Genomic DNA, 55101 nt, shown 5'->3' with positions numbered 1-55101 from the left:
ACACTGGGGACACTGGGAGCACCGGAGAGGTGCTGTCCTGGACACGGGATGACCCCAGGGCCGCAGCTGGACAGGTCTGTGTCCCCTGGCACACCCGAGTTATTGGTATTTAATGCCTGACAATGACATTAAGGAGAACTTTGCAACCAATTCCCATACATTGATTACATTACATTTTTGCTCTCACACTTAGTGTATTTCTCTGTTCTCTTGCCATGTGTTAGAAGCAGTTTTCATATTCCTCAGTCGTGACAGAGAACATTCCTTTATTTAAGCCCAAGGATTTCAGTTTTCAAATAGTTGTTGGAACAGGGGAAAAAAACACAAGGCAGCTGCTCTTAGTTAATATAGCTTAGGACATTTCTCCTCAAAATGATGGGATTGTCTTGGATTTAGAATGCTGTTTCTGAGCAATTGTGCTGAAGGCAGGACTGGTGAGTCCTTGTGGAGCCATCACACACCTTGGCTGTCCCCAGAGTTAATAGCCTGTGTGTAAGCCCTGTCCATCCTGCTCTGTCACCACCCCTGGTGACAATGCCATAAGGGAGAGTTCTGGGAATGGGTTTGTTCCACAGGATTCTTGCTCTGTGAGCTGAGTGACTGCAGCAGCACAGGCACTGCAGTTAAAATAGACCTGGCAGATGTCCCGTGAGCACACAGAGGGAAGCTCTGCACAGCCAGAAATGAAGTGCCTATACAATGATTCAAATCCACCACAGTAATTTCTCTTGGTGAAAAACCTTGGGATTTATTAACCTGAAGCACAGGTAAGGTGGTTCGTCTAGGAAATATTTTGCTTCACAAGATATTTTCGAGGTTTTAAAGGCATTCAACCTGGCAGAACAAAGACTTTTTTTTGTAGCTTAATTTGGAAACTGCTGAGGGAAGAGCCTAACCTTGCAGAAGAGTGCCAAAGAGCAGAAGTCTGGGAATGTGAGGAGTGTGGAGGTGGGGCTTTGGCTTGGCTCTGCCGCCCGTGACCCCACAAGGCTCCTGAGTCAGCACTCAGCAGTGTTTCCCAGCAGAGCTGTGCTCCATAAATAATTGCCTGTCCTCTGATCTGGGCAGCCAGGGGTCAGAACATCTGGCAGGAAGCTCTGGGGGCAGGCAGGGCCCTGCTGCCTTCCTCAGGGTGGAGAGGACACAGCATCTGCCCTTCTGTAATCCAGCTGTGCATGGGGAAAGCTGGAGGTGTTCTGTTGGCTTTCCTGGTGACAGGATGCGTTGGTTTGCTCCATTTTGCACGTTGAAAAATGAGTGTCTCTGCATTTGGGGCTGTGTCTCAACTGGACTGTATGTTCCAGAGGATCCTCTCAGGACATGACTACTGAGCAGGTGTCTGTAAACCAAGGGGAATTTCCATCATGTCTAAGGGAAAATACACAACATTAAATATCTCAAATTAACAGGTGGTTCCAGATCCTATGTCTGTGGCCTGACAGGTCTGATAATCACAGAAAGTTAGTATAGCAAGCAAAGTAACTGAAATAATAATTTTACTGTGTTTACTCAGAGAAAAGAAACTGGAACAGCACATCAAACAGCACATGGGAATGATGAGAGCAGGAGGAGGAAAATGAAAATTATCACCTCAAAGCCAAATTGATTCACTATGAAAAATTCTCCTTCAAATGTCTGTAACGTGTCTTTGTGTCTGTCCACTGTGTCCATACTGGTAGCTGGGCATTGATTTATTCTGTGTATTCCAAGGTGGCTCAGCTGCCCCAGGTACAGCCAGATTCACTGGATTTAGTGACCACATGTGACAGGGAACACTGCAGGGACACCAGCTGAACTTCCCGAACACAATCACCAGCGTTTGGAGGATACTTCAAAAGATCCTTTTCCTGCTGAAAATGAGTCCAGATTTCTCTATCCTTGGGGACATCAGAATTTCCCTCTGTGCCTCTGTCCTACTCTCAACATACTTCCAAGGCTTTGTGGAAAGTCAAGGCAGCCTGTGGACTTTGGCTTGTAGAGCCCTCTTGGTACAGTAATTGAAAAAGTGTTCCATAAAAATGATACCAGACATCAACTCAGTTGACTTTTTCTGTTCCTATTTTGCTGTGTAAATTAACAGAAGCAAAGAAGCACAGTGCTGCTCACGGGAGCAATATTATTATTATTATTATTATTATTATTATTATTATTATTATTATATTATGATATGATATGATATGATATGATATAATATAATATAATATAATAATAATTATTATTAATATTAATATTAGCCTTTCTGGCGAGTCTCTGCTTGACACAGCTGGGTCTCAGCCCTTCAAGTACAATGAGAATTCAGTTTCAGTCACAGCAGAGACAGTATTGATTCCATCTGGATCAGGTGTGTTTCAGTCTGTCAGCAATCTGGGAAACCACAGGCTCCTTCAGAAAGGATTGGTAAAAATAAACATGTTATTTGTAAATATTTGCATCAGGATGCATGTGGATCAGTATTTGCATAGGAAACGTGTGGCCAACAGGTCAGGGAGGGATCCTGCCCCTCCACTCAACCCTAGCGAGGCACATCCCCAGTTCTGTGCCAGCTCTGGGCTGCTCAGGACAAGAACGTCAAGGAGCTGCTGGAGAGAGTCCAGCAGAGGCCACAGAGAGGATTTTGGGATTGGAGCATCTCTGGGCTGAGCAGACACTGTGGGAGCTGGGCCTGGTCAGCCTGGAGAAGGGAAGGCTGGGAGGGAATCCCATCAATCCACACAAACATCCCCAAGGGTTATCCACCGTCAGAGCACGGTGCCACAGACAAGACCAGGAGCAATGGCCACGAACTGAAACACTGTAAGTTCCACCCCAACATGGAAAAGAACTTCTTCCCAAGGAGGGGACAGAGCCCTGGAACAGCTGCCCAGAGAGGGGCTGGAGTCTTCCTCTCCTGAGACATGCAAACCCTCCCGGGTGTGTTCCTGTGCCACTGCTCCAGGTGACCCTGCCTGGGAACTGTAAGATACCCACAGGTCCCTTCCAATCCCAGCCGATCCGGGATTCTGTAAGGGATGGCTATGAAGGTAAGTGGATGGAACTTCCCAAAAGTTCGGAATTCAAAGGAAGCTGGAGATGAGTGGGGCAGTGCGCTGAGAACACGAGGTGGCTGAACAGCACCATCAGCGTTCCCGGCCGCGGGACTGTCCCTGTCCCCAGGCCGACATGGAGTGGCTCCGGGCCCGGCTGGCCCCGCCCATAGGCTGGCCCCGCCCACGCTATTGCCCCGCCCATGTCATTGCCCCGCCCATACGGTGGCCCCGCCCACGCCGTGGCTCCTCCCCCTTGCTGCCCCGCCCCAGGAGGGCTCCGTCCCGCCGGTGCAGGTGCGCGGCTCGGCCGCCAGGTGGCGCGAGATGCCGGTCCGCCTCCAGCCCGGCCCCGCCCCTTGCCGGCAGACCACGCCCAGCCCTGCCGCGCCCCGCCCCGCTCGGCCCCGCCCCCTCCCGCGCACGTGCCCCGGAGCGGGGCGTGGCCGTGACGTCATGGCCGGCGGCGGGGCGGTGCTGTGACGTCACGGGCGGCGGCGGCGGGCGCTCCGTGAGGTCACCGCGCGGCCCCAGCGGCCCCGCCGGCGGGGAGCGGCGGGAGCATGGCCGAGGCCGAGGCCGGGGCGGCGGCGGGGGACGCGGCGGGGGCGCCGCCGCCGCGGGTGGGCGCGTGGGTGCCGGTGCTGGTGGAGCAGATGGTGAACGACACGCTGGTGGTGACGCTGAGCTGCGGGGAGCGGCGCTTCACCGGCGTGCTGCTGGACTGCTCCAAGAGGTGCGGCCGGGGATGGGGCGCCGGGGAGCGGGACGGGGCCGGCGGGGCCGGGCTGCCCCGCGCCCTTTGTTCGCCCGCCGGGACAAAGCGGAGGGTCGGAGCGGCCCGGGGCACGCGGCGGGGCGGAGCGGTGTCCCGCCCGGGGCTGCTGTGCCCGCACCGCCGCGGCCCCGCACGTGGCCCCGGGAGCGTGCCTCGCAGCCGGGCTGGCCCCGCAGCCCCCGCGTCGGGCACTGCCCTCCCCGCCCTCCCTGCTCGCCCGGAGCCCCCCGAGCTCCCTCCCGAGCCCCTCCGCCTCCCCAGCAGGGCCCCGGGATCCCGCGGGCTGTGGCCGCAGCTGTGCCCGAGGTACCGGGGACACGAGAGGGACATCTCTTCGCAGCGGGGCAGCTCCGGCTGTCCGAGGGCTGCGGTACTGCGAGGAGCAGGTTTGATGCCTGTGTGCTTGGGAAGGGACGTGCCAGAGCAGTGCGGCGTGGGAGCACAGCAGTTTCTCCTGTCCTTCCTATGACATGTGTGGGGCAGGACTTCTGAGCTGCGTTTTCGTCATTTATTTCGTTTCACATGGCTATCCGGGAAAATCTGAGCCAGATTTTCAGAAGCATTTAGGCACCTAACACTGCACAGTCCATAAACCCAGCCTGAAGTCTGCTCCCAGCCTGAGCAATTGGTGCCACTCCAGCCCCCTAAACCAGCTCTTTCTGCCTTCTCACATTTCATTTGTCTTCCTCTGCACACTTTTTAACCTGGTTTTTTTTTCACCCTTTCTCCATTATTTTTCTTCATCTTTCTTCTTCCCTCTGTCCTCAGTGGGTTCAAGAAACAACCAGGTGGGTGTTTTTCCCAGGCTGTAAGGCAGTTCTGCCCCAGCCCTGTCAGTGATCTGTGCTGGGTGGGAGGGCAGTGGCTGATCTGCCCTCTGAGCACTGCGGCTGTCCCCGAGGGTCGTGCTTATTCCATGTCCGTGGTGATGCCAAGCCCTGACTGGCCTGTGCTGGCCGTGGTGGGGCAGGGAGGTGTGGTGACCTTCGTGGCCTCTCCTTGTGGCTCTCAGGAGGGGACTCTGTGTGTGAGGGAGGTGCCTGGCTCCTGGTGGACCCTGGGGACTAGGAGTGAGCACTGCAGTCATCCCAGGTCTGGGGTATGGTGGGGAGGAGAGATCTTATTCATCCTACAGCAGAACTCAAGAGTCAGCCTGGCAGTGATTGGAAGGTGAAGGTCAGGATGTGTCCCAAAGGCAGCAGGAATTTATCCACTTGGTGCTGAACTTGGAGTGCCTGAAATGAGTGTGTGGCAGAACTGTTTGCTATTGCCTGGCTGGTGGAGCTGTGTCCCACCAGCTTGTCCCTGTGCAGGGGTCACCTGTGGGGCTGTACGCCCTGGGCAGGAGAGGAGCCACCAGAGCAGGTTGTTATATCTACATGGAAAGAGGAGATTACCCCAAAAGGGAGGGAGGGCCTGTATGGTGACTCTTCAGCTTTCTTTTCTGCTTTAAAGTGGTTTTATATCACACAGTATATTAATGTGTTTTACTTAATTGTGGCTGCCCCATTCCTGAAAGTGTTCAAGGTCAGCCTGTACAGGACTTGGAGGAACTTGTCTAATGAATGACATCCCAGCCCATGGCAGGAGAGTTGGAACTGGGTGATTTTTAAGGTCCTGATGCAGACATTCTGTAATTCCAGGATTATTTCTCCTGAGCTGCAGTGAGTGATGTGGGGAGCTGAGCAGGAGGCAGGCCTGCCGCCCTGAGCACCCAGGGCACTCCTGTCCATCCAGGTCCCAGCTGGACGCCTCTGGTGTTTTACTGCAAAGGGCAGGTGCAATTTTGAACCACAAACCACATGCCCAGCTTTGCAGGAGCTCAGTCCATGGGCAGCAGGACTGCACCCTGCCTGCACCCTGCTGCTGCCTGCCCTGCCCCTCACGCCTTTAGGACGGGGTGGATGTAGGGAACAGTCATGCCTGACCTTCCAGCCACTGGGGAATTATTTGCAGAAAAAAAGTGGTGGTGTCCTTCCTGTGGTGTCCCTTGCTGCCCCAGCCTGGATGATGCAGCAGCACCAGGGCCTGCCCACTGACTGGCAGCTATTTGCTTCCAACAAACTGGCTCTGCTCAAAGTGAGCTCCGTAGTGTATATGCTCGAGTAGAGATTTAAATGCATTTTGAATGCAGTTACAGTGGTTTTGATAACAAGATTTGGCAGTTTTGCTGCATCTGGACTTACTGAAAAAGCTGGGGTTTAATTATACAGGGGTATAAATAAAGCAGGATGGCATCTCCTGTACCAAGCAGAGACTGGATTGAAGTATCCAAGTCCAGTTGGCTGCAGCTGCCCCAGAAAGGGGGATTACAAGCAGGGTGAAATCCCATCAACAGTATTTCCTGCTGCTTTAGTCACAGAATCCCAGAATGGCTTGGATTGCAAGTGAACCTTAAAGCTTATCCTGTTTTACCTCCTGGCATGGGCAGGGACACCCTCCACTAGGCCAGGTTGCTCCAAGCCCTGTCCAGCCTGGCCTTGGACACCTGCACACTGTGCAGCTGCACAGCACTCCTGCCCCTAGCCTTTACCTCAGACACCTTCATCCTGCCTGGGGCGGGAGTCTGCAGGACCAGTGACAATGAGTTGACAAAAGAAATACATGAAATTCATCCTGATTTGCACACAAGAGGTGGGGGGATGTAGGGAAAAGTGGTGGACTTGGTGTTTCTCCTTGTGAGAAAAGTGAGCTTCTCCTGGAAAGCCAAGTGTGTCAGATGGAGTGTTTCTCATTCTGCTGTGGGTGGGAAGACACTGGCAGGAAATCCTCTTACAAGGTGCTCTGTCTGCCGTGGAAGACAGCTTTGGGCTGGGTGGGGGGAGTGCCAGGGGCTGTGGATATGGCAGCTGGCTTAGGGTGGGATGGAGCCAGGTGCAGCTGGCCTTCCCAGGGGCTGCAGGAGCCTGATGAGCTTGGTCTGTGCACTCCCATCTGCAGTGTGCAGTGTAGGGGGATAGAGAAACCCCTGGAGTGTGCGGTGGGGGGGATAGAGAAACCCCTGGGGTGTGCAGTGTGGGGGATAGAGAAACCCCTGGGGTGTGCAGTGTGGGGGGATAGGGGAAGCGAAAGCAGCCCTGGACGGTGCCAGTGGTTTGCTTGTGCTGCCTGGCCGTAGGTGACAAGGTAGGAGTATCTCTGCATGGCCTCTCTGGAGCTGTTTTCCTTCCCCCTGTACCTGAGATGTAGGGCTGGGATGCACTGTTTCATAGGGAGGCAGGCAAGGCAGCAGAGCTCCTCTCTGCTCGGCCTGGAACTGGCGTGGAAGGTGTGCAAGAAGCATAATTCCTCAATGGAGCTGCTCTCTTGGCCTTGGGAGACACTTCCAGTACAGGAGCAGTCCTGCCATGTCAGTGCTGCAGTGGGATTTCACAGGACATATCCCCACCTGGTCATGACCCCCAAACAAGCCATTCCATACCTGCCATATGGGAGATGCTGCCACCAAAAATTAAGTTGCAGGTTCAGTGACTTGGCCCCTTGGAGCCAGGCTGTGGGAGTGGACAGGAGCCCTGCAGAAGCAGGGGGAATGGGCTTGTGTCCACGTGAGGAGCAGTTTTCTGTTGTGACCAAGTCATGCAGTCTCACTGCACAAAATAACCATAATTTATAACTGTAATTTCGTTCAGAAATTGTCTCACTTAGGATTGTTTTATGAATGGTGCCGACATCTCTGTCTGGCTGTACTAACTGTACTGGCTTTCTGAGTTGTCATTTAAAGACACCTACATTCTTGGTTGTCTCTGTTTTAAAAAAAGCCTCTTAAAACAAAAATATTTTCTTCCAAATTCGATGATTTCAACAGCTTAATCCTTTCCCAGTTAAACTGTCATTTGACAGCAGGTTCTTGCACTTTTTCAGTAATGGGGAAGGACTTTGGAGGCTCCTCTCTGTCGGGAAACCCATGGCAGTGGCTTTGTGCTGCTCTTAGTTAGAGGTGTGGGACTGAGCAGACACCTTCAGCTCCTCTTCAGTGCCCTTCTGCTAAAGCTTACCAAAGTGTCCCTTCTGTGATACCACCAAGAAACTCCTCCCTTGCCTCAGGAAGGGTCTTTCCTTCCTGGCCATTGGAAAGAAAGCAGTGGCTGGCAAGGAGGGGAATGGGAATGCAGCATCCAAAGCCTAGAGGTATTTGGTCTGTACCTGTTCTCCATTCCTTTGTCTCTGTGGCTCTCCCATACAACATGTTGTTATTATTTAAAAAGCCCACAGACTTCACTGACAGTGTGTTCTCTGCAGAAGTGTCTCTGCAAAGCCAAGGCAGCAAGCATTGCCCAGTCAGAGTCAGTGTTTCAGGGCAGAATCTGTCCCAGTGCTGTGTTAGCATATTTCTAATGCCAGGCCAAGGGCATAAATTCTGGAGACATGAATTGTAGTTGTGAGTTTCAACATTTCAGAGGATTTGTTTTTGTCAATATCCAGGCAAGATGCTGTATCTAGACTTTGGTGGCCTGTAACGAGACTTAGCATTCAAGGGCAGAATATCATCATTGTTAACCTTGCTATTCTGGAGGAGTAGTGGATTCCTTATGTTAACAAATACAGCTGTGTATGGAGAGACTGGGGAAGAGGAGCAGAGCTGTGTCTTGATGAACCTGTTCAAGTTACCCACCCAAGTCAAGGTGTTCAGGCCTAGAATGAAAAGCTGGAAAATCAGCCATCCACCTACAGTGAGAAGGGCATTTTCAGAGCTCCATAGGCTAATCTGTATCACATCCCTTCTCTGGCCTTGCCAGCCTGCTGATGCAGTAAACTGCTTTGTGGGATAAAACTTACAACTTCTTAGAGCAAAATTTTGTGCAAATAGTTCATAGAAATTAGAACTAGAAATAGTTCATAGAAATAGGAGGTTTTGATCCCTGTGCCTTTTCTGGGAGAAGAGTAGGACATCTTGCCAAAATTCTGCACTGATGTTATTTTTTTCAGGGCCAGAATTGGCTGCCTGGTTTTAAAAGTCAAGAACAAGTGTTGTGTTCTTAATACTGAAGTTGTGGGAGGTCAGATCTTTTGGGTTCCCAGAGAAGCACCTTTCAAAGCTCCTGATTGTTTCTTTCCCTCCATGTCCTTCTCGCCCCATTTTAGGTCTGGGCTGTTCTGTCTGCCATCCTCCCTCCCCAAACACGAGGACCCCCCTGCCGATGCCTGCGCTGACGGAGCTGCCGACAGCCGAGGTGCCGCGCAGGGCGAGCCAGAGCCGCAGCCCGCTGGCCACCAGCCTGCCGAGGGCAAGGATGAGGAGCAGGTGCCACCGCTGCTGCCAGCACCGGGCAGCCTCCCTCCCTACCCGCCCTACTTCGAGGGAGCTCCCTTCCCGCGGCCCCTGTGGCTGCGGCACACCTACAACCAGTGGGTCCCGCAGCCGCCGCCTCGGACTATAAAGAGAACGAGGAGGCGTTTGTCACGCAACAGGGACCCGGGGAGGCTCATCATGAGCACCATCCGGCTGCGGCCCAGGCAGGTGCTCTGTGAGAAGTGCAAGAACACTCTGAACCCCGAGGACACGAGCGCACCGCGGCAGAACGCCAAAACCAGGAGGAAGCTGAGCATTCAGGACAAAGAGCAGAAAAAGCACAGTGACTCTGACTACATGGAGAAAAGGAACAAAAGAGAGAAGAGGGAGGATGACAAGTTTTCTGGGGAGCTGGTGCATCGAACGCCAGTTATAAAAATATCCTACAGTACTCCACAAGGGAAAGGTGAAGTGGTAAAAATCCCTTCCCGGGTTCATGGCTCGGTTAAACCGTTCTGTCCGGAGCGAGTATTGCAGAACGGAGCCGGGGACCAAGAGGAGACCAGGGACTCTGAACGATGTCGACAAACCAAATGTTTAATGGACAAGTCAGCAGGCAGCCAGCTTGCTTCCATTCCAAAACTGAAGCTCACGAGGCCAGTGCATTCCAGTGTGGATGTCCCACCCCCAAAGATACGGCTGAAGCCCCATCGCATCAACGATGGTCAGAATGTTTCAATTTATAAGGCAGAACTGATTGATGAAATCAATGTCCTTCAGAACAGCAGGGAGTCCAATCCCGGAGCGTTCTACAATGATGAGTCTACTGACAGAAGTTTGGCTGAGATGTCTTCAGGAAGCTCAGGTGAAGATGATGACTTTAAAAGGTTTCCCCAGGGTAAAGATGGACATGATAACTTGGCTTTCCTCATGAATTACCGTAAAAGAAAAGCAGATTCTTCTAGTTTATCGGTGTGTAGCAATGACAGTCTAGATGAATCCAAGTCATCTAGTTCAGAAGTGACATCACCAGAACTGTGTGACTTTTTGCCTGGTGATGATGCCTCTGTCTCTTCATCTTCAAAAGATGAGCGTAAAATTGTGCCGCCACTGACAGTCAGACTGCACACCCAGAGTGTGTCTAAATGTGTTACAGAAGATGGAAGGACTGTTTCAGTGGGGGATATAGTCTGGGGTAAAATTCATGGGTTTCCGTGGTGGCCAGCACGTGTTCTTGACATAAACCTCAGCCAGAAGGAAAACGGGGAGCCTTCATGGCGAGAAGCTAAAGTGTCATGGTTTGGTTCTCCAACGACTTCGTTCTTATCTGTTTCAAAACTCTCTCCTTTCTCGGAATTTTTCAAACTGAGATTTAATCGCAAAAAGAAAGGGATGTACCGGAAAGCAATCACGGAAGCTGCAAAGGCAGTCGAGCACCTGACTCCAGAAATAAGAGATCTCTTAACACAGTTTGAGACATAACTTTGCCTCCAGTATCAGGTGAGTGACTGCTAGACTAATGCTTCCCATAAAAAGCCTCCTGCTGCTTTTTTTTAATCTATATTCCACTATTTGGTTGCATTTGTTTTTCCATAAAAGCTGAGGTTGACAACTGTGAAACTTAAATGCTTGTCTGTTAGTGGGGGTGGTTTCAGAGGTGATGAGAAGCTTTTATTCCAAACTCTTTTGGGGACCATGGGAATTGGAGCCCACATCCTCAGAGGGAAGTGCAGGCTAGGCAGGACGCTGTGAAGAGGCTGATAAACCTGTAGCCCTGTGCTGTTCACAGCTGGGATGTGGTGAGTATTGACATGCTTTGTTTGCGTCAGAACTAACCCTATGTGTCTGGAAGACTAACAGCTCCTAGGCTTTCAGTGTCCTTGGTTCAAAGAGCTAAAACTTTCACTGGAATTCAGATAACATTTATCCTATGCCTGTGCAGGTGCCCAGCAGTTACCTGTAACAGTTCAGGGCCCCTTTGCTCCCCTCCCTCTGACCCCTCTGGATTTGTTATGAAGGCCCTTTATGGCTCCTCCAAATGATTGTACCAAAAACTGTCTTTGGGAAACAGTATTTCAATATCTCTCACAGTACTTGAGGTTTGGTTTGTGCCTAAATTTTCAGTGTGTCACTGGGGAATGGCCTGGGTCAAATTAAATTCCTTTGGGCTTCACCTCTTTGTGGGAGGACATTACGTGGGAATGGAAACGTGAGAGCTGATTCTTTGTAAAGGATGGGGATGGGTCTCCTTTTCTCATCAAACAATCTGCCTGGGATGAAAATTTGGTACCTAAAAATACAGGATGTGGCTTGACTGGGAATAGAAGTCCATGGGAGAATCCAGTAACTTGGATAAAACCTGGAATCATTTCACAGCCTTCCAGTTATCACTGTCCAGACAAGACCTCATCTGTGATGGTGTTGGACAAGGGGAGGGATTAACTTTTTGCTGAAAACCAGAAGTAACCACTAGGAAGAGCCTTGTGTAAAAGGCCATGCTTTATACAGTGTGGTTCATTATATTGTCCCCTGAATGTGCTGCTCTGTTTCATGCTTGAAGGACTCTGTGTGAGCAAGCCAGTGCTGCTCCTGTAGACTCTCTTCTTTATCTAAGCTATCATAATGCAGAGCGACTGGCATGGGCAGGGCTCATGTAATCCTGATAGGAAAATGGGATTTTTTTCATACCCTCTGTCATGGAACTTCACCCCTTGCTTGAGTGTGATGAAGGATTTGCTTTGCTTGGGTTATGACTCCACCTCAGCAAGCCTGGCTGGACTAAATAACCAGAGCACAGCATATTCATGCTGTGTACCCAGGGTGTCTGGACAACTGCAGCCGCAGCATTTCAGCTTCCTCCTTGATCTCACCCATAGAACTGCTGCTTAACTCTGGCTAAAGACTTTATTATATCAAGAGTGTTTGGATTGGACCCAAATTCCTATTAGCTAGATCAGGAGTATAAATAAACCTGCTGCCCAGAATGTACTGTCCTTGCCAGTGGAAGAGTCCTGGCCAATGCATGGCTCCTGTCCGGACAGTGCTGTGGTTAAAGGAGCAGCAAACTCCATGCTCTGAGCTGTCTTCACCGTGTGTGTGAGCAGTTTGGGACAGAGGTAGTGAGCGATGTCACCATTCCGGACAGCTGTCCTTGCCCTTGTGGGCCCTGGGTGGGCTGGCATGGCCCAGCTGGAGGAGAAGGGACAGCTTGAAGAAGCACCTAATGCTTCGGATCAGACAGATTGGCTGTGCCTGTCAGCCCATGGGGAGGAGGAAAGCATATGGCCAAGAGGAGCTCCAAGCCCAGAGCTGGAAGTCAGAGTGGGATGATGCTTGCCCAGCACACGTCAGCCTGCAGAGAGCACTGGCTGCTGGGCCAGGATGGGTGACAGGCTGCAGGGCAGGGCCTGGAGAAGGAGAAACAGCCCTTGCTCCAGAGACATGGTGGGATCTGAGCTACAGGTACACAGAGCAGATCTGTTAACTGGGGGAAAGAAGAGCATGTAGAGAATGACAAGAAAATGATGGCATGGCCTACGCTAGACCAAGCCTTTCCTTCCTTCTGTGCTCTTCAGCCAAACCTCTGCATGTGTTTATGAGTGTATATAATTTTTTTTTAATTATTTATTTACTTATTTATTTATCATATATCACTATTTTGTTGGCCTCCTTCAGCTGGCTTTTAACAGGTGATTTCCTGCCTTACATGTTTGAGTTGAGCTGCCGACACTGTCTGCCAGGCTGGAGGCAACATGACAGTTGGATAAAGAACTGCAAAACTAGAAAATTCACAACTTCCCATGTTCCACATGTCACATTTACCTAGATTCTCAATTAGACCAGCATGTCTGGAGTTTTGGTAGATCACTTATAAAATTGCTCATTATTTCAGAGAATTGTCTGTACCTAATTCTCTCCATGCAGGAGGATTGAATTGTGTTGCTTTGCTTGATTTTCCCTAAGGTAGTACTGAAATGTTTCCTTCAGCTACTCATTGACTGTCCTTTCCTGAAAGATGACATGGAATGGTTTGGGCTGGAAGGGACCTTAAAGTCCATCCATTCCACCCCCTGCCATGGCCCTGTGGGGACACCTTCCACTGTCCCAGGTTGCTCTAAGCCCCATCAAACCTGGCCTTGGACACTGCCAGGGATGTGGCAGCCACAGCTTCTCTGGGCACCCTGGTAATATTGCATGGGAACACCATAAAATCCATAGTGCTGGGGCTTCTCTGTCAGCAGCACGAGGGCTTTTTGACATCAGAAAGAGTCCAGGAGGTGATTTCAACACTGACACTGCTCGTGTCACACTAATCCTGGGTGCAGCAGAAGTTTGTGACTGTGACACTTTCTGTTGTGAAACTTTCTGTCTTCTGGCATGAGATCTGTTCTGCAGAGGATAGTTACTGGAAAAAATGTACAAACATCGCAGGTCATTTGTGGATGCATAAAACTGGAAAAATTGGGTGTTTGTTTTTTTTTTCAACTTGGTTTCAGTTGGAAAAGCTGGTAGGATCACTTCTTGTTACTGCTTTGTCCTTGGGGTTTCTTTGCAAAGAAAGTACTAGTCAGGTAATGACAGGGTTTTAATTAAGTAAAACAAGTTTCTGGAAAAACAACAGGCAGAGTAGCAGCCTGTAGAACTCAAACTCATAAGACTGTCTTGGTATAGAATAGTGCCAGGAGAGACATGTCTGCTCAGTGCCTTCTGGTGCTGCTCTGTAGCTTCTCTGGTGTGTGACATCAAGGATGCAGCTCAAGGCACAAGGAAAGCAGTAGCCCCTGACTTGGAGCAACAGATGTTTGCCTTTCCCTTAAGGGAAGCCCATCTGAGGGCTGGGAAGGGGGAGCAAGGACCCTTGGGCTGGTGTCACACCTTTTGTTGGGAATGAGCAGTGGCTGGGGCACAGGAGGGAAGGAGCCATGGGTTTCCAAAGGCCGCCCTGTCCCTGCCCCAGGAGTGCGTCCTGTGGTGGGATCAGGGGCTTCACAAGGAGCATGTGTTGCTCCAACCCTGCTGTGTGGGGAGAGTGTTCCTGCAGGGACAGACCCTTGGCAGGTTCAGCAGGTCCTGCTGTGCCACAGGGCTGGGTCTGCTGCTCTGTGATCCTCCTGAACAGCTCCTTATGGCAGATCCCTCTTCCCTGCACACAGACATGCAGCAAAACCTCTAGTAAAAACTGCTTGAAGGTTTTCATCCACATCTCTGCATGAAATAAGTTTACAAGATGTATATTCCTTTGCTTTTTCAGTTGGGAAAATCCTTTATTCTTCCTCTCCCTGTCCCCTGTCCCCAAGGTGTGACTGTGGACCCATTACACTTGCAAATGCCAAAGGCTTTCATTTTAGTGCTCTGAGCCTAACAGACCCTCAGTGTCAGTACATCAAACCATCCATCACACCACTACTGTGTGCAGCAAACTCAGAGCTGGCTGCACGCTCACTGTCTATAGAAACCACTAATGCAAAACCTGGAATGTCACATTGTGACTTCACCTTCAAAGGTGTTCAGGGCTCTGTGTGTCCATGCAGCCAGTGTTGCTGCCAGCAGCTTGTGAAGCAGCATAAATCACTCCTCTTTTCCTTTCACCTCCTCTCTTCTGCTCTACCAGTGGCACAAAGCGATTGTACCTTGATATAAAATGATGGGGATGGTTGGTGTGATAGCTTTATTTTTTGACACACCTGCCTGGTCACATGAAATATTCCAGTGCAGAAGATGAATGCTTGAGATTTTTCTTGGCCTGCTTTCTGGATGCTTCAGTCCACTAAAACCAGGCATCCAACTTAATTACTGCTTCGCAGTCTTCCTGCAAACAGCTTGGAGTCAGCATCTTTGCATGCTAATACAAGGTGGGAGAACAAGTCCAAAATAGACTGTGCTGCATTTTTGTGTGCCCAGTGCTGATGGTTGGAGCTGCACATCGGGTGACATCCCACTGATCTTTATGTTCCCAAAAGCATTTGCCCAATGTGCCCAGGGACTGCATTTGGAGACACCTAGATCTGTGCTGCCATCCGTGGCCTCTCTCCATCCACACTCTGCTCCCAGGCGTATTTTTTGGAAATGCCAGCAGGCCATACATGGTGCTGTTTCTAACTGCACCTGCGCTGTGCCGATGCCCAGGAATGCGATCGGCTTTCGGGAGCTGTAACTTCAGCTGCTGGGGGAGATTGGATCCACCCAAGGGTTTAGCAGCTCCCTTGGGAGCACAGTGAGCTGCTCCCAGGGCTGAGGGTCTCCAGGCCCCAGCTGGAGTGCTGGTTGTGGTGGCCAAGCATGCCCACGGTGGGCAGGGCAGGTGGCTGTCCCACGGCAGTGTCACCAACCCACAGTCTGTAGGGTCTGCACAGGATCAGGGGCTGTGCCAGAGTCTCAGGGCAATGGATGGGAGAAATGTCTGCACAAAGAACCTGGAAACTGGTTTCTCTGAAAATTTTGACAAATAATGTAAAAACAAAATTTCTGTATGTTTTCCTGAATTACATTTATTTGTTTACTTGTTTGGTTTTCGAACTCAAGTGGAGGTGTCCAAATTCTCTTTTTCCCAGCAAGCATGGAGAGCACCTGAGGGAATTCTCTGGCCTCCCAGGCAGGGCTTGGAGCTCATCCTGCTTCCTTGGTACTTAAGCAGGTATTTGTGCAGTATGGAGCACCTTCAAGGTGCACTTACAGGAAGGCTACTCTGGGCCAAAAAGTAATAGAGGATTTTGCCAAACCTGTCAGCAGCTGTGTGTAGGGAAGGGTACCTGTGCTCTGCAGGTGGGGAATGAACAGGATCTTCTCACAGCAGCCATGCGTTGCTTACATGCAGCTGCTTGGCTCGTGGGGCCTGGTGACACAACAGGGTGACACAAACTGTGGAACCACAGAAGGTTTTGAGTTGGAAGGGAGCTTAAAGATCATTTTGTTCCACTCCCCTGCCGTGGCCAGGGACACCTTCCACTAGACCAGGTTGCTCCAAGCTCCATCCAGCCTGGTGTTGAATATTTGAATATTTCCCATTTTCACGTTCAGGTGTGAAAGGTAGGACTTGGATCCCAGAAATTGGTGTGAATGCTCTTAGTGTTGAAAAACATACAAGCTGTTGTTATTCAGCCTCAACATGTTCTGTTTTATCCCTCAGTCCCTGTCAGTGGTGCTGGGATCAAGGTGAGCAGGGCTGTGTGAGCTGAGTGACAAGCTCTGCTCCTGACTGTAAAAGATGTACCAAGCTGCTCACCTGTGTGCTGCACACTAGATGAGGAGGAGTGGAGGTGTGGTGGTTTTGGCTGGGCTAGAGTTAACTTTCTTCACAGTGACTGATTTGGTTCTGTGTTTTGGATTTGTGCTGAACACAGGGTTGTTAATATAGAGATGGTTTTGTTATTGCTGAACAGGGCTTGCACAGAGCCACAGCCTTTCCTGCCCCCTGTACAGCTATGCTGGGGAGGAGTCTGGAGGTGTGTGGGAGGTTGGGGGGGGACACAGCCAGGACAGGTGATCCCAACTGACCCAGGGCATATTCCAGTCCATATGACATCATACTCAGTGTATAAAGTGGGGGGGAGAAGGAGGAAGGGGGAACATTTGGAGTGATGGCATTTGTTTTCCCAAGTCACAGTCAGATGTGACAGGGCCCTGTGCTCCTGGAGGTGGCTGAACACCTGCCTGACCATGGAAGCAGGCATTTAGTTTCCTGTTTGGCTTTGCTTATGTGCACAGCTTTTGCTTTCCCTCTTAACTTGTCTGTCTCGACTCATGAGCTCTTCAGCTTTTGTCCTTCCAGTTCTCTCCCCAGTCCTGCTGGTGGGGGAGTGAGTGAGGTGCTGTGAGGTTCTTGGCTGCTGGATGGGGTTATACCACCACAGGGGGCCTGGTTTATTTTATTTAAGTCTCCTTGCTGCAGCTGTTGGTGTACTGTCTCTACCTGTACAGACCACATGGGCTCTGCATTAGCCAGATCATGAACTCTGCACATCCTGAGATTATGTGCAGCTGAAATAGGTTTGTGTCCAGCAGCAAGGACACAGATGGGGCTTAATACCTCAGCTCCTGGAGGGCTCGTGCTCTTCATATCCACAGCCCTGTGCCCCAAGTGTGCAGCTCTTCAGTCAGCTGTGAGTGCTCTCTTGCTTCTCCTGGTGCTTTCTCTGCAGGAGCAGGAGCAGCAGGCCCCTGCCATGTGCTTGGGTGACATGTGCAATGTCCCTGTGGTGTGTGAGGGCTGTGGCTGTTTCTCCTGCCTGCCCCAAGGTGCCCATGGGCAGCAGAGTGCACCCATCCCTGCAGGTGCAGCGTGAGGTGAAGGTGCCTGTGCAGGTGAATGTGACCTCAGAGTGAGAGGGTCACAGTGACAGAGCTCCTGGTGTCAGAGCTGTTCCCACTCAGCCCTGTTTGCTGCCCTGCATTGGCCATGTCCTCATGGCCTGGTCACTGCCTGTGTCTCTGGAAGGGAGGAGCTGGGCAGGTTTTAATGAAGGCTCTTCTCATTAAGCTGATGAATTTCTGAAGGAGTGAGTGCCTTCACTGATGTACCAGTTCCTGTTTCATCTGCATTAGTCCGTGCCAGAGCAGGATTGGCCAGCCTGGGTTTCTTTATAAAGCACGTTTCCTGTGTGCTCTCTGCAGCTGAAGAAATGAATTGTAGCAAATTACTAGTTTGACTTCTCTTGGGAGTGATGACTTGCTCTGTTTTGATGCAACCCAATAACCTGAGCCATTTCTTCACATTGAAAACAGTCCTTTTCAAAGGCAGAAACCCATAATGCAGGATTTGTCATAAGGATGTTTGGATGAGGGAGTTCAAGAACTCCAGTGTTGGAGAATGTAGCTGCCAGCCTGCTCAAGTCAGCTGGATTCTGCTGCCTGGAGAGCTGGAGATGATTCCAAAACCCCATCCAGTGGGCCAGAGATGGTTGGAGCTGCCAATCATCCCAGCTGCCACCCAGTCCCTCCTGCTACAGGAGGTGGCATGGGAAGGAAGGACTGTACCAGTCTGCTGCTAGCAGCAGCCTCTCTGCACTCCTCCCAAGGAGAGATGGCTGCAGGAAGACTGATTTGGTGATGCTCAATTACAGCTTGCTGTTAATTGCTTTATGATTGGAAAATAATCCTCAAAATAAGCTGCTTGAACACACTTGGGGTGCAGCAACCTCCAAAGATAAATTGTCTTCTGCATTCTGCTGCTGCTGTTAAATCTGGATTTGTGAATGGCTTTATTTGATCCCAAACTTCATTTCTTAAATTATGAACAAGCTCTTGGCTTCAGGAGAGCTTTCCTGGCTCTCCTTTGGACACCCAGCTTAGCGCCCAGGCTGTCCTGAGTCAGCCTGCATGTGTTGTGTTAGTTCCTCACAAGTGCACTGAGGCAGCAGCCATGTCTGGAACATGGGGCTTCAGTTATTGCTCTGTGTTGGAAGTGGTTTTTTAAACACAAATTTGTGAAGTTTTCCAGGGCTGAAGTGAGAGTGTAGGAGGGGCTGTCACTGTGCAGCTCCTCTTGGACACATGAAAACTCCTGCATGTGTAAGACACCAGAGCTCTCTCGTGGAGTGGCTGTGCCCCTCAAGCCCAGCTGCAGACAGGGACCCAAGCTGGATGCTGAGGTTCCAGCATTCCAAGCCAAGGAGCATCCAGCTGTTCTAAAGCAGTTTGCTCTGTTGCTGGTAGCCCCAGCTTTCTCCTGCCACTGGACAGAATTCCTGCTGTTTGCCCTCAGGTAGTTCCCAAAGCAGCTGAGGTTTGGCCTCAATCCCTGTCCCCATGGAGGAGCCCCATCTGCCCTGGCAATGGCAGGACCCTTCCCTCACACCTTCTGGTGTGATTCTTTCTTCCTCCAAGTGGGAAGTCCCAAAGAATGCCAAGGACTTGCTGTTAGCTCCTCAGGCAGGAAATGCATTTTTTCCTGTTTAGACAAGATCTCTCTCTGTAATCTGTCTCTGAAGGGTCAGTGCTTTCAAAGCCTCTTGAGGGATATTATTCCAGTTCCCTGGGCCTCAGGAAGGCTTTCCTAGGTGTAAGGTGATAAACCTGCAAGTGAGTTTGTTGAGTGCTCTTGAAAGTCTCTCTGTTCATCAGAAGACAAATTAATAAATTCTTCTGCATAAATATGAATTTATACTCTGTTGACTGCAGGTAGTATAGCCCTGAGGCGAGACCTCCCAGTTTCTCCTAAATAAGTGTATGAAACTTTTTTGCACCCCTTCTCTGGAATATAGCTTTTGGGACAGATGTTCCTGGTGTATTGAATCAGCTCTTTGCATTCTCCATTGTGCAGGCAATGCTGAGGATCATTCTGGATGCTGAGTCTGAGCGATCAGTGTCACTTTGGGTCCCCTGCCTGCAGAAGCAGTGCTGCTGCCATGTCAGCAGCTTTGGGGATGTGATCCTCTTCCTGTGTTTGGTGTTCTTGGTTCATTTGCTCTGTAAGTCACAAACCTCAGCTGGGGGTGGTTTGAAGGTTTTTGATCTACTCCTCCAAAGTGTCAGTGCTGTGTGTCAGAAGCACAGATCCGAGCTGGTGTCTCCTGCAGTTCCAACTCAGCTGGAGTTGGTGTGGTTGATGTGGCACAGATTTAGGCTGGTCATGTTCCTGGGCTGTTGGAACTGCATTGCTTGGAAGCGAGGAGCAGTGATGTTTCTACAGCTGGTCAGTGTGACTGGAGGTCTCTGCCATTCCTCTCACGTGGTTCTGTATCACTGAATTGTTCCACATGTCTTCTGGTTTCTTCACTTGAAGGCAAACGGATCCTCCTCCCCTTGAACTTTTCCAGGGCTTCCCCCCTGTAACCTGCCTTACAGTGCCCTCCTGCATTCAGTACAGGTGAGCACTTCCCTAGCTTTTGCCAGGTATGTTGTCTTCCAGGAGCTCCATCTTTCCCAGGTCATCAGCCCTGAGCCCAGGGGACTGGTAGATGTTGCAAGGGCCAGTGACAGCCGTGTGGCACATGAGGCTGGGGAGGGATGCTGGCTGTCCCAAGGGCCCTGAGGTGCCACGTCGTTCTGTGGGGCAGGGCAGGGCAGGGGAGCCTGTGGGGGACCTGCAGGGCAGCAGAGCCAGGGAATGGCTGCTCTGCCTTGCCATGCGCTGGGGTTGAGCACTTGCAGGTACTTAGAAAAGCTTCTGTACGGCTGCTCTCGAGGGGAGAATAATCCTATTTTGTAGATTGTGTTCAGAAAGTGGAGGCAGATGTTCCTCACGTGGCGCGCTCTGTGGAGACTTGTGGCGGATTAACCTACAGTAACCCATCCAAACAGGGACTTCAGGGTCCTTAAGCCAGACTGAAGATTTATCATCATCACTGAAATTCATATCATGTCGGTCTTGGGGAAAATCCCTACTCTTACCTTGGGTTTGTTAACCTGACAACTTTTTTCCCAAGCTGCAGCCGCTGCTGGTTGTGCCTGCTGGGCCAGCTGGGAGCAGGAGGATTCCTGACTATATTTAGAGGGAATCCAGAGCGTGTGCCTTGCCACTCACGCCGGTCCGTCACAGTAACCTCTCCCTCTCTGGCTTTCTTCAAGGTAACAGAAGACGAGCACAGCTGTTCTCCTAGAGGGTCACCGAGTCTGTCCCACCCTGCCGTGCTCCCAGGAGAACCGGGAGGCTGCCGTGCGCACGGCACAAGGATGAGGCTCCTGGCCAGAGTGCTCCGCGTGCCTCCCGGGACAGGTGACAGGCACTGGGACACGGAGCTGGGAGGCTCTTCTGGCGTGAGGCAGGAAAAGCTTGAGGATATCTTATCCTAGAATGAGAATTTGACCAGTCGGACGGCAATGAACTAGGAGAACAGCAAAAACCACAACTCGGAATGTATTTATTACTTAAAAGTTAGCTATTCTTGATAAAATCCCCCAGATTATTGCTGCTGCTTATTTTACTTACAGATTTCACACACTCGTTAATTTTAAAGCTACCGAACTTTTATTCAATACTGTACTCTGAGAAATGTAATTGGGTCAGGACATGCAATAGAATGAAATCATTATAGTGTCTTAAGTACAATGGACTCACTTTGTGTCTATTAAACCTTGGAAGATGTGCAACACACAGCGATGTGGCTCTCATTGCATGCTAAAGCTTTCTCACGTTGTTTACTGCAGAGCAGAGAGAATCAGTGATTTCAGGCACACGAACAAGCAGTGCTGGTGACTTGGATGGCTTTGGGTTTTATGTCTGTGCTTTCCAAAGTCGCCTGGAGGAGCAGCACAGCCTGGGCCTGCCCATGCTGTGTGCACAGGCTGAGTGCTGAGCTTGGCTCCAGCCAGGGAGGGAATCCATGTTCTGAACTGAACATGAGCATGACCTTGTGTGCTCACAGCAAGTCAGTGAGTGTGATTTAAGGTCAGTTGAACATGTTGTTGGGTATGATTCTCTCCTTACCCACAACCAAGAGGTGATGCACAGTTCTAAACAAGCAAACCAACAGCTTATTTGCCAAATTCAAACAGTTCACAAACCAAAGTGGCATATGGACAGGACTTTGGAACTGTATCATCTGAATTTTTGGGTTTGCATTAGACTAGCCTTTCCTTGGATTCCCTCAGTGCAGAAACATTAATTTGGGGTGATCTGTTGCCTCTGGTGCTAGAGAAAACAGTTCAGAGTGTCCCTGCTCAGTAAAGCATTGTTTGGCTGTCAGAGGTTGCCTTGGAGCTGCAAGATCTCTGCTCTGATCCCACTTCCTGTCAGCTGGATCTGCTGCAGCAAGCACAGGGATGAACTCTCGCTGAGTTACAGCGAGTGGGTCGGAAATCACCCAGGCTCCTATTCTCCTGGTTTGTGCTGGTTCACACTGTGGTCTCTGAACGTCAGCAAGAGAGGTCAGAGCTTCCCCTTTCAGCAGCAAAGTGTCACAAGGAGAGCTCAGCACCAAAACCCTTCTGCTGAGTCTCAGTCCAGGACTCACTGGGTGAAATCTGCCTCCCTTAGAACAGCAGGAAGGCTGTGGTGTGGAACATGGAATGCTGAACCAGGACAGCTGTTTCCCGAGCCCCATTTTGGTCACCTCTGCAAACAAACCAATGAGCTTCCTGTTTTCCAAAAATAAGTGCAAGAAGGACAGCAGTATATAGCAGTTCGTGCACCTTGTGTGAAGCCTTTGTGCAGTGGCTGTTTACCCAGGCGCCCTGGGCCTGTCCCAGGCTGGCAGAGGTGCTCCTGTGCTGGGAGTGCTCCTGCTCCGGGAGGAACAGCTCTGCCTTTCTTAGCTCCTGCCTGTCTGGCCTCAGGGCCTCTTTGTGAGGTTTTTTCTAGCATCTTCTCAAGCTAGGCCTGGGCTGAGCTGATGGCTGTGAGGTGGTTTTTGTGTTTTCTGCTCACACAGTTGTGCATTGTACAAAATCCCTGCCTAAAAGTGCTGCCAAGTGTTTGGCTGTAGCATTACAGCAGTGAGCTGTGGGGAGGTACAAGCAGCCTTCTGTTCACTTAAAAAATAAAAAAAGGCAAACAAAAATAACCAGGACCCTACTCCCAGGAAAAGTACTTGTCTGCTCCTGTCTCTGCTGAAGGGCTGCTCCATCCCATGTGTGGAAAGGCTGCTCCAAGGCTGAAGGAGATGCCAAGGACAGGTGAGTGCTGACCACGTTCCTGAGCAGGCAGCCCATGGCACTGGGGTCCCATGAGCAGGCAGGAGCATTCTTCAGAGCAGCTGTTCAGTCTCTGCTGGGTGTGAGGGAATTGTGATACCTCACATGTGCCACTGCTTTTCTCTAGGCTTGGGTCATGAGATGTGCTGGGAGGTTTTGCTCAGGTCCTGTGTCCATCCTGTAATGCTGGAGTGCTCCCCAGGGTGGAGTTCAGAGAATGTCCAGTTTTTCCCCACTGTCTCTGCAGTGAAGCCCCTGGTGCACATCAGCCCTGCCAGCTGTGTGACAGGACAGTGAGACCTGCAGCTCTGCCCCAGTCGATTAGCACTGGCAGCTCATGCCCTCTCAGCAGCAGTTCTGCCCCTCGGGGCTGATGGAGGAGTTCCTGTGTCCATGACAGAAACCTTCCCTGCCCTCCCTTGCAGCCTGCTGTGTCCAGGCAGGGCTCCTGCTCTCCTTGCACCTGGGTGTGTGACATTCCTGACGTTGCTGTGCCCTGTGGAGAGCAAACAATGGGCTCTCACTGCCCCAGGCTGCTGTGAGAGGTGAGGGGAAATGTCAGTGTCAGCAGGCAGGAGGTTCCAGAGCAGTTCTGCCGCCCTTTGTGCCAGGGGGTGGGCAGGGACTCTCCAGGGAGCACTGAAAGTTGGTGTGACAGGTCTCCTTGTTTCACCTGTGCCCTTTGTGATGCCCAGTGGTCTGACAGGTGTCTGTCTGTCTGTCTGTCCTGACACCAGCTTCAGGAATGAAACAGAGGAGTGACATTCCAGTGCTGCAGGTGAGTCACTGGATTTTTGCCACTTTACTAAGAACTGCCACAGCAAGTTCCAGTAAAAACATGGTAATAGAGAAGATGGTTCTTGGGAGGCAGCTGAGTGCATGGGACACAGGTCCTGCTCAGAATCAGCAGCTCAGTGCCAGAGGAGGGTTAAACCCCAGCCTTACATCGCATCAAACCTCTCCTCTTACCCTCCTCTCTTCACCAAGGTGCCTCTTGCTGTCCCTTGGGAAGACCCCACACCTCCCTAAAACACTTCATACAGCAAACAGCCTTAAAAATAAGAACAAGTGTGTTTTGGGAGCAGTGTCCTGGCTCTCAGGGGCACAAGCAGCTCTGCAGCTGGAGCTGGACACTGCTGCATACAGCAGGGCTCCTCCAGACCTCACTTCTGCAGCATCAGCACTGCAGTTTCCCAGGCTTTCCCACTGACCTGAGGTCAATGTTTCTCATAATCTGAGTTTGTGACATTTCAGTTTTCTTCCTACCCCAGTCCTGAATTGGGGAAGACCCATTTGAAAGTGCACAGGATGAGAATGCATTTCCTGAAGAACTCTGCTGCTCACGAGGCTGTGTTGGGAGAGGTGGTGCAGTGGTGAATGCCTGGGTTCATCATTCTGACTGTTCCTCACTTCTCCTTCCCTAACTGAGCCATGGGGAGCAATGTCAGCATCTCACACGTTTAGCCCAAGGCCCTCACTGAGCCCTCCAAGCACATCTGTGCTGGGGTTGCCAGGGCAGGCAGGTTGTGTGAGGACAGACAAAGCAGCTCCCTGCTGGCTCAGTCCCGTGCTGAGGACTGAAGGGAAGGCAGAGCAGCTCCACTGGGCCATCCAGGAAACCAGAGTAAGCCAAATCTCCTTCTCTGGTCGGGCACAGCCCATGAGAGCAGCATCCCCCCATGGCCTGCAGTCCCTGCTGGCCCCATCTGGTTTCCATGGGGTTTCAAATCACTGCCTCTGGGAAAAATTGTCCTCACAGAGAATGTGCTGGATTTTAGCAGCAGTTTTGCATTGATCTGTCCTCCTGGCCTAGCTGCAGCTTCACTGCAGTAATCTGTCCTGAGGCTGAAGTGTTCCTTCATCAGGAAATTGAGCTTTAAATGTGAAAATAGCTTTATCCTGGCAAAAGAAATACCTGCTCTTCTGGAATGTGGGAATTTTCTTATTTTACTAGCTCTTCAGATCATATACTGTCCATTTTTTTTATTCCTGCCTGCAGCAGAGGACTTCCAAGCAGCCTCAGTGTGGTTTTTCTGTCTCAGGATTTATGGCTCTGCTCCCTCTGTTAGACCAGGGAGCAACCTCAAGGAGCACATTACTGTGCCTCCAGCCTGAGCTCTGGCAGCACAGGACAGACTAGCCTGGGCACAGGGAATGGCTGAGCATGGCAGGGAATGGGTGAGGCATGGGTGCCCAGCTCTCCAGGGTGGCTCAAGCAAGCACCATTAAAGAGAAGTTGGCTTTAACCCAATCAAACCTCTGTCATGTATGGAAAATATTTCCTTTCTCCCAAACTTTTTTTTTTTTTTAGTGCATCTTATAAAACACAAAGTTGGGCAAGTTGTTTTTAAAGCAGATTTCTGAGGAAAAGCACACAAACTGCAAGCTGGTTTGCATTAGACACCAAAACCTGGAGCATTTGGCTTTGATAACTGAGGCCCAACGTGGCTTGAAGCAGAATGTAGCTGAAACAGGGAATGCTGAGGGCAGCTGAACTGCCTGTGGAGCAGACCCTTCTGCTGGCTGCAGGCAGGGAAAGCTGGTTTTCCTCGCTGCAAGTCCTTGGTGCCGATGGAGTAGCGCTGAAGGCTCACCTGCAGTGGATGGAGGTGGCACAGGGGACAAAGCACTGATCCCGAGGGGCACAGGAGCCTGGCTTGGGGGGAGCAGTGGGAATGGCTGTGCCAGGGCTGGAGCTGCTGGCAGAGACCATCCCTCCGTGTCCAGCCTGGAGCAGGGAAACCATCTGGGGCCAAATCCCCCAAAATACAGCATCTTTTGTGTGCTATATGCCCCCCCTGGGTGCAGGGGTGTCCCGGGGGCGGCCGGGTGAGGCAGGGGACACTCTGGCACACCCTCGGCTGGAATGGGGCTGAGTGCTGCTGCTGGCAAACGCTGCGTGCAGATGGTGACACCAGGTCACTCGGGTCACACGTGGTGGCTGATGGAGGTGAAGGTGGCTCTCCTGGTGGGGAGGAGAGCAGAGGGGCTGGGCAGGGGAGCACTGCTCCGGGGGAGCTGCAGTGATGGGGTCGGAGCCCTGCAGCCCCACACAAGCACAGGGGAGCAGCTCAGGAGCACGTTTGCTCCAGAGTGGAAACTCAGCCTGGTTTTGTGGCTCCTGCCGGCGTGGGGTGGGGATGGGGATCCTGCCTGCTTTCATTCTGCCGATGACTCTTCCCCCACCCCATCATTTTGCTCCACGGCGTCGTTCGCAGGAGCTGTAATGGTTCTGCATGGCTTTAATTTGCTGCTGGGTGTGAGCTAATGAGCGGTTGGGGATCAGGCTCTGCTGGTCGGAGTGCTGTCACCGCCTGCTCCCGCCTGGACCTGCTGCCACCCGGCACCGCGGCTCTGCCTCGGAACAGCAGGACAGTCCTGGCTAGGCAGGTGACCAGTGATGCTATTGACACAAAGGCATCGCAGGCACCAACATCTGCATCAGTGAGGTTTGAATAAGAATCCTCATGTTACTGCAGCCTCTCCAAACCCTAATTATTTATAATTTCCACAGTTGAACCTCTGTTGCTAAAGAAAAATTGAATTTTCCCAGCGGCGTGGAGGCTTGGCTGATGAGTCACAGTGCTTCGTTTGCTAATCTTAGACCTGCTGTGAATTACTCACTGGCTGCTGATACAGAGTGGGCTGAGAAAATACTCATTTGGAGTGGATAATTTTGGAATTTGGGTCTCTTCCCTGGCAGGAGAGGGTGTGAGTGTGCAGAGGTTCACAGCCCTCATGTAGGTGCATGCTGGTCTCCCAAAGGGGTCTTAACACATTAAAAACTCAGAGCTTGTGCTGCTTTCTTGAGTCAGATTCACAGATGAATTTCAGTGTGTGAGGACATTTTAAATTTGGGCATAGTGTGAGTGGGTGGTGAATTAGATGGGTCATGCAGTTGGGGTGATGGCCCTGGTGAGAGGGGCTTGGGGAGGACAGGGTTTGTGTTGGCAACATTAATGTTGGAGTTTGTAATGGGGAAGCACAGAAGTGAGTTTGGGGTGGAATTCTCAGGGGTGTCTCATGCAGAGCCAGGAGATGCACTCGATGATCCCTGTGGGTCACATCCAGTGCAGGAGATCCCATGAACTCTGTACTTTTCAGCTTTTCTCTGGAGACGATGTTCTCTTCTGAGGCCCCCCCAAAAAGGTGTCTGAGGAAGCAAGATCACACATGTTCTCTGTGAAAAGTCCATGTTCCCCCTAGTTCATGAAGAGATCATGAACCCAAAATCCCTGAGTGCTCCCTGGCCAGGTACATGTCCCTGTGGGCATCACCCACCAGGCCCTGGCAGCCACTGAGCGGTGCCCATGGGCAGCTGTCAAACTGCACGACCTTGCAGGACCTTTGGGGATGGTGGGAGGCATTTCCTGGGGGAGCTGCAGGGAATTACTCCTTCTGCTATAATGATTTTTATCTTTCTTTTTATTATGGCTTGTGTGTGTGCACCGAAAATTCTATCAACAGTTTCCCAAGGGGTTGTTGCCACTGTGGCTTGAACTAACAAAGTTTATTACAATACACAGGTAATTTTTCTCCCTGGTGCCAGACGCTGTCAGCTGCTGATTTGTGCTGCCAGCTCGGCCTCGGGGGATGGTCCCTGACACATGAAACGGCTCTTGGTATGATAATTGCAGCAATTTCAAGAAACAGGAGTAGGGGTCTGGGCAGGAATTGCCTTTGGGAACATCTGTTTCACCTTTCTGTCTGTGACCTCTTTCTGAAAGCATCTTTTAAATTGGAAAAAAAAGCTTGTGCAGTATAACCCAGTCCTTGGAGTGACTCAGAAATGCCTGTAAGAGCAACACAAGTCCATCTTCTCCTGTGCAAATGGAGGGAAAAGGGTTTTCATTGGAATGGGCTGCCCAGGGAGGTTCAGAGTCCCCATCCCTGGAGGTGTGCAAGGAAGGACTGGATATGGCACTGGTTGTGGATAGACCCCCTGTGCCCCAGCCCTGTAGGGTCACAGCAATGTGCAGCCCTGTGTGGGGACAAAACCAGCAGCTCCTAGACACAAACCTGCCTCTCCTGCCCCTCCTTCCTGCAGGCTGCAGAAGGCCCTGGAGGAAAGCTGGTGCTCTAAACCTGTTCCATCACATCGTTCTCTGTGCTGTGCCCCCCTGGCCTGGGTAGGGTCTGTGCCAGGGACCTGCTGCTGTCACCTGGGCAGCTTTACATCCCAGTTTAATTCATCTTTGTTCCAAGGTTAAACTGTTCTTCCTGTGGCAGATGTTAATTTTCAGCTGTAATTACTGGGTTCCCCACCCCCCCACTACAGATACTGGGGCTGAGTGATGAGCAGCAGCTCAGAGCAGCTCCTTGCACGGTGGTGATGGACACTCTTCCTTGCTGCTGCCACCAGCGTTTCCTCTATTAGGAACCACCAATGTCTCTCTGGGAAGTGTGGTGCAGCATTCTGTTTAGAAAAGCATTTTTTGTGCAGGGCTTTGGGCTTTTCCCTTTGCTGCAAGTCAGCAAACAAAACTGTTGTTTACCAGTGCTGCCCTTGCAAAACAGGACCTGTAGCCCTCTGCATGGGGTACAAGTGGCTGTGGCCAAAAGCCAGGGCCTCCATCCTTTGGGAATTTAGGGGTGCAGCAATCATTCCTTCTAGAAGCACTTTGCATCTGCTGCAGTAGGAAAACCCAGGCACATTTCATGCCCGAATGGGTTGCCCAGACTGCTGTTCCTGCTGGTTTGGGTTGAAAGCTGAGTGGGGAAGGTGCAGTGCTCTGGGCAGGGAATACACAGCCAGAGCCTCATCTCCAGCTCAGCCAGACCTCCCCAGCCCTGTCGCACTGCTCAGGGCCACAGGGAGCTGTCACAGCTGGATGGAGTGAGCCCAGGGCAGGAGGGACACGGCAGGGAAGTGCAGCAGCCATGGTGCCAGGAGGGGAAGGGCTGGGACTGACAGGAACCCAAGGTGCAGCCTGCTCTGCAGCCGACCATAAAGAGAAGTGAGGTCATGCCGAGACACATCCCTGACCAATTGTGCTGTCTTCCTGTCTAGAAAATATGTTCTTACTGCTCCCATCCGCTGTTGGGGCTGCCAGGAGCGTTATCCCTGGTGCCAGCACAGGTCCCAGCCATGCCCTCCCTCTGTGCTGGGGCTGGCACAGAGCTCACAGGAAGCATGGAGAGCTCAGCTCAGAGCCTCAGCTCTCACCAGAGTCACAGCAGCTTTGGGGCTGTCACATCACACAGGGACTATGTCATATCACATCCACAGCAAAAAAGTGCTGCTAAACTTCAGAAGGGATCTCTTAGAAACTTACTTGTCCCTGAGAGATTGAAAGCAACTCTGCAGTACTGCAAATATTAACGTCTACATTGGCAACATATCCTTATCTCACGGAATTGCTTCAAAATACAGCAGTGAACCGTCGCATTCCTAATGTCTTGGGGAGGAAGTGCCACTTAGGTCAACAAACATTTGTTTGCAGGAGAGCTGAAAAGCAGACAAACACAGGGAGCCTGATATTCCAGTGACTCGCATCTCTGACTGAAATGCAATAAATGAACTGTTTATCCACCAGAAATTGGGGATTTCAGACATTTTGGTTTGGCCTTTCAATTGCACATGTTAGGCCTTGTTAACTAAATCCAAGCTCTGGCAATAATTTGTCACTGCTGTTTGCAGTGCTCTCTGGTAGAGTGTTCCAGTCGGGTCCTGCCCTGGGAAGCCCAGCACCATCGGGCTGCATCTCACCCCAGAGGACATCCTGACAGGTGGAGGGACAGAAAAAGGGAGCTGGAGAGGCTGAGGGCAGCAGGAGAAAGAGTCTGTGCTTCTCCAGGGAGGAGGCCAAATGGTGGGGTGTCCTCAGAGCCACCACAGCCACGTGGTGGCCGCTGTCCCCTCACCGAGGGCTGGCTCACGTGCTGTGGGCAGGGACACAGGGGTGACAGTCTGGGCAGGCAATGGGCAGAGATTGCTGTGAGGCCAGGTCTGTGCTCTCCATGGCAGCATCCAGCTCCTGACCCCGAGGGACTGAAGGGCAGCATGAGGCCAGGGAGAAGCTCTGCTGCATCTTTCCATGGAGCTGATGGATGTTCCCGTGCCTGGTGCAGGGTGGGTGGATGCAGCAGCCTGGCATGACAGGACCATCATGCTGTATTGTTCTCAGTCAGGTGACAGTGGTGTGACCTGGGTGCCTTTCCCTGTGCTGAGTCCCACATGAGCCCAGCTCGGGCTCCATGCTGCTGCTGTTTTTGCTTAGCTGCTGGTAATTATATATATTTTATCAGGCAGCTCTTTCTGGTCTGTTTGAGGCTCCTTGTGTAGTAAGACAGAAGGCTTGAAGGCAGAGCAGCAAATCCATGCATTGTACTGAAGACCTTTCTAAATAAATCAAGTTTTTAGGCATAGCCCCCAAGAAGATCCTCCGGAGCCAATGGAAATTCCCCCTCTCCATGCATGGCCAAGCTGGGCTGGTTCTGGGAGGAGCTGCCAAACCCAGAATAGATTCTGTTCCTCAGGATCTTTAACACTGTCTGATGGGCAGTGCCTCTGATAAAGGACAGGCATGTTTGCTTATGGGAATGAAATCCCATTCCTGCTGTGGAGGGAGCACTCAGAGTGCAAACATTCCCTGGAGGAGGATGCTCTTGGCCCCTCACTCAGCTCCTGTGCTGGTTTCCATCCCAGTTTTTCAGGGTGGGACATTACTCTGGGGTATAGGAGTTGTTTCCTATGGCAATATTTTGGATTTCCAGTGCTGCATGGAGAACTGCTAGTCTCGTTATCTCAGGAAGCTCAAATGATTGAAAGGCTTATGCCCCAGCTAGGATGCAATGAGCACTTGCCTCAGCTCCCGTCGGCAGCTCAGTCCCATGTCCCCATGGCACAGCCCTGGCAGGGACAGCCGTGCTGCCAGCTCAGCTCAGGCCCTCTGCACGGAGCTGCCCAGGGCTGAGACATTCTTCAGAGCTGTCCCCCATCGTTCCAGCATGGAGGTGCTGAAAAACAAGTGAGCTTCAACACCACAGGCTTGTGGGATTGGTGATTAAATAATGCACATTTGGGTTTTATATGCCCTCCGAGTTTCCCTTTCCAGAGTCAAGTCTCTGTCCCTTCTCAGACATGAAGATGGGAAGTGAATATCTCTTTGAGAAACGGGTTTTTGCTGGGTGATTTTGTTGTGGGTGCCAAGACTAAGGGGAAGAATTCAGTGAGAAGTTGGAATTATGAGCATCAGCAGTGCTGTTTTGAGGGGTGAGCAGGAAGGGACTTAGGCAATGCTGGAAGGAGCTGTGCTGCAGAAATCCAGCGTGTGTTGTCTGCTGAAGCTCCTAGGCGTGCAGGGAGGGCAGGGGACCCTCGGGGTGCTCGGGTGGGCTCCCCTCGATCCTGGGATGTCTTTGTGGGATCCAAATGAAGGCGGCAGGGACTCCCTTCCCGGGGCTGTAGGTGGGACATGCCCGGTGCGGGGTGCAGGTCAGGCTCCACTGCCAACCTGCGGCCGCTGGAAACCTGACACTTCCTGCAGAGAGGGGATTAGGCGGAGAACTAAATATAGCCGCTGTTGCTTGGGCAGCACGGTAAATGGATAGCTGGAGCGGCTGCTCCACGTGCAGCCTGCCCGCTCCTCCGGGGCTCTCGGCGGCAGCGGCAGGGAAACCCCGCTGGAAGCGTGCGGGCTGCCGGCAGCAGCGACACACATGGAGCTCTCGTAAATCACCGCGCCTGGGGACAGCAGCACCGCCAATAAATCAGGGCCCAAAGGAGCTGCTGGGAGGCTGCTTGCCGCAGGGAGCTGCGGGCCCTGCCCCTGTCGGGATGCGCTCAGCACCCATGGGTGCTCCGCTCAGCCGGCCGGATGGGCAGCAGCGGCCACTGCCTTCGCTCTGGGGTGATCCTCCCGTCATCTGGACAGGGACAGTATATGCCTCTGTCGTTTCGGGAATTAACAAATGAGGCTGGCAGCTGGCTGTGCTCCAGGCCAGCTGCGAGCTCGACCTTGGTCCCAAAACTTTCAGAGGTCCCAGCCAGAAAACCTTGTTAGCTTGAGCAAAATACCCCCTGCCTTTTTTTGTTTCTGTTTCTTTTGCCCCGTTTGCCACTCCCTGGACAGGCTGATTGCAGCTGGCTGAGGTTTGGGGCTGTGAATCAACCAGTATCTCAGCTGAAGCACACACAGCATCTGTTTTGTGACCAGGTCATTTTTTGAAATTAGTTTTCTGGTCAGGAGGGTTGTGCCACACCCATCAGTGCAGCGGTGCAGCAGTGCAGCTCTCCTGGGCCAAGCTGGGCAGCTCCAGAGGGAATGCCCCACATTCCCAATTAAACCCAGTCTGTGATGGAGTCAGGGATGGCAGGGGCTGCAGGCTGATGCACAGCTATCTTTTGAAAGGGAAAAGAAAATCTCCTCTCCCGCTCCTGCCCACCTCAGCACAGCTCCAGCAGTATTGAGGTGGGACATGCTGACCAGCCAGGCTGATTAAGAGGTACACAAGCTGTTGGCAGGACATCCTTCATGATATGCCATGATTGGAAATCCACTTGCTCCAGTGTAATCTGGCTTTGCAAGCAGGGATGGGTTTGCTGACACTGGCCTTTGTTTTCAGCCTGAAGACAATGGAATGAGTGGGTTTTTCTGGCCAGCTGTGGCTGTCCATCCACCTCAGTAGCTGGCTCCCCAGGCACTCTTTTTGCCTTCTGCCAGTCTGAGCCCTTCGGAGGCAATGGTTGGTGGCAGCCCAGGACATCTCCAGGCTTTGTAGCCCCTTGGTGACATGTGGAGCTATGCAAGGGGATGGAGTGGCTGCCCTCATGCCCAGCCTGCACTGCCACAGAGGCTCTGCTGAGTCACACCAGCTGCAGCTCAGGGATCTGAGCCCTCACCCCTCCAAAAACAATCAAACCTCACCCAGAGGGAGCAGAGTTCTTCTCCCACCATTCTTAACCTCTTCAGGTGTTGCAGACAAGCCTTGTTGCCCTGACTGGCACAAAACAAGGGCAGAGGAGGGTTGGGTGGCTGGAGGCAGTTGAGTGGCACCCGTGGGAACAGGGGTTTGGACATTGCCTCAGGCTTGGTGGGAAGAGGCATCCCGGGGTCTGCAGCAGAGACCCCTGGCTCTGGGTCTGGAGTGGGTGACCTCGGGTGCCACAGGGCTGTGGGATATACTCCAGGAAGAACCCTGGGAGTTTGTGTCAAATAGTCAATGGCACAACAGAGCAAAGGCAGCTCAGCAGAGACACAGCTCATCTGGAAAGGGAAGCAGTGTTTATAAATAGGGTATTCATGGCTAACAGAAAAATATCAACTGTAGTTGACAGGAAGTTCAGGGATGAGCCACCTGCGTTAAATGCTCCATAAAGCTCTAGCCAAGAACACAGTATTTACCAAGGTTTGTGCTCCTGCTTGGGACTTGGCCCTGGGAATCTTGGCTGGGAAATTTCCAAGGGGGAAAGTGTTACTCTCTTTTGTACTTTGAGTCAATAGAGGAGAAGTTTCATGATGTTTAGGATCATGTGTGAGAGTTGATCTCTGCTGGAACTGACTCTGATGGGCAATGCCTGGCCACTAGTGCATTGCTGGCTGTGTTATGTTCCCTGTCATCCCTGGGAAGCACAGGTCTTAGCCTTAAGAAAAGGAATTGGAGAAAAAAAAAGACATTTCTATGCACCAACAACCCAAAGATTTCCTTTGAAAGAATCCAAGCAGTGGCCTGTCATCTCCTTTGGAAAGGAAGAGCTTTCCTTCCTCAAGCAGTGGATCAATCCCACGGCTCCTGCTGCCACCTCAAGGGCAGGGCGCTGGGTCTGGGCTGGCTGGGGCTCTCGAGGCATTGCAGCAGCTCTCCCCTCACTGGCCACACTGCTGCTTCCAGCTGGGGTCCCCAGGATTGCCCCTCACACGTGGAGCATGATCCTGTGAGCTGCGGGAACAGGGAGCCCTTTATTTACTCCTTAGTGTTCTTACCTTGCAGCCTCACAGCAGGCTGTGTGCTTTGGGTGACTCATGGCTGCACTTCAATAGACAAAGGAGTTAAAGGACAAACAGGAGGTGGTAACCCATCTGTGAGTGGGGAGAGGAAAGGAGAGCCCTGCTTGGGCTTGAGCAGCTTGCTGACCAGGCAGGGAGAATGCCAGGGTGATAGGAATGAGCTCGTGCTTGTTCTGCATCTGGATGAGGCAGCTCAAGAATTCAAGGGCTTTTTAATTTTATGTGCCCTTTCTTTTTATTTTCCCTCTGCTTTTCTTTTTTTTTTTTTTTCCATGAGATGTTGAGGTTTTGTCTGTCCAGGAATTCACTATGGAAAATATAAATAGCTGTGACAGGGTCTGAAAGCTGAGCGAGTGAAAGCAGAGGAGATTTATGGCCAGGCTGGTTAAACCCTTGGCTGTTCATGAGCACTGACTTTATTGTGGAGCTGTAAAGCCATCCAGGAGGATCTTCAGAGGTGCAGTCCAGGGAGAAACCACTCACTGACACTCAACCTCGTTCCTTTTGCTCTTGGGAAAAGTGGGGGACAAGGCACCATTCCCAAAACTCGCATTGCAGCATCCAGAGGTCAGGAGTAACTTTGATATCTGTGGTTTCGCCTGGTCGTGATAAGTTTTGTGATTGCTGCACATGTGTGCACAACCCATGCTTTGATTCCCACAGTGGCTTGGCTGATGGATGGCATGGCTGATGGAGGGTCTCTGAGTGCCCACAGGGACCCCAGGGTTCTCCTCATGCCTGGGCACAGCTCTTGGGGTTTGGGCCAAGCCACTGCCCCGGGCTCTGCTCTGTTCCCATCAGCTGTCCCTGCGGCAAACCTGGCACAATGGGACAGGTGGGATGGCACAGCATGCCCATGGCACTTGGACATAGCTCACCCCACCTCTGCAGAACAGGGGCCTTCAAATCTGATTTATTTTCTCTGCAAATCCATCAGTTACACACAGAAATGTCTATTTCGAAATCAGCTGTGGGTGCTCAGAAAGGGAAAGGGGCTGTCTTTGATGTACTTGTTTATTTACTGACGGGTGAGGTTTATTTGTCTCCTGGGTTTATCCCAGGCCATAACCACCCTGTTTGTTGCCATTTGCCATCAGGTGTTATATTTAGCCACGTGTATGTGATGGCAAATACGCTGTGGCTTCTACTTTCTGTGGTGGCAAGTGCTGTTTTAAATATCTCAGATCCTTGAGATGTACGAGAGTATTGGAAATACTCTGCTTAGGGGGAAAGCTCTGTGTTTCACTAGCAAGTTTCCACATGTTTCTTGCCCAAAGCTCAGTGATCTGCGATAGCAATTCCTGATCTGCCTGAAACTGGACCTGGCACTGCTTGGCTGCTGGGAGTGTGAGCCAAGAACAAAATGCTGTTGTTCAAAGGACACACTTTCAAAGGACATCAAAAGGAAGATTTTTCTAGCAATAAAAACCAGAGTAACCATCCTTCTCCACAGTAGCAGGAGTGTGAAACTGGAGTGTGTGCTTTCCTTAGGATTAGGTTTCCATACTGGTAAGATGTGTAAACAGACACAGCAGGCACCTGGGCCCAAACCCTGCACAAGTGTGACCATCCCACTGCTTAGCACACGTGTGCTTTACACACTCAGCACAGGAGTTGCTTCATGCCAAACTACAAGTGTGCAGAAAGTCATAGAATAACCCAAAAATAGTGGGAAGTTGGTATTTTTGAGCCTTTAAGCTGCTCATCCATGTGTGACACTGGCTGTGCTGCAGTTTGTGGTTGGTGCTCACTGTGCCCCAGATCCTCCTGCCTGGGCAGAGACCCAGATCTGGGCAGGAGCAGCCTGTGCCAGCACAGCCTCCCTGTCCTGCACAGCCATGCTGGAAATGATAACTATAACAATAAACACAGCAGTTTTTATTGAGAGGCCACATACAAGTGGAAAGGTCAGTATGTTTAGAACCAATAGAAGAAATGTTCTTCTCACAGAGTATTGTATCCCTCTGGAATTCACGTATGGAGAAGATTTAAGCAGATAGTTTGGCTGGAGTAAAAAGAAGAACTTTGGCAGCATCACTATGTGTCCATTTATAGCATCTGGGCTGTGCAGGCTCTGGCCAGTTGTGTCTGCATAACCAAAGAGCTCACAGCAGGATGAGGAGGGGATAGGGCAGGATGGGCAGGGGATGGAAGCTGGACAGACAGGGAATGGGAGCAGGATGGGCAGGGAGCCAAATCCAACAGGCTGGCTGCCCTGACTCAGGCAGCTCAGCTCACACAGCCTCATGTGGAAACACAGCCAATCCTCAGGGAAGGCACAGGTTAAAGGCCAGGGAAATAGTTGGGTCACAGCTTTTGGATGAGAGTGAAACAACAAAAAGGAAAAAAACCCAACTGGGTTATTTCTGGTCGCTCACCTCTGTGGTGTTTACAGTCTGGGAATGACCACATTGCCAAGCACATCCCAGTGCAGCCTCTGCATCCACCCAAGGGAACATCCTCCTCCTGCTCCTGAGCTGCTCCTGCGCCAGGCACACTGAGTGTTGGGGATCAGGAGGGAGCCTGATTGGTACTTCCCAAAGAGGAGAAGGCGGCAGATTGCACTTCTAGTGAAGTCATTGGTTTTGTTACCAAAATCCAATAAATCTGCTGTTCTGCTTTCGTCTGCAGTCCATCCCATAAAAATATCCAGCTGATATATAGGAGAAGATGACTTAGCATGTCCAAAGCTTTGTGACAGACCAAGTTCCCTTCGGGAAAGGATGGGACATTCAAAGGGCTCCATAGCCCTGTCAGCTCCTTGGCCTCTCAGGTTTCTTTTGTCCTGGTGTGAGGGGGGAGAGATACCCAGGAGGCACACAGGAAGTTCCAGGTCATGTAAAGTTTCAATAGATTTTGATAAATAAAAGAAAGGTTTGGGAATTCCACAGGCTTCCCAGGGTGGCTGGTGGCCAGCTCAGCCCTGCCCAAGTGCCCAGCTGAACTCACCAGGATCCCTGGTGACACCCCAAACACACAGCCTGGCACTGTCACTGCTGTGGATCAGGGAGACTGGCATGAAGTTTCTGAAAGCAAACACACTTTGTGCTTCAAGCAGTGAAATGCTCCTTGTACCTCCAGCTGGCAGCACACCTGGCACTCAGTAGTGGCAGAGGGGATGGAGTGTGGCCCCTGCAGGGTCCCCAGTGCTGCCTTTGCCCCATGGCACAGACCTGCTGCCACCTACCCTGCCAGAGCCTTGGGGTGCTGAGGTTCATTTTCAGCCTTCAGCCTCCTGCCGAGAGCGTCCGGCGCTGTTTCCAGTCTGCTGAATTCCTTGTGTAATTATTATCTCAACCACCCCTCACTGTTCACAGTTTTTCTTATGAGTCACCAAATATTGTGTGATTTATACAGCTGTGTTTTGGGTTTGCAACAAGCACCCAGCTGAAGCCCTAAACCTGGATTTCTGTGGAATCAGGGAGTCCAAAAACTGCTCACAGGCCACATGGAAAGGGCAGGATGGACTCAGAGCCCAGATTAGATTGAAGGGTTGGCTTTGCACTCTTCAGGAGCAATTTATTTCCTTCTGGCTTCCTTCCTCCTCCTCCAATCCATCACATAAAATATTTCGAACAAGGAAAAGATGATCCAGTTCACCTCATCTCAGTGAAGGTTTTGTTTCCAAGTGCAGAGACAAGATGACGCAATGGAAGGGTCCCAAACCTCCAGTTCCTTGCAGTAAAAATAGAATTTAGGGGACTCACTGTGTAAAGTTGTTTTTTGTAGCTATAAAAAGAAAATGGAAATGTTTCCCTTTGGTGCATCTACATCCTTCCCACTAAATAAGTGATTTCCTTTTCTCCTTGCTGATTAGGAAGCTCTCCTCTGGAGGTTAGCTTTGATGTCTCAGGAAAAGAAAAATCAAATTAGCAAATCTACAGGCAAGAATTAGCATGGCCCCATTCCCTGGGCCTGGAATGAGGGATTAACCCTCTGACTGATTCCTGCTGGCTTCCAGCAGGCCAAGGAAATGGAAGTGCAGTTGGCTTAGAGCTCCCCAAGAGCAGAATAACAGGGTGATCGGGAATGCTGCCAGCAGCATTTGGGATGTACAGAGTGTCACACACTGCTGTCCCTGCTGTGGGATGGGCACTGGGCATCCTCCATCCCTCATGGCTGGACCTCAGTCCCACCACCCCAGCCCCCCAGGACAGGGGCCTGAGCCCCACTGAGCCACTTCAGTGTAAAACAGGAGTCCAGTGACAAACCCAAAGTGCTGTGACAGGAGCTGAGGGAGCAGGAGCAGAGGAAAAGCTGCAGGTAGGATGTATTTGCTGTGGATCTGTCCTGCCTGGAAACCTCAGCTGGCTTAGCTCTGCCTAATGCATTTAGGGTTGTTCAGAGCCAGTGTGACACAGACAAGTCCATGTGCTCTGTTTCACTTTCTGGATAAGCACCAAGCTTGCAGACCCTGCCTGCAGACCCTGCTGGGGGCAGCCTGAGCCCCTCAACCCGAGGGCACAGCACGACCCTCCGGGGGCTGGGACAGAGCACTGCTCTCCTCTCCCAGCCATACTTTAGGGCAGAAACAGAATTCCCACCCAGATCTGTGTGAAACCAGAATTGCCCTTGATGGCCAAGCCTCCATGGAGTGCCCGGTGGTGGCTGCACCTCATCCCCATTCCCAGCCACCCTGCTGGGATCTGATCCCTGTCCCCCTCCCCATGGGCTGGCAGGACAGCAGGAGCCCATCAGTCCCCCGAGCCAGGCAAGGGCAGTGCATTCAAGGTCTGTGTGTGAGCACTGTTCTTCCATTTCCTCTCATTAAGCAAAGCCTCTGCCTTGTTTATCTGAGCTATAAATAGTTTCCCCATGTCTGTGTTTGCTCTCACTGTGGTCACTGGGAGGCGGAGTTGGGGTTTGGGGATGGGGTTTTAAACCTGATGGGGTTTATGCCTATTACTGGTGTCAGAAGGGAGTGCAAAACCAGATTAAACACAGAGAGATTAAACAGAGAGATGCAGAAATGCATCTAAAAATAACCCCATGGCTCCGTAGGGCAACAGGCGCCAATTGTGCTCAGGGCAGAGCAGTGCTGTGACACTAACGAGTCCTGTGATTGCCACTGGTGACAGATGGGACATGCATAAATCCCTGGGATCTGTGGGACACCTCCGGGGCACTGCTGGCACATCCAGGCACGACCTGCCATGGGCCCAGTTGCATGGGCAGCACTGCTCAGCTCTGCAGTGCAAAATCAAACTGGTTTGACCCTCAACCCCATGCAGAAGACATTGGGGTGCTGCAAACCCATCCTGAGCAGGGGTGGAGTTGGTTCCTCGGTGAAACCCTGGTGTTGTGGCTTTGGTGATCTGCATTTTGTGCCTTCCTGGCCCGGGGGCAGGGCTGTGGCCATAGCAGCTCCGGGAGGGGACACCAGCAGCTCCTGGCACAGTGGGACAGGATGCCACATGCTAAGGGCTGCTGGCCTCTGCCTCTGAGCCCCTGGAAGGACTCGGGCAGCTCGAGTCCCTGTCACACAGACGGAGCCACTGTGGGGTCACTGGGCAGGAGCTGCCATGAGGAAATGGAAAATCCCAAAGCAGAGGAGGCCGAAGCTGATTGCTGCACACACAGCCATGCCTGAGCAGTGCAGAGGAATTTTGGCTGACGGTGCTGCTGGGCGGGGGGAGCCGCTTGGACAAGCCCGGCTGTGGAATTAGCATGTGGCTAATTCCCTATCAGGTATTAGTAACACCTAAGGGTGGAGTAATGGAAAATGTGGAGAGCTGGCACACTGGCTTGAAAACTTGCTTGACGAGAAATAACCTTGGGCTGCTGGAGGTGGATCGTCGGGAAGTGTCACTGATGGAAGGGGGAGCACAGGTGGATTAGTGCTCTGTGAACAGACGCCTTTGTCTGGAGAAATTGCTGCTGATAATGGAGATATTCCCCTCCGTGTGGGGGGTGTGGGGGTGGGTGGGTGGGTGTGTGGGTGGGTGTGTAAGCACCATCGATGTGTTTGCACTGCCTGCCTCCCTCCTGGAAACAGAGCTGTGTTTGGCATGTGTGTGCTGGCAGTGCCAGCCCTTCAACTGCTTCCCCACTGCCACCTCACCTACACCGGGCTGCCACCTCCCTGCCACCTCCCTGCCACCTCCCTGCCACCTCCCTGCCACTGTGCTGCCTCTGTGACTCATGAGCCATTTTTGCAAATCCCAGCAGCAGGGGAGAGGAGAAAACACACTGCCCACCTGTGAGCCCAGCTATCCTTACACCTGCCACTGAGCATGCAGCGTTGAGCACTCCTGCCATGAGTCACCCTGGAAAGCTTTCAATCCCCACTCTTATTCCCACGAAGAAAGGTGATCAGTTTGGCTACAGCTTGGCACAAATTTTTCACCAGTAAACACTTTGGCATTTACTGACATCCGGGAGTTTGTTGAGCAACGCAGTATATGACACATGGGGAAATGGAGACTTTTAAATGTGGTGAGCCTTAGGAAAACTAAGGAAGTGTTTCCTGACGGAACTTTCAAGTTGCTCTCCTGGTCTCTCAAAGCCCATCTAAGCACTAGAAGGAGCTCTAGGGTCTCCCTGGAGTCTTCTCCTCTCCAGGCTGAGCAGTCCCAGCTCTCTCAAGCTGTCTGGTGTCTGCATTGTCTGGTGACACCTTGAGTTTTTCTTTAATAATTTAATTTATCCCTTCAGATTTGCTCAATTTTTGTTCACCAGCAACCCAGGTTCCTTGGGTACCCTGCCCTTGAAGAGAGTGGGTTATCCCTGCCACTGCTCCCTGTGCAGCCACAGAACAGATGAAATCACACTGAGCACCACAACTTTCTGAGATGGCGCTGAATCGTCACGGCAGCATCGCATTTCTACACAGCACAGTGACAAACTCCAGCCTTTTATGCCAGGGTTGTTTTAAGTGACTTATCCTGGTCTGAAATTACCCCAAGCACAGCAGGCACTGGCAGGCAGCAGGGGCAGCAGGCAGTGCTCCCGAGCACATGGGCTGGGGGACTGGGGGCACCAGGGCTGTCCCAATTCCCTCCCCATTCCTGGTGTCCCTGCTGCTGACAGGAGTTGTGCATTCCTGGAGTTGTGACCTACATTTGCAAATATTTAGTCTTTAGTTTTGACCTCTTGGATGTGTATTTCTTTAAATCTCTACATTCCATCAAGCTAACTCTGAGTGTTGCCTTTCCTTGGATTTAATTTAATTCCAGCTTTTAGCTTTGTGTTTTGTAGTGATCTTACTTGCGGGAGAAAGGCTGTGAGAAGGCAAAGCCTGGAGGAAATATAAAGCATCCAGCAGCAGGAGCCACATCTCTGCCCCGCCAAAGCATCCCTGCAAGGGCCACTGGCAGTGTCCTGGGACACAGGAGAAAGTCACAAAAGTCCCAGGTTTTTCTGCAAATAGAATAACAGACAGATTGACAACATCTTCAGAGAGAGGGAACAAAAGGAGCTCCATAACATATATCTCAAGGATGAATTTTCAAAGTCTGCATTTGAAAATTAGAGCTGAAGGCTCTGAGGGACTCATCTGTCACTGAAACCTTGCTGGTGACTAAGGAAAATGTCCAACCCAAAAATGTAAAAATCATGAATCATTCCTGAAAGTCAGAAAATGTTTCCTAACTTTCATGACTTCAGACTAACCCTCAGCATCCTGTTTGGCCTTTGTTCCAGGGCTGTGACTCAGGATCCACTGGGAGAGTCACCCCAAGAGTATGGAGGCACGAAGCTTAGCTTTGAAAACAGAGTGAAGGGAGACATGATTGTTCCCAAAGCGTACATGTGTGTGCATTTATGTGTATTGCTGCTTGCCTGTCACTCCTCTGTGAGAGAGAGCAATATCCCTACTCCTCATTTCCCAGGGCCCTGGCACACAGCTGTTGAGGTTGGCCTCAGGTGTGGAGCAGCAGATACTTGCTGGGCACTGTCACTGTCACACCTCAGCATGATCCCCACTGCCAGTCACTGGGTTAGCTTACTTACAGATATATTTTTATGTGAATATAAATATAAATAATAATAAATAAATATAAATATAAATATAAATATAAACATAAATATATATAAATATATAAATATATAAATATATAAATATATATATAAATATATATAAAATAAAAATAAAAATAAAAATAAAAATAAAAATAAAAATAAAAATATAAATAAAAATATAAATATAAATAAACAGCTGTGTTTGTGTGCATGTGTATGTATATCTACATCTGTATATAGCTCAATGTGGTTTACAGAAAAATGTGAGAGCTCCTGGCCATGGTTACTTTGCAATTTCAAATATATCTATTCAGAGATGGAGGAAATAACCTACAGCTAAGTGAATGATGGGAGCAGAATGGGACTTCAGTTTCCTGCAGGAGTTGTGGCAGTCAGGATTGTCCTGGTGGGTCTGTTCCTCCCCCTGCAATCCCCACTGTGATGGTTCAAACCTGGGAAAGAGAAATCACTGGTAGGAACTTGGGCACCAGCCCAGTGTCTCTCCTTCCCAAGGGCACAGTATGCAGTGTCAAATAACCCTAAAGCAAAGGCACCTCTTCTGCTGTTGGTTTTCATTATTTCTTTCCTCATGCAGAGTCCTAGAAATTCTCCGTTGGAGCCACATGAATTCCAAGCTGCTGAGAACACTTCTCCATTTTGTGGGCCCCTTGGACAATTCCCACAGGGTCTGGGAATCCCAGGCCAAAACCCAGTAAGTGCTCATCCACTGGGGAAAATGTCATGTGTCACCATGACCCCTCTGAGGGGAACCTCAGGCTGCACTGCGTTCCCCATTTCCAGAGACCCTGATTTTACAAACGCCAAGGAACTGATATTAATTATGAATTGTGCTTTATGAGACGCATGAGAGGATATGATTTTTGCCTTGTATTTCAGGTTGAGAAATAATTGCTCCACATAACAGATCCTCCCCTGGGATTCCCTTATGCATTTCCATTTGCTGCAGCTGCAGGAGAATCACTGACTGCACCATGCAGCCCCAGGGATCAGCATGCAGGCAGCTCTCAGTGGCAGGGCTGGTGGCACAGTGCCTGTTCATCCACCTTCATTGGCCCCCAAATGATCATTTTCCTCCTGCTCCTCACCAAGACCCTTGGGTTTAACTAAGAAAGCCTTGCCTGGGCTCTTAGCTAAAATCCTGGAGTCCCTGTCTCGCTCCTCTGGATGACTCCAGGGTAACTGGGTGTTGCTCAGGTGAAGAACCTTCCAGCTGGGCTGTGAGTGGATATCAAAGGTCCCTGTTCAAGGGGGGAGCAGGCACAATGTCCCCAGTGCAAAGCCATACCTGGGGATGTGAGATGCCCAATCCCCTCCCTGCCGCTGCTGAGCACACACCCTGGCACCTCTGTCCCCACAGGGACACTAGCCTCGTGTGTGATAAATATGAACAGAACTTATCACCATGCAGCTGGCAGCGCAAAGCATCCTCCTGGGGAATTAATTAGAGGAAATGTGGAGGCAGTGGCCATGATATGCAGATCAGGATGAATCACAGTCGCTGAAGAGATGAGTTTTGTGCTGCTGCAGTGCAGGCAGTGGGGGCACAGGGTGCTGGGGTCGAGGTGCTGAGGTTGGGCAGGATGGAGTGAGTCAGGGTCACCAGAAGTGTTCTTTCATCGGCTCTGTGTATCGAAGATATCTGCTCCATCCTTTGTGTGGGGAGTAGGGGGGCTCCTGCCTTCCCACCAGCTTTTACCTGATGGTTTATTGTCATGCAAGGAGCCATTGCTCATAGTGGGTTTCCACACCAAGAAATGCAAATTTCATTTCTTGTGGAAGACAGTTAATAAATGCTCCTCAACAGTTACCCTTGTTAATAGCTCTTTAATTCTCTAATGAATATTTATGAGTGGTTGCCTGAAAGCAGTGAACCTTGGACTGTATAGACTGATATTGATTGTGTTTGAAATTAAAAGAATAGTGATTTTTTTTCTCTTTTGGTGGAAAAGCTGAACAAGAAGACAGTCACAAATTCAGAGTGGGTTTTTTAAATTATGGCAGGTAATGAATTATTGAAACATCTCTTGCCAGATAAGTGCCTTAAGGAGGGTGATTTGGTGGCAAATCAGCAGCCTCTGCTCATTTTGGGGACCCAGTTTTGTCCCTGCCCATTGTGGCAGTGGCACCCCCAGGCAGCCCCACTTTCCCCCTGCAGAGACTTTGCTCCCTATCAGAGTCCTGCTGAGCTCTCAGTGCTGCTGCCACCAGGGCTTCCAGGGTACATTGTGACTTCAATAAAACCTGAGTGTTCAGGCACCTGGGCTTGGTTTTGGCTGGTGGTTTGTGATTTCTTACCCAGAGCCCAAGCATTCTCACAGCACTGTGTTCCCAGATGGATTGTGTTCTCGTCTGACTGCATATCCAATGGACTGTGGAAATCTCCTTATTAGTATGACAGTGGCAAATCCCCGGGGCTGTGATTCCTGCCTGCCTGCCGTGTTCCAGGGCTGAGGCCTCTCTGGGAGCCCAGCACAGAGCACAGCACTCTGCTCAGGAGAAATGACTCAGCTCCAGCCAGGCACCACAGATGGATCAGCTCAGACAAAGGCTGCTCACCCCTGCAATAAGAGATGGACTTGACAAGCTCTGGGCATCGCTGTGACCATGGCACAGATTGTGGGCATCAGCTTGTCTGGGCACCCTTTTGCTCCAATCTTCTTGTTTCTTCTGGGTTTGAACATGAAGAAAGCAAGTAATACTGGATTTGAAGAACAAAACATCAAACACTGGTAAATGTTTTTTTCCAAGGGTTGCCAGATGAGTTCACTTGCAGGAAGACTTCCAGCAACTCACCCTGCTGGTTGCAAACCAGTTGGGTGGGAGAGCAAAGCCCTAGCTTGCCCGAGGGTGGTGGCAGTGGTGGCTCTGCCAGGGGCACAGCACCCCAGGGACAGGGGTCAGTCCCCAGAGCCTGGGGCAGGGGTCAGTCCCCAAGCCCCCTCTGCCCCATGCCTGTGCACTGCCCCCAGTGAGTGGACATCAGCCTGCTCACCCCAGCATGCTCCAGACACTTCCACCACTCTCCTCTCCAGGGCTTCTGTTCCCTGCTGGGCACCCTCTGGCTGACATGGAGAAGATCCTCAGGCAGCATTTTGTCACCAGAGCTTTTATAAAATGGCAGAGAAGCTGGTGTGAGGGGCTATTGGCTTCCATGCTGGATCAGCTTTAGAACAATAGTCATTTAAATCATTAGGAAATTCTGGGTTTGGTGCTCACTAAGAAAGCCAAGAGGGATGCAGGGAGCCTATTTGCTCCAGTAGTCTATTCCAGAATATTCTGGAGCATCCATATATCAGAATACTTTATTTCTGGATTGTTTTTTACCCTTGAGGACATGAAAATCCAGCAGTTTGTGAGTGCCAATTTTTTGTTTGCAAACAGGAGCAGCACAGTTGGCCTGAAACTCATCTCCATGTTCATGATCAATGCAAATTAGGTTGGAATGGGAGTTGATTAAAAGGGACACAGTCAGTGTTTGGCAGCATCCAAGTTCCAGACTGGGTTTCTCTGTTAGCATCTATCCATATTTCCATGAGATTTTCTTTATTCTGCATAGTACTTCATGGAAAAGTGATAAGAAATAGCTGCTCTTCCAGTGGAGAACAGCACACACGGGTGCAGTCACATTGGTTTTTACATATTAAGCTCCTGCATGTTCGTATTAAAATCAGTGGAACATTTCTCCCTGGAATAGTTTCAGCGGGAGGTGAATCTTGCACTAAATTGTGCTTCTAAAACGGCAATTTGAAATGAAAGATTTTAAATCAGAGTTTCACGCTGAGATTTCCGACTGCCAGGACAGCTCATTTAGCTGTTGTTGAGCTGAAGTCTTGTGAAACTGTTCCATGTCTCCACTTCCCACCCTCCTTTTGGATAAAATCAAATGTCAAAATGACAGCATTTCCCACAGGAGATTCCTCTGTGGCTGAGTGAATTCCTTGCCATGCATTAGCTGCTGCTGAAGGTTGGTCACCACATGCCAGTGGAGGAAATGACAGCAATCCTCACAGGGGATGCAGCTGCAGAGGGAAACTGAGGCAGGAGCAGAGCCCTCAGCATGCTGTGCATCTTCTTGCAGCCGGGTAAGCTGAGCACAGCACTTCAGAGTTTGTCATGTGCACCCCACTGTCCCCAGCTGGGAATCCAAATGTTCCCAGTCTGGCTCTCCCTGAGCTAGCTCAGTTCTAGCTGATGTGTGCTTGCAGGCAGGCAGCCCCAGCTGCTGGAGAATGGCTCCTGGCTGTAAAATGTAGGTCACTGGAGCTCTGCAGGTCCTCACACTGGAGGTCTGTAAATCCAGCAGTTTGTGCTTTCAGAAACCTGGGCTGCAGAGAGCAGAGCTGAGTTCCTCCTTTGTCTACTATCAAATTAACTAAACGAAAATTAGAATAACAAATCAGGAAATCCAAGTGCTAGAGTTGCAAGTGTTGTGGGACCTTACAAGGAAAATCTCCTTTTGCTTTCAGGCTGCAAAGGAGTTCAGTGTCTTCTGGAAGGACTCAGGGTTATAAGGAAGCCCTTGTGCAGCCTGTTTCTGTTCAGAAATCATGAAGGCATCCAGAGAGGCCTCTCAGGGGGGTCCCAGGAATGGAGGCCACCTCTGAAAACAGGGCTCAGACTCCAGTTACAGAGGATATGCCTGGGATTGGGATGGACTGTAATCAGTGAGCTCTGGTGCAGGTGAATTTATGAAACCAAGAACACCCATTACTGGGTTTCCTTTGTCTGCTTTGTTTATTGAAACACTGAACCTTCTTATGAACAGCTGTATTTATTTCTGAAAATTACCAAGTAAAAATTTAAATTATTTCCTAAGACTAGAAGAGTAAACATGGAGAATGCTGGGCTGTGCATGGGCAGGCTGTGATTCAGGTGCCCAGCAGCTTTTGCACGTGCTCATTCCATTTTCCTTTGTTTCTATCCTTGCTGCTTTTCCACTGAAAGACTGAATTTACCTAATAAATATTTTTCTTTTCTTAAGTTCCATCAAAGCTGTCTCCATGGTACTTGGTATCACTGCTCAGAGTGAGCACTGACAAGGGCAAGCTGGACTCCTCACCCTGCCTGGTGTTCTCTTGGTTTTCCTGCCCACAGTGAATACCCAAGGAGGGTTGGAGAGCAGCTGTGCTACCCTGGAGGCAGCAGGGACCTGCAGCTGGAAAAGAGGCCAAGAGCTGATCTGCCAGAGGCAAGTGGGGAAGGAGAGGTCAGTGATTCACGGAGCTGTCTGGGCACTGTGCCACCCTTGTGTCACTGCTGACGTACTGCCCTGGCCATCCCCTGGCTGCACAAGCACAGCTCTGAGTGTGCCTCATGCCCAGCGAGTCAAACTGCCAGCTCTGGGGGTGACATTGCCCTGCAGGGCTCAGGGCAGCACGATGGGCTCTGTGGCACTGGCTGGCCCTGTCTCCTGGGCAGCAAGCCCAGGGCAGAGGCTCGAGCAGCTCGTGGCCTTTGGCACAACCTGAGGCCATCCTGAGCAGAGGAAGGTGGCAGTGGGGGCTGTCTGTCCCTCAGCCATGCCTGGTGTGTGGTGCTGTGTGTGGGATAGGAGCAGTGGGATGGGAGCAGTGGGGTGGGACAGGGACAGCCCCCCCCGTCCCCAGCACCCCAGTGCCACCACAGCAGCTGGCACAGCGCTCCCTGCCCAGCGTGCAGCTCATGTTGCAGCAGCACTGTGCCTGAAGTGCTGCTGTCTGCATATCCTTCCTGCCGGGGAATAATCCAAATGTGCTGATGAACTGGAAAGTACTGGATCAGGAGCCCTGGCTGGTGTCCCAGCAAGAGGCTCTGTGTGTCCCGTGGCACTCAGTGTCCCCTGCTCAGCTCCCACCTCCTGAGCAGCAAACCCTGTCTGCCCTCAAGGTGGGGGTGACTCTGCTCCACTGTGAAATGCTGGCAGTGATCACTGATGGATAAAATATTCCCTGAACTGCAGGGATACCTTCCTGAAGCAGAGATTAGTGTTTTAAGCACCTGACAATGATCTGACCTTGGAGGAGACTCCTGGTGTTTTAGCTCTCAGGATGGGATGGAGAAACGCTGGAGGGAGGAAAACAAACAAAAAAACCCCAAACACCCCAAAATCAGGGTAGCTGTTGGTAGCTTAGTTGGTAGCTGCTGCTATTTTACCTGCTGATATCTGTAAAGGGTGCAAGGAAAGGATCCCATTTCTATGGCATCGTGAGGAACCTGCTTCATCCTTGTGTTTTCTGTGGGTATTCAGCTTTTGCAGATCAAGGGAAATCAAGGTACTGTGGCAAAGGCACAAGGCTGATTTTTACATGTTTTCATCACTACCAAAAAGATCTGTAGAGGGAGAACTTGTCTCACTAAATTCATGGTGTTATTTGTCCCGGAAGGAAGGTCCAGCCCTTGGGATTAAAGCCTGGATCAAATTGTGCTCCCTCTCTAATCTGGTGTAGTAAAATGCTAAATATACCAAAAGACTCTTAATCATGCAATATATGACCAACCCCTTCAGTCCTGTCATTCACTCCGTCACTGCCACCATTTCCCAGAGCTCATTTGGGTCAGGCAGAGGTTTCTGGTGCAGGAAAACATCCTGTTTTTCCTTTCATCTGGATCACCAGAGGGTTTCCAGCCTGCCTGAGAGCTGGATGGGATGTGAAATGGTGGGTTTGTGCTGCTTTGGCTCTTCCTTGGTGCTGGAATGATGGGAGGCTACTCAGCTCAGTTTGCTTTGGTGTGCTCTGAAGGCATAAATCAGAGTGCTCCGGGTGCCTGGCTGACAGCATGGCCCTGCCAGGCTGAGGATAACCTGCCCGACCCTGCTTTTCCCCACTGCCCAGTGACCAGGGGTACAGAGCTGCCACCAACGCATTGCAGATCTCACAGGGGTCTTCAATGGTCTCTGCAATCCCAGCTTTGATTCCTTGGCAAGTCCATCCTGCTGGATTTGGGTGGCACCCTGTAATGTCTGGAGAAACATGGTTCTGCTCCAGTGGCCCATCAGAACTGAACTGCGAGAGGCTAGTGGTCTGAAACTGTCTCTGTGCTCATGAATGTGCTAATCTGAGAGCTGTGATTCCTCACGGGGTGATTATAAAACACTCAAAGCCCACCTGCCCTCAGCAGGGAGTGGGAATACCAAGGACTTTGGCTCAAGGGCTGTTCCACCCGTGATGGTTTCGTGCCAGTGCAGGGGGAAGGGCTGGGGGAGCAGCACGGACAGGACAGGTAATCCTGCACTGCAGTGAGCCTGGAATGCACAGAGCAGATCCTGGTCTGCTCATGCTGGGAGCTCTGGGATAAGAGCTCGTGTTAGTGCTTTGGAGCGATGCTAATGTCACCTTGTCAGGAGGGCATCAGCCTCAGGCATGGCTGGGCAGGGGGAAGGCCCAGAGCACAGCACAGCCCTGCACCCTCCCAGCCCCGCAGGGAAGCAGGAATGGCACTGGTGATGCTCCCCCGTGGCCATGTCCCCTTGCCCTGCTCCTCACTGCGCCACATGAGTCCAGCTCCTCGTGCTGCTGCAGAATTCAGTTGTCCAAAGAAATGTTAATCTTGGCATTGTTCAGTGTATTTTCCCTCAGTCCCAGTGATCCACACCTCTCCAGCTCCCTCAGGTCCATCCCCACCCCAGTGACTGCAGCCCCCTGGCCACCCTGGGCTGGGAATGAAGCAGGACTGTGAAGCTCCATGGTGTCACCCACAGCATCTCCCAGCAGGAGAATATTTTCCCAGGACATCCTCACAGCTTGGGGCTTGGTGATGCTGCTGCTCGAGGGCACAGTGCTGAATTCAGCCCAGCAGACACAGCCTGCATTCATTTTGCTGCAGTCTGGTGCATTAATACAGTAATTATTAACTATTATAAATCATTTTTATGAGATTTTGATCAATAACATCTCCTATTCTAAAAATATACCAGGAAGATAAGAAGGCACAAAAACATGAGTGCCAAAGAAGCTACTTTAATTTCCTAATATATTTCGTGCTGTTAATTGACAAGAAAACTGTTGCTGTGGGGATTGAAGAATTAAATTGCAGCTGCAGGATGAAAATTTCAAATGAGGTAACATTTTTGTCCAAATGGCTGCTCCATGTTGGGGCAGATCCTGTGCTGGCTCTTCTGGAGGTTGCATTTCGCTTGTAAAATTCAAGTATGCACGCAAAGAGCAGCACTTCAGCCCTGGCTGTGTCACAGCTGTGTCATTCAACCACCGAGAATGAGGTTTGTATTCATGGCTGAACTGAATGAGTCCAAGGGACAGCTGGGAGCAGAGGCTGGGGGTCAGGGAGCCCCACAGTGGGGGTGAGCAGGGATCCCATGCAGGGCAGCAGTGACAGTGGGCTGTGCAGCTGTGCAGCTCCTGGGGAGCCACAGTGTGTGTGCCTGCAGCACTGCAAAGGCCACCACTGCCCCATGTCCCCAAGTGCCACATCGACATGGTTTTTTAATCCTTCCAGGGATGGGAACTCCACCACTGTCCTGGGCAGCTGTGCCAGGGCTGAACAGCCCTTTCCAAGAAGAAATTTTGCCAAATATCCAACCTAAACCTCCCGTGGCACAACTTGAGGCCATTTCCTCTTGTCCCCGTTTTCCCGTTCCTTGGTAGAAGAGGCCCCAGATGTCCAGGGTTTCCCATTAAATCCATAGTGACCTCGGCAAGCTGTTAAATCAGTGAGAAACCAGCCAGTGACGGAAACTTAGAGGAGGTTTCTTAAAATCCCTAAACAGAAAGAGTCAGGGGTGTTAGACAGGGCTGGTTAGAGCTGTTGGACAAAATCCTTGTTTTCTGCCCAATAATTGAGCCTGACTCTGAACAAATGGCTATCTGGAATCCCCGAGGATGGTAAGGATGTGGGGCTGCATTTGGGTTAAAGCTCATCATTCTCAGCAGTTCGAACACCAGTCACTCATTCCAGAAAAAGGCCAGGCAGATGCTGCCCATGGCTTGGCTGGGGGTTGAGGCTCCTGGGACTCACGGAGGCTCAGCCCGGCCGGGGTTCTCTCAGCCCCGCTCGGTTCTCTCAGCCCCTGGCCGTGCCGCTCATCCCATCTCCTGGCCGCAGCCTGGAACAGCAAGCGGCAGAGCTCGGCAGCGCCAGGAAGCCTGTGGGAATGCTGCAGGGAAGCAGACTCCTGGTTTGTTTTATTTGCACAGAATGCTAATCCTCTGGAATTAGCAAAAACCCAAATGCCAGGTTTTTTGTAGAGAGGGAAGGGTGGTTTGACTTAGTCGTGTGACTCACAGATCCTGGAGGAGAGCTCGGGAGCTGTCAGAACGTGATTCTGTTCCCTCGGACCCGTGGAAGCTGCAGAGCTCAGCCAGGGCACTGCACAGGGATTCCTGCCCTGGGGAGTTGCTTGCAAAAGCCGAACTGCAGCTGAAGTCCAGGCGTCTGTGGATCCCAGCAGGGTGGGTGGTGAGGAACACAGAGCCAGACCCAAATGTTTCCCCCTAGGAGCTCCTGAGGGGCACCAGAGCACCCTGGACCTTGCAGCACCGCTGGGGCTGTGCTGCTGCCACGTCCCCCTGTGCTTTTCTTCCCCCTCAGCTTTGCTGCTGGTCTGAGCTCTCAGCTGCTGGTCCACAGCTGTGGCCAGCTGGTGACACGTGGCCTGATGTCACACCGTGCCACCCAGGCTGCTCCTGCTCCCACCCACCTGCCTGCAGAAGGCACTTGGTGACTGCAGTGCCACTCCCTTGAGCAGAGGCATGTCCTGGCTCAAGGAATGCCTTAAGTTCAGGCAAAATTTTGGAAGAACGTTTCAACATTTGGCGAGTTTCCAAGTAGGAAATACTGGCTGCATCTCATCTAGTCCTGAGAGCAAAGGTTCACAGAGCTCCTGGCCTCACGGCTTTCAGATTTGTTATACTTGAGTGTGACAGGACACACCAGATGAAACATGTAGACAGAACCAGACACAGAGCTATCCGGCACGGGGCACAGGGAAGCCCTCAAACCTCAGGGTCTAAACTGCTCAGGCAGTGGGGTTTCAGCCAGAGATGGGCAGCAGCAGCACTGCCCTTGTGGACATGACCTGGCTCTCCTACACCTCATCAAACATCACACACCATCTGGCAAAATAAAACAAAATCATGGACAGCCATTGGAGCCTGTCTGGGACAGGAGACACCCACAAAGCAGTGATTTGCCAGTGGCTTTGTACTGTCAGTGTTGACTCATGAGTTCCTGGAGACCCACAGCTCCCAGTCAAACCCTCTGACTGTCCTTCCTTGGCAGCTGCTGGCTGGTGGCTTCTCTGAGCACACAGGACTGACTGCTCGGAGCCTGCGTGTCCTGTGAGTCACACGTCATTTGGACTGAGCTAGAGGTGAGCCATGTTCTCTACAAAGCAATCATCCCTTGCCGTAGCAGCTCTTGGTACACAAAGCCAACAAACTTTTCTCTCAGTGGGAGAGATTCAGGCATGGATGAGTTCAAGGCTGAGGTTTGCCTCAGCTCTACCTGGAGCTGGTTTGCTCCACACTACAAACCTGTCAGAAGCATCTGAAAAGTGCTGAGACAGAAGTGGTGCCTGCAGCTGCACCTGCCAACGCAGCACTTCGTCCATGCAATTCCTCATCAGTGCCTCTGCAGGCTGCAGCTCATTGGGAACATCCAGCCTGGGCCTCGGGGTAAAACCGGATTTTATGTGAGTATCTTCATTGCCATAACTTTGCTCTGGTCTGTGAAGTAGGAACAGAAATAACTCCCTCAGGAGACCTCCCTTTTCTTTTTTTCAGGCATGAGTCTCACAGACACAAGGCAGAGCAGATAATTAAATTTGAGCCTCTGCAGGCAAATGAGATACTGAAACCCATTAATTATGTATCTCCACCCAAACCCCCCAACACCCTGCAGCCAAGTTAAACTGGGCAGCTCAGGACAGCCACTGTGTGGTGTGCACCCCTCCCAGCCACACACCCAGAGCTACAACTGCTGTGCCATTCTGGGAAACCCAAAGAAATAAAATTACACTTGAAAGCATTTGTGAGCAGGAATGGGGAGGTTTGGATCCACAGCAGTTTCTGCTCTGAGGGCACTGCTGGAGACTGGCAATGGCACAGACACTACCCACACATGGCACCACACGTTCCCTGGCTTTCTGATCCCAGGAGCTTTGGTGTTTAAAACGTGTTGTTTTATTTTCCTCTGGCACACAGGACTGAAGAGCTTTAGAGAAATTCCATATGGCATCTCGAATTAAAACAAGGAATGCAGCTGCTTCTTATACATGAGGTTTGGAAGTCAGCAGGGCACTTGTGGAGCCTAATAGCAGCTCTGGGTTCACAGAGAGCTTGCTGACCACACCAGGAGCACAGACACTGTCACCAGCAGCTCCCAGGTGGCTGGGGAGACCTACCCTGTGCAGCCAGCTGTGGGTCACCAACTCATGCTAGCAGCATTCCTGTGGTGCCATAACTGATGCAAAGGAAGGACATGGGCAAACCTGGGAGCAGGCTGCACCGTCCCTGTCAGGGCACCTTCCAGGAAAGTCTCCTTGCACGAAAATGTCATTTATTAAAATAACTCTGCCCATGAGAGACCAATATAGCCAGGGAAAATCCAGAGGCTGGCTGGCTGCAGAGCACATGCTGCCTGTGCACAGGTGGAAAAAACCAACCTGTCCCTCAGTGCCTCTACCCAACAACCCAGTGGCCAGGGTGAGGAGTGAAGCCCCTGGGGAGAATACAGGAGGCTTGTTTCAAGGGCTCCACAGATTGGAATGAGAAACAGAAATAAGGGTTCACTTGCATGGCACTGTGCTATTTGCCCATGGTTCAGGAGCTGGAGCTTTTCTGACGATGACAAATTCGTTCCCTGAGGCAGTGCAGATCACTTCTCCCCATTCCGTGCTCACTTCTGAATCATCCCTCATGGAGCTTCCAGCAGCCGCAGCACTGGAAGTGCCACAGGAGCAGAGCTGAGCCAGCGGCTGTGCCCTGAGTGCATTGAGAAACACTCCCTGCCTCTCTGAATTGGGATATGGAAAAGGACTCGTCCTGCTGTGAAACCTCTCTTTTGGGACAAAACTCTCTTGTTAACACAGCAGGCTTGGGACTCAAATGCCTGGACTAGACTGTTTTGCCAAAACACTGCTGTAATTCCCTTATTTCTCGCATGAATTCGGGAGCAGAAAATTTTCCTGCAGAACTAAGGGTCTGTGGGAGTTCCAGCCAGGAATTCACTGGGGCTGAGCTGTGTTTGCCCTGCACTTCTGCCACACGTGCCAAACCTCTCCTTTGGCTTACTAACTAACTAACACAACTCACTCCCAGCAGGACAGCACTGCCCCTCTGCTCAGCCAGGAGTCAGACTGCTCCCCCCACCCATCACAGTGCCCCTTTCTTGTGGCTGGCCTGGCAGCTGCTTGCACGTCAGAAAACAATTTTGGGATAGAGATATGCGCTTTTAAGCCTTGTTTGAGATAATCAGTGTTCACTTCCCTCTGTTTTAGAAAATAATTTATCATGCTGTTGGGATGACTTTTCCTTTAATCTCCTTCCACAACCAATCCATTGGAGAGATGGATCTGATTTGAGAAACTCATCTGTCTGAGAAAAACCACCTCCAGTTCCTGTTAGATGTGATCTCTCCACCTGTTATCATCTTATTTCTCACTTCCATTATCACCAAATGCAGATGTTTATCAGTAGCACATGGTAAAGCAGATGTAAATCTCAATCTGTCTGTGGAATGCAATCCCATTCAGCTGCAGTGAACACTTAATAGTGAACACTTAAAACTTTCTAAGCGTTCTCCTTAGTAATGGTTTTCTAAACCCCATTTGAACATGGAGTTGATATTGCAGCAGAAGAAGGATCAAATGAATAAGCTTCTTAATAAGGATTTTATCCAGTGTCGTAAAAAGAATTACATGAAAAAACTCCACCGGCTTATGTGCAAGAATTGTATTTACTATGGGCAATTGAAGAAGAAATAAAATTCTACTTCAGCCTCATTTCGATTTGCAAGTTATGAGAAATGCTTCTGGAAGGAGCTAATAAATGTGATGAATGCACCCAGCGGTAATTGATCATTTATATAAAAAATTCTGGCAAACATTTAATTCCACTATTCATTAAAATGTTGCCCTTGCGAGACATAATCCATAAAAATGATCTATCTAGTAACCAAGATGTCAGGGATCTGAGATTGAGGGTGAAGGTAACCTGGGATTCCAAGAGACAAATTCCAAATGCTGATTCTCCTGCAGGTTAATGCAAGTGGTCCCTGCTCAGCCCAGTGCGATATATGAGGAACAGCCTTTCTCTGCCTTGCTTGAGTACATCATTTTTAAGCACTTCTGTACAATATAAAGTTTCCAGTGTTGGGAAGAGCAAACACAAGTTCTGGACACGTTTTTTCTGCTCAGCTGCTGGGCTGCATTGTGAGCAGTGCCATGTCCTGCCACAGCCCTCAGCTTGGCCCCAAGCCCCCCCTTCAGCCCAGTATCACCTGAGATCCCCAAAATCACTTGGGTTCGTGTCTTGGCACATTCCTCCTTTGTCCTGGGAAGGCATATTTGGCTTTTCAGGCAGTGTCTGGGGGTGTGCCCAAGTTGTGGCTCAGGGGATCCAGCACCGAATTACTCTT

General features: G+C 51.0%; 1 protein-coding gene across 2 annotated transcripts; it reads left to right on the top strand.

Annotated features, from left to right (window-relative positions):
* Window positions 1-3517: 3517 nt before the first annotated feature.
* Window positions 3518-43501, top strand: PWWP2B (PWWP domain containing 2B). 2 transcript variants are annotated; one of them, XM_085064541.1, is made up of 3 exons: window positions 3518-3759; window positions 8884-10531; window positions 42104-43501. In XM_085064541.1, the coding sequence occupies exons 1-2, from the start codon at window positions 3587-3589 to the stop codon at window positions 10511-10513; spliced, it is 1803 nt and encodes a 600-aa protein (XP_084920667.1). In that variant the 5' UTR covers window positions 3518-3586; the 3' UTR covers window positions 10514-10531; window positions 42104-43501. The 2 variants fall into 2 exon arrangements, with proteins under 2 accessions (XP_084920667.1, XP_084920666.1); XM_085064540.1 differs by lacking the exon at window positions 42104-43501 and adding an exon at window positions 20537-21062 and having other exon boundaries at window positions 3520-3759.
* Window positions 43502-55101: the final 11600 nt, after the last annotated feature.

Source organism: Lichenostomus cassidix, chromosome 6 (genome assembly GCF_008360975.1).
Source record: "Lichenostomus cassidix isolate B80296 chromosome 6, HeHo_3.0, whole genome shotgun sequence".
Taxonomy (NCBI): Eukaryota; Metazoa; Chordata; class Aves; order Passeriformes; family Meliphagidae; genus Lichenostomus; species Lichenostomus cassidix.
Note: the sequence above shows the minus strand (reverse complement) of the source record. Positions and strands in the feature narration are given on the sequence as shown.

Coding starts and splice junctions, on each gene's coding strand:
- PWWP2B (XM_085064541.1), top strand. CDS start 3,587: ATGGCCGAGGCCGAGGCCGGGGCGGCGGCGGGGGACGCGGCGGGGGCG. Junction 3,760..8,883: donor CTGCTGGACTGCTCCAAGAG/GTGCGGCCGGGG, acceptor GCCCCATTTTAG/GTCTGGGCTGTTCTGTCTGC.